This window comes from Phyllobates terribilis, unplaced genomic scaffold (genome assembly GCF_046119375.1).
Source record: "Phyllobates terribilis strain yellow unplaced genomic scaffold, ASM4611937v1 Scaffold_3__8_contigs__length_932513732, whole genome shotgun sequence".
Taxonomy (NCBI): domain Eukaryota; kingdom Metazoa; phylum Chordata; class Amphibia; order Anura; family Dendrobatidae; genus Phyllobates; species Phyllobates terribilis.
This window is the reverse complement of record NW_027362763.1, coordinates 860,883,597-860,955,685: the sequence shown is the minus strand read 5'-3', so window position 1 is coordinate 860,955,685 and position 72,089 is coordinate 860,883,597. Positions and strand designations below refer to the sequence as shown.

Sequence of the window (72,089 nt, the reverse complement as noted above, 5' to 3'; positions counted from 1 at the left end):
GGTGCTGCTCTGCTTTCTCGCCATCTCCGGGTAAGCTCCTCCGCTACTCTTCTCCGGGCTTCTTGCCTCCGGGTGCGCTCGCTCTAGACTGCTCCAGGCGACACCCATCTTTGCTCTCTTCTTCTCAGTCCTCCCACTTCGAGGGCGGTCCCGGGGCCACTTGGTGATTGTCAGCTCCAGGGGCAGTTCTTTCACGCTGACAGACACCTCTAGCATCACAGTCTCTGTTGGTGGGGGCGGTTTCCACTTTTGGCGCCATTTTCGGTCCTGGCCCACGATGGGAGGTGGCCTCTTGCCACCCTCTGGCACGCCCATAATGGCGTCCGCTCTGACAAGGCGGGAAACCTTTGGAAATGGCGGGAACCGCTTCCCAGTGGCGGGAAACTCTGCAGATGGCGGGAAAACGCTGTTAATGGCGGACAACCGGCGGGAATCGACCTGTGATGGAGTCCGATGGCGGGGACCCTCCGGAACCGGCAGGAGACTTCTTTTTGAGGTAAACTCATTCTTTTCTTCAGGCACGCAGTACCCGGTTGTTGTGGGCACGTAATCCTGCCGACTACGCCAAAGTTGACGCGCCCCCTGGGCCATATTCTTTAGGGGGAATATCCGGAGCCGGATCAGATGGGAGTTGTAGTCTTCCGAGTGGCTGTGACCCAGTCCGTGCCCAGGGTGTCAAACTCAGTTGTATGTGGCAGTCCTACAGATGTTATTAAGTTCTTAATGTCGACTACGCCACCCGTTGTATTGCGGTCACTATGGCCGCCGCTGCAGCAGGGTCCGTTGAGGCTGATGGTGTAGGTGCAGCTTTGGTGATATAACCCCCAACGGGTGGGGTATAGCCTCAGGGGGATCAGGTGCAGAGGATGGGGGTTGTGGTGATGCAGTGTAGACGGCAATCAGAGACAGAGTCGGGTTATGCAGTTTAGGATGTTTACTCACTGCTGATGTTCCGGTCACTCCAGCTTCGAGTGACCTCCCGAGCCGTGCTGCGTCCACCAGGTTCTGGATCCAGCCAACCCCCAAATAAGTCCGGAGCGTGACCCTGAGCTCTCCTTCTGTCCTTTCTCTGGCCGTCCCCACTATTGATCCACCCAGGTCCAGCTCCCTCGGGCCTTCTGTTGGGAGACCCTTGGCCTTGGGTTCCCTGACCCTCCACGTGGTATGCCTTCGTGGTGGATGTGGTGGGTGGCCGTGGCAGACGCTGCCCACGGCCTCCGGTCTCTGGCTGGGGTGTGTTTTTGCCCCCACCAGCTTGGGTTCCGGTACCCTGATGCCGACTCTTCACCCGGGGATTTAATTTGGGTTCTTAGAGTCCTCTCTTCTGTTTCCCCCTCTGGGTCTCTCTTTCTCCTCTCTCACTCTGGGTCTCTCTTCTCCTCTGCTCGCTGACTTTCTCTCTGCAACTGACCCTGTTCTTAGTTGGTGCCCACCTTATATACACCCTCTATGTGTGAGCTCAGGTGACCAGCACCCAATGAGCTCCTATCTTTACCCAGGCTGCTCCCCCTATCTGCCCCTACACTACTTGGGATGTACCACCCCCCTCCCACTCCAGCCAGGAACAGACTCGGTCGTACCTGCACATTTCTAAGTGGGAGTACCGTCGGCCTGTTCCTCGGAAATGGGATGTATGTAGTGCATGCAGCCTACCGAGCTCAGTTCCACACTCCATCCTTACCCGGGAGTGGAATATCACACCTCTGGGTTGAGGTGCAATACCCCTGTAGCAGCCGAATCCTCAGGGTGCTACATATTCACATGCACCGCTTCACACCCACACATGGGTATACGCTTCCTCGTTTCGGCTGTTTAATCTTCTTCTCCTTATCCTCAGCCTCCACCACCACTATACCACCAGGGTGCCAGCATTGCAAGTTCCTCCGTCCTTATTTTTGGCAGCTTTTGCTTGCAAGACATAAGCAAATACTATGGGACACCCACTCCCCAATAATGGGACTTATGTTTGTAATATGCTGTACTGCATGGCTCTTGTAAGGGGCATTGCAAGTTGCTCCGTCCTAATTTTTGGCAGCTTTTGCTTGGAAAGCATAAGCAAATACTATGGGACACCCACTCCCCAATAATGGGACTTATGTTTGTAATATGCTGTACTGCATGGCTCTTGTAAGGGGCATTGCAAGTTGCTCCGTCCTAATTTTTGGCAGCTTTTGCTGGGAAAGCATAAGCAAATACTATTGGACACCCACTCCCCAATAATGGGACTTATGTTTGTAATATGCTGTACTGCATGGCTCTTGTAAGGGGCATTGCAAGTTACTCCGTCCTAATTTTTGGCAGCTTTTGCTGGGAAAGCATAAGCAAATACTATGGGACACCCACTCCCCAATAATGGGACTTATGTTTTTAATATAGAATCATAGAATGGTAGAGTTGGAAGGGACCTCCTGGGTCATCTGGTCCAACCCCCTGCTCAAAGCAGGATTCACTAGATCATCTCAGACAGATGTCTGTCCAGCCTCTGTTTGAAGACGTCCATTGAAGGGGAACTCACCACCTCTCGTGGCAGCCTGTTCCACTCATTAATCACCCTAACTGTCAAAAAGTTTTTTCTAATATCTAATCTGTATCTCCTCCCATTTAGTTTCATCCCATTGCTTCTAGTCTTTCCTTGTGCAAATGAGAATATGCTGTACTGCATGGCTCTTGTAAGGGGCATTGCAAGTTGCTCCGTCCTAATTTTTGGCAGCTTTTGCTTGGAAAGCATTAGCAAATACTATGGGACACCCACTCCCCAATAATGGGACTTATGTTTGTAATATGCTGTACTGCATGGCTCTTGTAAGGGGCATTGCAAGTTGCTCCGTTCTAATTTTTGGCAGCTTTTGCAGGGAAAGCATAAGCAAATACCATGGGACACCCACTCCCCAATAATGGGACTTATGTTTGTAATATGCTGTACTGCATGGCTCTTGTAAGGGGCATTGCAAGTTGCTCCGTCCTAATTTTTGGCAGCTTTTGCTTGGAAAGCATAAGCAAATACCATGGGACACCCACTCCCCAATAATGGGACTTATGTTTGTAATATGCTGTACTGCATGTGACGCGCCCCCTGGGCCGTGTGTACACGTGTGTGGGATACCCGGTGCCGGGTCTCTGGGGTCTGTAGACTCCGTGGCGGTGACCCGATCCCGTGGCTCAGGCTGGTCAAACCAGTGGCAGTCTTTCTTAGGTTTTGAGGTTAATTGTCCGACTGCGCCACCCGTGGCTTGCGGTCAGGGAGTACCACCGCTGCGAGGCAGACCACTGAGGCTGGTGTTGTGTGCGCAGCATAGAATGGGATAACTCCCCTCGGGAGGAGTATAGCCTCAGGGCAGTGAGTGTGGATGATGGGGGTGATGGTGTACGAGCGCAGCAGGAATGACTCAGATTCTTTGCAGTGCAGTTCAGGGTCTTTACTGATGATTATAAGGTAGACCCTCCCGGGAGTACTGGCTAGCATAAGAGGCCTGGTCAGTCTGTGAGCAAGCAGGAGTTCCCCTGGCCAGGTGGAGTTGTAGGCCTCCCCGTCTGTCTGCACTCTTCCTGGCTACCTTGCTGTAAGCGGGTAGAAGTAGCCCACGTCCCTGAGTGTGCCGTGTAGTGCTCACCCGTATGGCTGGTGACTTGGGGCCTTCTGTTAGCCTCCGCTCCACGACGGCGGTGCTTGTCCCTTGCTTGTGACTGAGCCTCCGGGCTTCTATGGCCAGAGGACCTGAAATCCCCTGCCGGCTGGTTTCTGCTGCAGGATATATAAGTCCTCACAGCTTCGGACTCCTGTGTCCGGTTCCTATTGTCTTCTGCCAGGGCGAGCTCTGCTCAGCTTCCAGTCCCTGGTCTTTAGCTCATAGCTCCTACAGAGCTCCTTGCTGTTACTTTCCCTTGCTCTCACTCTGACTCTGACTGTTCTCTGACTCACTCAACCCCGCCCCAGATCCAGTTTATAAGGGCAGATTTCTCCCCTCCCAGGATTGGGGCAGGAGGATGTTGCATGTTTAAGGGATCCTGGCCAGGAAACCTCCCACTTGCTCTCCGACGTAATATCTCTATTACTGTGGTGACCAGACCCCTGGGGTGCCACACATGGCTCTTGTAAGGGGCATTGCAGTTCCTCATAATTTTTGGAAAGCCTTCCATTCACTGCTTAGGCCAACAGTGCACGGGAGACCCAGTTGCTATAAATGGAAAAAAAGGTTTAGTTAACGCCCTCTGACCTCCATGTCATTTCCAAGGGGCATTGGAGTGGCTCGAAATTTTTGGTAGGCATTGCACTCACTGTATGCCCTATAACTGTGTAGCTGAACCGCTCCTTTTGTTACAGAAACATATCCTACAAGACATATCTGGTTGACTGGCCTGATATTGATGTGAATGGTCCCTGTTCCTCCTGCTCTTTCTCCTTTGCCACTACCTCATCCATCATTTATCACCTGAAGCTTTGTTTTAACGGGAGTCATAGAACTTGGATAGTAGCAGGAAAACATCCAGCAATCCTGGGAGGAGGTAGGATATGCGCCAAAACGCTGACCACCTCAGGCCTAGCCGCTATTACATACATGTGCTTGCATTACAACAAAACAAAGCAGATGCTAACTTCTATCATCTTCATCATGCTCCTCACCTTGGCACTCTCAACTCCCCTGATGGAGAAGCCAGGGCCCACCGGAGGAGTCTGATAGTCTGGTGGGCTCGGCCAATGCTGCCCTAAAGCAGGCCAGGCTAAGAAAAGTGTGGGAAAGGTTACCAGGACAAATAGGGGTGGCTGGGGACCGAGTATGGACACCCGGCCACCACCTGGAGGCTGGGGAGCAAGCGGGGACACCCGGCCACCAGGCGGCTGGGGACTGAGTATGGATACCAGGCCGCCGACACAGCCATGGCGTGGTGGCCAGATTCCGCCTCCACATGCCTAAAAGGCCCAATTTAAAGTGCAAACAAACAAGCAGTATGGTATTGCAGCCTGGGGGTGGGTGGGTGGCAGGCTGCATACTTGCGCTTGCATTGCAAGGAATGGGAGAGGTACAATTGAACACTGCCCTGGGACAAGGACTTGAATGGGGATAGTTGCAAGTCTGCAACGACAGGTGCAAGGTGGAAGGCATCTTCGCATGTACCATGAACAGGGGTTTGGCATGCACACACTACAGCGGAATAGGCTCTCAATCCCACTAAATGCACTGGGGAGGGCACAGGTAATGTTTTGGTATACGCGCTTAATCTTATGTATAAGGCACACCAGGACAAATATGGGCGGCTGGAGACTGAGTATGGATACCTCGCTGCCGAAGCAGCCATGACGTAGTGGCCAGCTTCGGCCTCCTCCAAACTAAAAGGCCCCATTTCAAGTGCAAGCTAGCAGTATGGAATTGCAGTCTGGGGGTGGGTGGGAGGCAGGCTGCACACGTACACTTGCATTAAAAGAAAACATAGCAGATGCTAACTTCTGTCATCATCATCATGCTCCTCACCTTGGCACTCTCAACTCCACCGATGGAGAAGTCAGGGCCCACCGGAGGAGTCTGGTTCTCTGGTGGGCTCGTCCAATGCTGCCTAAAGCAGGCCGGGCTAAGAAAAGTGTGTGGGGGGATGTTCCAAGGAGAAATAGGGGCGGCTGGGGACCGTTTATGGACACCCGGCTGCCCCCAGGCGGCTGGGGACCGTGTGAGGACACCCGGCCGCGGGGCGGCTGGGGACCGAGTATGGACACCCGGCCGCCGGGCGGCTGGGGACTGAGTATGGATTCCAGGCCGCCAACACAGCCATGACGTAGTGGCCAGATTCCGCCTCCACATGCCTAAAAGGCCCAATTTCAAGTTCAAGCAAGCAAGCAGTATGGTATTGCAGCCTGGGGGTGGGTGGGTGGCAGGCTGCATACTTGAGCTTGTATTGCAAGGAATGGGGGAGGTACAATTGAACACTGCCCTGGGACTAGAACTTGCATGGGGATAGTTGCAAGTCTGCATCTTCTGATGCGGTAAGGATCACTTATGATGGGCACACTTTTAGACAGTGACCTGGGAGTCAGAGATGCTTCCAGGGGTCTTCCCCATGCTGTTCCCATGTCTTTTCAGCACTTTATGCATTTGTCACACAGCATATGGCCAGATAAGGTTGTAAAATGTTAAAATGACATTTCACGGTGAATGCATTTGTCATAGTTGAAAGCAATACAAAAGTGCAAAAACGCATAAAAAATGCTACTTGTGAACATAGCCGAAGGTGTGGAGGAGTATTTTTGTTTTTGGTCATTTATTTTAACTTATACACAAGTCTTTACCCTGGAAAGGATGTTCCTTAACATATTTCACAGGAAAAAAGTTTCACTTTCGTTTTTGAACGTTTTATTGTGAGCCTGTAAAAGTGGCTTAATACCTCTGACCACGTTGTTGACAGCAGTGACCTGGGGGTCAGAAATGCTTCCTGGGGCGATCCCCATGCTGTCCCCATGTCATTTGAGCACTGTCACTATCGTTTTGGGCACTTGTTAGGCTTTTAAAAGACTGCCGGGGGTGCCACCGCAAAAATGCTCGAGTCTCCCATAGACTAACATTGGGCTCGTTGCTCGGGTCGAGCACCCGAGTATCACGGCGAGCTCGGCCCGAGCTTCGAGCATTTTAGTGCTCGCTCAACACTAATAACCATCCTATCACACATTGATGGAACGCCATTATCAAGATACCAGTTCCAAGCTATATTTAATAAATGCCTAACATCGACAGGGAGCCACCCCAAAGATTACGGGACACACTCATTCCGCATAGGCGCGGCCACGGAAGCAGCAAGAGCAGGACTGTCAGAAACGGAAGTTCAGAGGATAGGGAGACGGCGATCCACATGGTTGGCGAGATACATAAGACCGGACTTGTTATCCTAACGTGGTTTGCTTCTTTTACAGGTTACGCTAAGCCAACAGTGTGGGTGATAGGCCACTCGTATATATATTGGGCAGAAAAAAGGGCGAAAGTCCACCCAGGCGGGAGGAAATTAGAGTTTTATAACACATATTTCAACTGGAGAGGTATTAGAGTCCTGCAATAGCCACAGGTACTAATGGAGGTAATCAAGGTAGGGAGAGAGGCAAGAGGTCCGGTCATCTTAGTTATACAGGACGGGGGAAATGACCTAGGTCATCACAAGAGCGCAGAACTAATGGCAATAATGAAACTAGACACTGAGCGCTTCAGAGAATTTTTCACAATACTAACTATAGTATGGTCAGAGATTGTGCCGATAGCGGTATGGCAAGGTGCGCGAGACATCACGGCCATCGAACGGACAAGGCGGGTAATAAATATTCGGATGGCAAAATGTATAAGAGACAGAGGCGGTGTAGTGATACGACAACGACACCGACAACTGGAAGGAGATAAAGCAGGCCTCATACAGCCCGACGGTGTTCACTTAATTGATATTGGACTGGACATATTCCTGTCAGGACTCCAGGACGGAGTGGAACAAGCGTTAAGAGTGATGGATGGGGGTCAGAGTCCTGCATATGAGTACGCAGGATCCTCCGTGGCCTAGAAATAGAAAGGACATGTTGGAGAGTTACACTTGTTGGCCAACTTGCCGGTGTGGAGACACAGGGCATGCTCCAACAAGCTGAATTATTTTAGAAATAAAATGCCTTTCTAATGGAATGAGTATAAAGAGTTAATAAAGCTGTGACCGATCCTCACCCATGCAGTTGTAACAGTTACATTATTGTATTGTCAAGGAAAGGGGGGCGGTAGGGGGGCTGAGAGTCAGGGTTTGGTTGGGGGTCCCCACAGTCTGCCTAGGCTAGATGCAGTTAAAAATTCTTATTAGATACATAGGTGGTGCAGCTTGCTTTACAGCTTGGCTACTACGCCCAAAGTATTGCCTGGGCTAAATGCAGTTAAAAATTCTTATTAGATACACAGGCGGTGCAGCTTGCTTGGCAGCTGGGCTACTACGCCCAAAGTATTGCCTGGGATAGATGCAGTTAAAAATTCTTATTAGATACACAGGCGGTGCAGCTTGCTTGGCAGCAGGGCTACTACGCCCAAAGTATTGCCTGGGCTAGATGCAGTTAAAAAATCTTATTAGATACACAGGCGGTGCAGCTTGCTTCACAGCAGGGCAACTACGCTGACTAGCAGACACTGAAGCTTTGGAGCAGACCTCTGAGTAAACAGCTCTTGAGATTCAACCATCTGTGTTATCCCAAGCCATAGTGTATGTATTTTCTTACGGTTAAAAGGGGGGGGCGACCCAACCCACCTGGAATTGACGATGCCAACGTCACGTAGAAACAGCAAGGGGACTCCAAAAAGAGTCTCCATTTTTTCCAAAAATTGTGGCACAGACAACACTTAAGTGGCATCAATTGCCCCAGAGTTGCTTAAAACGGTTGGTGAGGTGATTTTACCAAATCATCAAGATTTTAGTCTCCACAGGATGACACAGGGGTCGAAAAGTCCTTGCAGATCCATGATTTGTTCATCTTTATGAATGTGAGTCTGTCTACATTCTCAGTGGACAGCCACGTGCGCTTATCTGTCAGCACAGCACCAGCAGCGCTGAACACACGTTCAGAGAGAACGCTGGCTGCGGGGCATGACAAGATCTCCAAGGCGTGAGTGGCGAGCTCAGGCCATTTTTCCAGATTGGAAGCCCAAAATGAGCAAGAGTCCAGAGACACAGTCATGGCTTCGATGTTCACTTGGAGATACTCCTGTACCATCCTCTCTAGGCGTTGACTATGTGTCAGACTTCTTGTCTCCTGTGGCCTTGCAAAGGATGGTCTAAAAAAGTGGTGAAATGATTCCAAAAAAATGCTGTTACCAGCAGATACTGTGTTACTGTTACGGTTTGAGTGAAGACTTGACAGTCCCACGGTTGGCAAGTTAGAACTATGAGATTCACTACGTGCACCACTGGTGTTTTGTGGAAAAGCACATGTAAGATTGTGAGCCCTCGCGGGCAGGGTCCTCGCTCCACCATACCGCTGCACGACCAGCTCTACCCTCACCTACTGTATCCTCACCCATCCCTCGTAGATTGTGAGCCCTCGCGGGCAAGGTCCTCGCTCCGCCTGTACCAGTCGCTGTCACATTGTGTTCAAGATTATTGAAATTGTTCTTGTATTATACCCCCTTTTTCACATGTAAAGCGCCATGGAATAAATGGCGCTATAATAATAAATAATAATAATAATAATTCTGCAACAGCCTCTGCTGATACTCCTGCATGCGTGAATTCCTTTCTATGGCAAGAATTATTTCGGCAAATTTACTTTTGTACCGGGGATCTAAGAGTGTGGCAACCCAGTAGTCGGGATTACTTCGAATTCTGACAATCCGAGGGTCATGTTGCAGGTAGTGCAGCAAGAAGGCACTCATGTGTCTTGCGCATCCAGGAGGACCAAGTCCTTGTTGTGTTGGTGGCGAGGTAAGAATCATGCTTCCTTCCTCTGCCCTCTCCCCCCAACCTCACACAACAGAAATGTGATCAAGGTCTCCCTCATCTGATGAGTCTTCCATGCCCATTGCCAGTTCGTCCTCCAGTTCTTCCTGGGCTCCTGCACCTTCCTCAACAGTTTGGCTGCTACCGTGCGCCCTGGTTAATCCCTCTCCCCCACCCTTCCATGTCTGCCACCTTGGTGCTGCCGACCGTCTGGATCTTGGAGATGTTATCTCTTCATAAGACTCCTCCTCTACTTCCTCCACCTCCTCTTGTCCCACCACCTGACTCCGAATTCTGTTTAACGTGTGCTCCAGCATGTAAATCACCGGAATAGTCATGCTGATAATGGCATCGTCAGCACTAAACATCTTCGTCGCCATTTCAAAACTGTGCAGAAGGGTGCATAGGTCCCTGATCTGAGACCACTCCTGCAGCGTGATTTGCCCCACCTCTGGATCTCGTTGGCCCAGGCTATACGTCAGAACGTATTGCACCAGGGCTTGTCGGTGTTGCCACAGTCGCTGCAACATGTGCAGAGTTGAATTCCACTGTGTCGGCACATCGCATTTCAGCCGGTGAACTGGCAGGCCCAATGACTTCTGTAGAGATGTTAGTCGTTGAGCTGCAGGATGCGAACGGCGGAAGAGAGCACACAGCGACCATGCCCTCTGCAGAAGGCCATCTAGTCCGAGATGGTAGGCTAAAAATTGCTGGACAACCAAGTTCAACACATGAGCCATACAAGGCATGTGTGTGACATTGCCCCAGCGAAGGGCTGCACCCAGGTTTGCAGCATTATCGCACACGGCCTTCCCTGGTTGCAGGTCCAGTGGAGACAACCATTCATGAAACTGGGTCTCCAGAGCTGACCACAACTCCTCAGCTGTGTGACTCACATTTCAAAGTAAAAACCGCCTGATGCCATTGAGCCCTGCTGCCAGCATAGTAAGGATGTGTGCAGGATTCCTTCTGCGCAGTTAGAAAGCGGGTGGCATTACCAGACAGGCTTTGGAGGACCGAGAGGAGGTTGAGGAGGCAGAAGCAGTGGAGGAACTTCTAGATAAAGAGGATTGACGCACAACTCGTGGGGACGGCAAGACTTGGACAGCAGCCCCTTGTCCTGCTGTCACCATAGTTACCCAGTGCCCAGTCAGCGACATGTAACGCTCCTGTCCATGCCTACTCGTCCAAGCGTCTGTGGTGAAATGCACCCTGTCACACACAGAGTTTCTCAAAGAAGCGGTGATGTTGTGTGCGACATGCTGGTGTAGAGCAGGCACACCTTTCTTTGAAAAGTAGTGCCGACTGGGCATCTGGTACTGGGGCACTGCGACGGACATAAGGTCTCGAAAATCCTCTGTGTCCACCAGGCGAAAAGGCAGCATTTCTGTAGCCAACAGCTTGCAGATGGTGAAATTCAACCTCTTAGCTTTCTCATGGCTAGGAGTAAATGGTCTTTTACTTGTCCACATCTGAGGGACCAAGGGCTGGCTGTTGTGCTTAGACGGGGTTGAGTAGGGTGTCCCCGGCAAACTGCCGGTCTGTGAGGAAGATGCAGGCGGACATGTTAGGTAAACTGATTAATAGCCTATAGTGGGGGAGATAGATACTTTAAATAAAAGGGGACATGTCTCCCCTATAAGTTATATCTCAATCCACATATTAGTAGACCCCAAAATGACATGTTAGGTAGCCTTGATCCAAAGGTGGTGCTCTCGATGTCGAAGAGCGCTCAACATCAGCTGGTGTTTCCACTTCCAAATGAAATGATGACCTGCCAATCACACTGGCTGTTGAGGGTAAAGAGGTGGCAGGTCTGCGTCCAAAAACATGTGTGACTGCTGTCCCCCCAGTCACAGAGGATGAAGAGGCCACGGATGCACAAGATGGGGCAGACGGTGGTTGGCCCGGCCCGCTAGGCTGCATTCTAGCACAGTGAGCTTCCCACTGCAACTTATGCTTCATATCCATGTGACGGTTCATGCATGAAGTACTCAAACAATGGATTTTTTGGCCTCTCCTTAGTTTTTGGTGACAAATATTACAGATAACACGAGTTGGGTCATCCTTATCGATATGAAAAAATGCCCAGGGTATGCAAGGCTTTGAGCCCATGCGACCTGAAGAGCCACCACGACTTGTGGTCAGAGGCAGAGTTGTGGTTGAGGATGCAGTTGTTGACGTGCTTCCAGTACTCCGTCTCTTTCCAGGAAGGCGCAACCTAACCTCGTCGTCAATAGCATCCTCCTCCACCTCCTCTGCTGACCTCATCGACTGGCTGACTGTGGGTTGACAGTAAGTGGGATCTCCAACCTCGTCATCATTACCCTGTGTGTTCTCACACCCGTCGTCCTCAGAGCCAACCTCTTCCTGCCCTGACCGAAAAGTCAAGTTGTCGCTCCAATCAGGTATTTGAGTCTCATCTGTTAGAACTCTCCTGTTAGGTTTTTTCTATTTTGCTGGTCACATGACCTTTTTGCCTATTTAATCCTGCTCCACCCTTCTGGCCATGCTGGACTTCACTGTAATTTCTACTCTTTAGCTAGCCAGGTGCTTTGTAACCTTTCTCAGTCAGTTTTGCTAGGTCTTTTGACCTTTATGTTCTATGTTGTGTGTTTGTCTTTTTACTGCTACTATTTCTGCTAGGAGGTGTCCATCTTTCTCCCAGTCCCTAGTTCTTGTAGGGATCCCTCCCTCACATCTATAGGTCTTCGTTCAGACTAGCTGAGGACTTTAGCGGGTCTGATCGCAGGATCAGGGTCCCCGTTACATCGTAGGGATCTAGCTTAGTTCTATTGTAGGGACAGATCTCCTGTCTTTCCTTAGTGCTTGTAGCCTATCATAACATCATCATCGTCTTCATCATTGTCTCCACCAACAGGAGTTACAGTTTGGGAACGAGGGTCTACATTATGCTCAGAACCTTCTTCATCTGGTCCTGGATCCGACTCATAAAGATCCTGGGCATCAGTGCAGATCATTTCCTCGTCTGGATTCACAGAAGCTCTGGAGCAGACCTCCAATTCCCAGGCTATAGTATGAGTAAACAGCTCTGCAGACTCAACCATCTGTGTTACCCCATACTCAGACGGGCAGCTGGAGACTTGGGAGCTGTGAGGAAGCAAGTGCGATTGGGGTGACACCTTTGAGGACTGGAGTATTTGTGATGTTGAAGTTGAGGTGGAGGAGAGCCCACTTGAAGGAGCACTTGATATCCGTTGAAGCACCTGCTGTTTTTGTGCCTCATCTGGAATTTGTAGCGATGGGCGTGTTCGTAAGAAAGGGATCGTATTACATTGTCCACGAAAAGAAGTAGACATCTTAGTTTGGCTGGAAGATGGTCTTTCTTCTGCAGATGTTACTGTTGCTTTAATACCTACCCCACGGACACAACCTTTTTTTCCCTTTCCAACACGCCTATTCCCCTTTCCACCAGCAGCAGGCCTTTTGCCACTCATTTTGGTGGTTAACTAATTGACAACTCTGTAGTTGTTTGCACAAAAACGATGGATGGAAACCGAGCAGAGCTGAGTGGCCAAACTGTGGTACTAGCCCAAAAGGATTGGCTGGGTTAGATGCAGTAAACAATTTTATTAGATACACAGGTGGTGTAGCTTGATACAGATGGGCTACTACAATGAGTAACAGACACTGCTACAGGCCCAAAATTATTTACTGGGCTAGATGCAGTAAAAAAATGTTATTAAATTCAAAGGTGGTGTAACTTGGTACAGATGGGCTATTACAATGAGTAACAGACACTGCTACTATGCCCAAAAGGTTTTACTTGGCTAGGTGCAGTAAAAAAATGGTATTAGATACACAGGTGGTGTAGCTTGCAACACAGATAGGCTACTCCACTGACTAACACACACTGCTAGCAGCCCAAAAGGATTGGCTTAGTTAGATTTAGCCAAATGCTGTGAAAAACACTTGCACAGCACTGGCACAGACCTGCCTGGCAAAAAGTGCTAGGAACTGCTGTAACCTAGCCCTTAAAAGGGCTGCAATTACAACTAGTCCCTACTCCCTAAACCTATCTGTCTATTTAAGAGAAAATTCGCTTGCAATTCACAGTTACACAATATAGCGCTAACAGCAGCAGCGGTGCCGTCTAACACTCAGCTGCAGCAGTGAGAAAATGGTGGCGACGGGGAAAATGGCTGGGTCTTATAGGGCAAGGACATGTGACATACACAGCCAATGACACATGCCCTTGCTTGTGTGAAAAAAAAGCACTTTGCTGCGTGTGTGCGCTGCTGATAGGCTGACAAACTGCATGGCCCCACTGTAAATGCGGGAAAGAAAAAAAAAATGGAGATCGGCATTAATTCTGCAGAGATCCATCTCCTGCCCCTCCCCCCGCCCGCTGTACACTGAAAATGTGTATTAACATTGATTAACAGTATTACTGTGAAAAAATCCAGTTCCAATTTTGGTGCACGAACAGTTATCGAACATAACCTCGAACAGCCGGATTTTTTGCAAATCGTTCGGGTTCGTCGAACGGCTCGAACACCGCCCAAAACAGCTCGAATTTGAGATTGGCGAACAGTTCGAGTCAAACACCGCACATCTCTAGTCCTCTCAATATAAAAAGCGGCCATGTTCCCTCAGCGCCATTATATATATATATATATATATATATATATATATATATATATACACACACACACACACACACACACACACACACACACACACACACACACACACACACATATATATATATATATATATATATATATGAGAGATATTAGCTAGATAGATGGGCACTTGTGTGGTAGTCAGAGTAGATAATTCCTGGCCTGTGTACCTCTGCAACCGCTGGTGCAGCACATTTTTGGTGTTCTTGTGCAAGTACTGAGATTCTGACAGAAACAGAGGGTCCATGCCATGCAATAGTGCTGTGCACCGCTGGTATAGAGCTCCATGTCTCAGTATACCATGAATCTTTTTTTACACTTGCTAATGTGATCAAGCAAGCGCAGTGCACCTTTTCATTTAGTGGGGTTGAAATTGTGCTCTTCACAGTCTGCAGAGCTTCTTATTGCAGAGCACAAAATCTGCTTTTTTTCTGTTGCTATTGTGATATTGAAAGCTGTGTGCATTAAAGTTTTTTCTAGTGTCAGATACTATTTTAGTGGAGTTGAACTTCAGGTGGTTTCAGAGTAAAAAAAATAAGTTTTCTCTCTTGCTACGCCCAGTCCAAAAAATATTTTTTCCTGTGCCAAAAGTCATACAGTGCTATAAGCCAGCTACTACATGAGTGGCGGTCAAAGTCAGCTGGACGCAGAGCTTATGCAGAGTAACCCAAAATTATTTTTTGCTCTGAGTAAAGTGGTACAGCTGGCTAGATCTGAGTTTGAAATATTTTGGAGCATATATTCTATGTGATACTGGCCTCATCACATTCAAAAAAAAAATTTCTTCTGTTCCTAAAGTAATACAGCAGGGGACATCTCAGTTTGAAATTGTTTGGAGAATATCTCGTAGGTTTTTTCGGCCTCATGCACACTAACAAATTCCTTTTGTCATTTAGTAATGTTATATGGCAAGCCATATCTTACCTTGTCATTTAGTGTCGCTGAAATTCAGATGCGTGCTGAGCTATTGCACAGGAAAAAAACATATTTTTCTTTAGTTAATTGCGTGCTCCTACCACTGTATCTGACCAACATGAGTGGGAAAGAGAGGGCGTGGTGGAAGGGGGAATAGGCTTGGTGTTCAAGATGTGCTTGGGGTACGTGGTAATGTTAGTGAAAGCACTAGTGAACCAACACAAACAGGTCCTATCCAAAGACAACTGACAACTCATGTTAGTGGACGGCCTACTGCACTCCCTCCCTTTGGCAGCCGCACAGCGATAAGCCTTGTTGATAAGGCTCAGAAAGTGCAGGTGCTCCACTGGATGGCAAACTCTGCTTCCAGTGCCCTCTCCTCTTCTTCCTCCACCTCAACATCACACGCAGTACAGTTCACAGAGGTGGCACCCCAATTACCCATGCTTCACCCCGCGTCACAACTGGCCAACTGCCCAACTGACTGTAGGGAACCACAGATGGGCGAGTCTGTAGAACTCTTCACCCATTCTATACCATGGGCATCAGAAGTGTACTCCAAAGTCACAAAGTCAAGGGGAGGAAAACATCTGCACCGATGCCCAAATTTTTTTTTACTTGGATTCGGGGCAGGACGAAGTAGGGTCCGAGCAGGTTCCTGACCTTCGTCACCAGACGTTAACCGCATGGGAGGGAGGTGATCCCGATGAGACTCAGATACCTGAGGCTTATGCGGACTGTACTGTGCTGTCAGGGCAACAAGAAGAGAGGGGTCACTCTGAGGGCAAGGAATGGGATAACGCATTGGATGATGACGAGGTTGAAGATCCTACTTGGTGTGAACCCAGAGTCACGCAGCCGAGTAGCTCATCTGAGGAGGTGATGCAAGCATGAGGAGCACTGCATCCTTAGCCACAATTGTGGCTGTGGCCAACAGCGATCACGGGTCTGCAGCTCGCAGGGGCAGCAAGGGTTGCCTAGCATGGGCCTTTTTTGTCACTGGAAAGGATGAGCCAACTCACGTTATCTACAAACTTTGCAATAAAAAACTCAGTAGAGGGAAAAAATGCAATAATTTGACTACTACATGCATGAACGTTCACATACTCAAACAACATTCTTTACGCTGGGAATCTTACCGCTCTGAAATGCGGACCAGTGCACCTCAACAACCATCAGCTGCCCCATCAAACGCATCCACTGCTTCTTCCTCCTCCTCTGTTACCGTGCTAAGTATTGTCACGCAGTCCTCCCATCGCAGAAACTCCGGTTCTTTATCCGCTCCAGTCAGGCTGAGTGACAGCCTGTTAGCTGTAATGGAAGCGGACATGCCTGCTGTGTTTGTTTCACCAAGCACATCGCATGTTTCTCAATCCACCGTAACATCTGCACCTCACTCACGCTCCACCAGTTTTTCCGGTTCACCATACTCCTCCCTCTCTCAGAATCTTAGCAGCCGTCCTGTAGTTGTGGTCATGCAAAATATTGTTTAGTCCTACGCATGACAAAGCTAAAAGGTTGAACTCCACCATCTGCAAACTGTTAGCCACGGAAATGCTGCCTTTCCGCCTGGTAGATACAGACGGTTTCTGAAAACTGATGGCCGTCACAGTCCCCCAGTACCAGTTGCCCAGTCGCCATTACTTCTCTAAGAAAGCTGACAACATAACCCATTACTTGTCTAAATCTACATGTGCCAGGGTGAATTTCACCACAGACACCTGGACAAGTAAGCATTGCCAAGGGGGTTACATCTCGCTGACTGGGCACTGGGTGACTCTGGTGTCTGTGGGGGCAGCGGGAAGGGGCTGCTCCACAAATCTTGGAATCCCCAAGGCTTGCAGAAGAAACCTCTGTATTTCCCACTTTCTCCGCTGCTTCTGCGTCCTCCACCTCCTCTAGGGCCTCCACCTGCGCACTCAACCTCTGCCTTAACGAGACACGCGTTTCAAGGGTGCGGAGTGAATACACACCACCTCCGTACTGCGCAGTCAGGGCTCACCGTTATCAGGCAGTCTTCAAATTAATATACCTTGGAGATCGCAGTCATACAGGTGAAGGGTTGTGGGCAGCTCTCCAGGCTCAGTTTGAGCAATGGCTGTCTCCGTTGAACCTAGAGCCAGGGAAGGCCGTATGCGATAATGGTGTGAACCTGTTAGCGGCCCTAGGCCGAGGCAAGCTCACACAAGTTCCTTGCATGGCTCACGTCTTCAACCTGGTGGTACAGCGATTTCTCCGCCACTATCCTGGCCTGGATGAGCTGCTTCACAAAATACGGAAGCTGTGTGCTCACTTCCGCCGTCCGCACCCCTCATGTCATCGACTTGCATCGATACAGAGGTCTTTGTCCGTGCCAGCTAACAGGTTGATCTTTGATGTGCCGATGTGGTGGAATTCCACTCTGTACATGTTGCAGCGACTGTGCCAGCAGAAAAGAGCTCTGATGCAGTATGTCATGACGTATAGCTTGGGGCAACGCAGTGCAAACTTAGGGCATATCACGTTTGTAGAGTGGGAACAGATTAAGGACCTCTGCACCCTTCTGCATGATTTGGAAATGGCTACTAAACTGGTAAGCGCTGATGATGCTGTCATCAACATCACTATTCCGGTCATATACATGCTGGAGCAAACTTTGAATAACCTGCAGCAGGAGGTGGTGGCCCCAGAAGAAGAGGAGGATGCGGAAGGGATACCAATGTCTCGAATTGCCAGACTGTCGTCACACAGGAAGATGCCAAGTGACGGTGGATTACAGTGATCGAGGGGGTTTGGTGATACCAGGCAAACTGTTAGTGAAGGTGCAAGAGCCGAGGAACTAATGGAGGAGGAAGAGGTGATGGGCGAGTAGCTGTCAGAGGATGAAGAGGATAATCATCCCCTCTCGTTTGAATGTGGTTGGCAGGAGGGGATGGAGGAAACAAACATCAGTGTTACGCAACCCACAATACAGCCTGGCTTTGGACCTCCTGGAAGAGCCAGACATATGAGTGCCTTCTTGATGCAACATGATCCCCATACGGTTAGGATTTGAAATAATGCTGACTACTGGGTTGCCACTCTGTTAGATCCACGTTATAAGAGTCAATTTTGCCATATGCTTCCCACCCTGGAAAGGTACCCGCTTATGTTGGAGTATCGAAACAAGCTTTTAAGCAACCTTAATAAAGGTTTTCCCCAAGGTAACAGGGAGGCACACAGTGTGCATCGCAGCTGTAGTTTTTCAACCTCCGGCATGTCAGTTCGTCAACATCAAAACATTAGCAGCAGCAGCACCAGAGTAAGTGGCAGAAGCAATTTTTGGGAGTCCTTTCACACATTTTTTGCTCCAGCTCATGCACCAGCACAACAGAGTACAAGTCTGACACGTGGTGAACGACTGGAGAGCATGGTGCAGGAGTATCTATAGTTCAATATCAATACCATCAGGGAGGGCTTGGACCCTTTTCCATTTTGGTCTTCAAAAATGGATGAATGGCCTGAGCTCACCTCTCACACCTTGGAGGTTTTACCATGCCCGGCAGCCAGTGTTCTCTCTGAACATGTCTTCAGCGCTGCTGGTAGTGTCTTGATGGATAAGCGCACCCGGCTGTCCCCTGAATGTGTAGACCGCCTAACTTTCATCAAGATGAGCAAGTCATGAATCTCCAAGGACTTTTGCACCCCAATTGCAGACTGTACAGAGTAGGCGATGTTGTTGTTTTGAGTGTGCTGCATTGATCTCTTGAAATTGCAGCCTGGGATATGGCTTCTGTGCCTGCTCTTGCAGCTGCTGCAGGTTTTAGGCCCTAATTTTGGGAAATGTGGAGAATTCTGATTGTGTCTCCATCCATTGGGTTGGCAGTAGTAGGACAGGTTTGGGTCTGCGTTAAACTACTTGTAGTCTGGTGACACTGATGCCAATTCGGTGGTGTTAGGCCCTCATTGAGGGCAATGTGAACACTCCTGGTTAGGTCTCCATCTCCTGGGTTGGCTGTACTGGAACATGTGTGGGTCTTATTTACACTATTTCTACTGTAGTGAAATTGATGAGACATTGCTAGTGTCTGCCACTAATTTTTTGAAATGTGGAGAATCATGATTGGGTCTCCATCTATTGGGTTGGCTGTAGAGGAACTGGTTTTGGCCTCCTTAGCAATACTTATACTCTAGTGAAATTGATGCCACTTCGGTGGTGTTTGTTAGGCCCTCATTTAGGGCAATGTGAACACTCCTGGTTAAGTCTCCATCTCTTGGGTTGTCTGTACTGGAAGAGATGTGGGTCTCATTTACACTAATTCTACTGTAGTGAAATTGATTACACTTTGCTGGCGTCTGCCGCTAATTTTTGGAAATGTGGGGAATCCTGAATGGGTCTCCATTAGTGTTGAGCGAGTATGTTCTATTAATCCTTTCGCCGAGTATGCTCGGGCCGAGCTCCGAGTATTTACAGCTGCTCGGTGATATGATTGAATCGCTCCCGTGTGCATGATTTGCAACTGTTTGACAGTTTTATTACATGTGAGGAATGTATTTCTTACACATTCCTCACACGTAATAAGCTGTCAAACAGTTGCAAATCATGCAAACATATCACCGAGCAGCTGTAAATACTCGGAGCTCGGCCCGAGCATACTCAGACAGAACATACTCGCTCAACCCTAGTCTCCATCCATTGGGTTGACTGTAGTGGAAGAGGTTTGGTCTCCATGCATTTCTATAGTTATACTGTAGTGAAATTGAGCATTCGGTGCAGATATTATTCTCCCCAAACGGGTACGCAAACGTAATAAACTCTAAATTGATTTTCAATAAACAACCATCAGCTGCCCCATCAAACACCTCTGCTGCTTCTTCCTCCTCCTCTGTTACCGTGCCAAGTTGTGTCACGCAGGTGTCCGATAGAACCAGCTGTATACCCGCTGCAGTTAAAGCTGACACTGTCACTCAGCCTAAGTGAAGCGGACATGCCTGCTGTTTGTTTTTCTGAGCACACAACACGTTTCTCAATCCATCATAACATCTTCGCCTGCACCTCACTCACGGTCTATCGGTTTGTCCGTTTCACCGTACTCTGCCCTCTCTCAGCACTGCAGCCAGTCCTCAATCCTGCTGTTGTGGTCACGTAAAAGATTGTTTCATCCTACACATGAAAAAGCTAAGAGGTCGAACTCCACCATCTCCAATCTGTTGGCCACGGAAATGGTGGTCTTAGGCCCTATTTTTTTTTTAAATGTAAACACTTCTGATTGAGTCTGCATCTACTGGGTTGGCTGTAGTGGGACAGGCATCGGTCTGTGTTAAAATACTTGTAGTCTGATGACATTGATGCCACTTCGGTGGTGTTAGGCCCTCATTTAGGGCAATGTGAACACTCCTGGTTAGGTCTCCATCTCCTGGGTTGGCTGTACTGGAAGAGGTGTGGGTTTTATTTACACTATTTGCACAGTAGTGAAATAAGTGATCTGCCACTATTTTTTTTAAATGTGGGGAATCCTGATTGGGTCTTCATCTATTGGGTTGGCTGTAGTGGAACGTTCCTGTTCTGCAGTCTAAGTTGTGTAAGGTTGCATAGCAGTCCTGCAGTCCTGACACAGACTCTGCCTGCTGCACTCCTGATACAGACTCTGCTGTACAGAGCAATATACGCGTCCCATTATTCTGTATAGAGCATTATATGGGGTCCATTATTCTGTATGGAGCCTTATATGGGGTCCATAATACTGTATGGAGGACTATGTGGTGCCCATAATACTGTATGGAGGATTATGTGGTGCCCGTAATACTGTATGGAGGACTATGTGGTGCCCATAATACTGTATGGAGGACTATACTGTTCGGTCAGCACTGTGCGCTGCGAGGATTCACCAGTTTCTGAGCTATTGTAGAATTTTCATTAGATATCACTCATGTAATGTAAGAAATAAGTGAAATCTTTGGCTTTGTACTCTATACAGTACAGACCAAAAGTTTGAACACATCTTCTCATTTAAAGATTTTTCTGTATTTTCATGACTATTAAAATTGTACATTCACAGTGAAGGCATCAAAACTATGAATTAACACATGTGGAATTATATACTTAACAAAAAAGTGTGAAACAACTGAAAATATGTCTTATATTCTAGGTTCTTCAAAGTAGCCACCTTTTGCTTTGATGACTGCTTTGTACACTCTTGGCATTCTCTTGATGAGCTTCAAGTGGTAGTCATCGGAAATGGTTTTCACTTCATAGGTGTGCCCTGTCAGGTTTAATAAGTGGGATTTCTTGCCTTATAAATGGGGTTGGGACCAACAGTTGTGTTGTGCAGAAGTCTGGCGGATACACAGCTGATAGTCCTACTGAATAGATTATTAGAATTTGTATTATGGCAAGAAAAAAGCAGCTAAGTAAAGAAAAACGAGTGGCCATCATTACTTTAAGAAATGAAGGTCAGTCAGTATGAAAAATTTGGAAAACTTTGAAAGTGTCCCCAAGTGCAGTTACAAAAACCATCAAGCGCTACAAAGAAACTGGCTCACATGAGGACCACCCCAGGAAAGGAAGAGCAAGAGTCACCTCTGCTTCTGAGGATAAGTTTATCCGAGTCACCAGCCTCAGAAATCGCAGGTTAACAGCAGCTCAGATTAGAGACCAGGTCAATGCCATACAGAGTACTAGCAGCAGACATATCTCTTCAACAACTGTTAAGAGGAGACTTTGTGCAGCAGGCCTTCATGGTAAAATAGATGCTAGGAAACCACTGCTAAGGACAGCCAACAAGCAGAAGAGACTTGTTTGGGCTAAAGAACCTAAGGAATGGACATTAGACCAGTGGAAATCTGTGCTTTGGTCTGATGAGTCCAAATTTGAGATCTTTGGTTCCAACCACCGTGTCTTTGTGCGACGCAGAAAAGGTGAATGGATGGACTCTACATGCCTGGTTCCCACCATGAAGCATGGAGGAGGAGGTGTGAAGGTGTGGGGGTGCTTTGCTGGTGACACTGTTGGGGATTTATTCAAAACTGAAGGCATACTGAACCAGCATGGCTACCACAGCATCTTGCAGCGGCATGCTATTCCATCCGGTTTGCATTTAGTTGGACCATCATTTATTTTTCATCAGGACAATGACCCCAAACACACCTCCAGGCTGTGTAAGGGCTATTTGACCAAGAAGGAGAGTGATGGGGTGCTATGCCAGATGACCTGGCCGCCACAGTCACCAGACCTAAACCCAATCGAGATGGTTTGGGGTGAGCTAGACCGCAGAGTGAAGGCAAAAGGGCCAACAAGTGCTAAGCATCTCTGGGAACTCCTTCAAGATTGTTGGAAGACCATTTCCGGTGACTACCTCTTGAAGATCATCAAGAGAATGCCAAGAGTGTGCAAAGCAGTCATCAAAGCAAAAGGTGGCTACTTTGAAGAACCTAGAATATAAGACATATTTTCAGTTGTTTCACACTATTTTGTTAAGTATATAATTCCACATGTGTTAATTCATAGTTTTGATGCCTTCAGTGTGAATGTACAATTTTCAGTCATGAAAATACAGAAAAAATCTTTAAATGAGAAGGTGTGTCCAAACTTTTGGTCTGTACTGTATATATATATATATTTTTTTTTTTTACCATTCTTTAGGGTCACACTATATAAATCCATGCCGTTTGCATGGATTTATATAGTGTGACCAAGCTGTCAAGCACTTTCCAAGTGATGCTAAAATCGCTTGGAAAGAGTTTGTCAATCAACATGCGTTTTTTCTGCCAGAGAGATGCAGAAACACTCAGGAAAAAATCCGGAGCATTTCTGCATCGTCGGCACATAGGAAAAGCTGCCTGGGTCCATTAGTTAGGCTAACAATACCAGCAGGTCACCAGAGTTTACCTGCTGATCACAGGGTCAACTTGTGTTTAAAATGTGTTTGCCTTTGACTTCTCAATCTAAGTCAAACAAAATCATTACAAAAACGTTATTATTTCTGGCTACCATGCATAATAGCAATTTTTGAAGACCCTTAACCTCAGAAATATATCTTGCTTTTAAAAACAATTGACATAAATGGAATATATGTAAGATTTCTTTATTTTATTGGGTCTAATTAGTTCTCAGTTTCTTTGAAAATAAAGGGATACGGATACACAAACTAGTAAAGTCAAGCACATTTACTGTTAAAATATGATCATTGTTTACAAACAATGCAAGGTTTCAGATGTTTAATGGCAGATTCTAGTCGCACTAAAGGCCTTTAATTTAACCTGTCAACATTACTTAGAACTGAATTACTGCATGTGTGCACATTATTGGTAAAGTATAGTACAAATAAAGCAGGAAGTTGCTGAAGGCAGAGCCTGAGAATGGCCCCTATAGGAGATGTTCTGTATGATGATCAGGTCCAAAGACAAATGTGCGGCGGCAGTGAGATATAGGCTGGAGAATCAGTGCCCTGGAACTGAATTATTGTAGAACATATACAAGAAAGCTCAATTCAATTGCATGATTTCAGAGAATTTTTTTTAATGACAAGGTAAAAGGGAATTAAAACAACATTGATTTAAAATTTAAACCTATTACAAACAGAATTTGTAGCCTTTTAGGAAGAAACCAGATGCAATTCTCCGCCCTACTCATCATGTACAGTTAGTTTTTGTTTGCAGTTTTGTCAGTTAATTATGTACCCTGGTCGTGTCTTTCTGAGTAAACAGTAAAATGAGTGTAAACTGTGGAGCTGTACTAATCAGAGACCACATTTTTTTCATGTTTTATAATGCCATGGCTTTCCCAATTGAAATCAATGCGTCAAACATGGCATTCTATGGTTCAAAAAAACAAAGCCACTGAAAAGTCCATATTACTTCTAAGTGCCTATTGATCAGCAAACAGCCTGCAGCCGAAATTACTTGTTCAGGGTTGAAAAGAGCCCTCACTGGGGTAGAGGTTTAAAGAGAAAGCGCTCCATAGACTTTCCCATACATATGAACACCGGGCTCCATAAAGCATGCATGTGTTATAAGTAGGGCGTAAGCAGCTGTTCGCTAACACCCCCTGAAAAAAACAAATAAAAAATAACTGATTTTGAAATTCAGCATCCCCAATCCTTCTTTTCCCAGACATCATCTGCAGCGAGCAGGCCCCAACACAATAAGGCTACGGCTCCACTATCATTATTTGGTCAGTATTCGGTCAGTAGTTTTTCTCTGGAGTGGGAGCCAAAACCAGGAGTGGGTGATAAATGCAGACTTGGTGACTTGTTTCTATTATACCTTTTCTCTGATTGTTCCTCACCTGGTTTTGGCTCCCACTCCTGAGAAAAAATACTGACCCAATACTGTAGTATGGCCGTGGCCTAAATGGTAGGCTAGTCCAATCGGTGGGTTTGTCGCCATTAATCTTATATGTATTGCCAACCCAACTGACAAGAAAGTAGCTGCCAACAATCCTAAACTTGCCAGCTAACGCTGACTGCTCCTTATTTACCTTCCTTGGAAAGTGGTCTATAAACGTGGACACAAACTTGAATATTACCGAACTTGGTCCAAAACTCAACTTTTAGCTTTAGTCTGAATTTGCATCTAACCAATTAAGATCTTGATCCTTACAACGAAACAAGAAATAAAAATGTAAAACAAGTGCTCCAGAATACATTAAAAGGTTCCAAATACACACAGTAAAAAATGCAGCCACCTGCAGAGAATATTTTCTCGATTTCACCTAAAGGTATGAAAAAACAAACAAAAAAACAACAACTCTACAAATTAAGAAACACAACATAAAAACATACACTAAAAAAACAAACAAAAAAAAAAAAAAAAAAACACAAAACCAAATATTGTGTTTATTCACATTGGTCAATTCTTCCTAAGGAACTCCAAATAACATGTTTAAGCCCAGATCCCCTGTATATCAGAAAAAAACTCCATTAGGGTATGTGCACACGGCATCTTTTTCAGATGAACTTTGCCATCGTCACAAAAGCGCCCCATAAAATGAACATAATAAACAGCAATGGCAAGATGACATTGCTGTGCACATAATATTCTGTCTTATGTTTTGTCTTCTAACCAATTCAGGGTTTGTGAACCCTTAAGGCTGTGTTCCCACGATGCAGATTTAATGCATTTCTGCCACGGAAACGCATTAAAATCGCTTGTTAAGATGTCTGCCATGTTTCCCAATGATAATCCACATGTGCTGTGCACACGCTGCTGAAATTTCCGCTGCGGATTATCATAGCGGAAAAATCAGCAGCACAACCAATTTGGGCGCGATTTTGTGGCGAAATCGTGCCCATTGACTTGCATAGACACGCATAACATCCACATGTATACATGCAGATATTATGCGGTTCAATGCACGGATGGTACCCAGGTTGGGAGAAGAGGAGACACTCATCCGACCCGGGTACCATCGCACCTGCAAGTTAAAAAAGAATTAGAATGTAAAAAATAAAAAAACAAAATATTCATACTCACCTCTCCGACGGCCCCTGGTCTCCTCCCGGCGGCGATCCTCTCTCCTCGGCTGCCCGCAATGTACTAGCAGGACCAGCGGTGATGTCAGCGGTCGCGTGACCATCAGCTGACTAAATGACGTCACCGCATGTCTTGCCAGTACAACGCGGGCCACCCAGGAGAGAGGACGCAGCCGGGAGGCGACCGGCGGCCGCCGGAGAGGCGAGTAGAAGGTTTTTTTTTTCTTTTTATTTACACTAGATGCACGATTTGAAGCAGAAATCGCCTCATAAGTTGCTCACACAATATTAATCCATGCCAGTTGCATAGATTTATATTGTGTGACCAACTTATGAAGCCCTTTTCCAAGTGATGCTCAAAATCGCTTGGAAAACCGCTTAAAAAAAACAACGCATGCATAAACGCATGTAAAATCCGCATACGTTTTTTCTGCCAAGATGATGCAGAAATGCTCAGGAAATTTCAGCTTCAAATCTGCATCGTGGGCACATACCCGAAGTGGTTAAAAGATGTGAAATGCTGGCCAGCGTTTTCCTGAAGGGTCTTCACCTTTAAAAAACGTAGGTTGCACCAGCATCCAAAAAGCACACCTTGTGCACATATCCTTAATCAGGTCTGAATGTCAATGTTTTTAAATGCTAAGTTTGGACCCTTGAAGTCATATGTTTCTATGGGAATGAGTTTATCCTGATGTGAGGGTGGAAAGTGCTAAACCTTTACTTCTCTTGTTTGGGAGGTTGACTTCCATCAAATTCTCCAAATAAACAAAAAAAACAATGGCTCAGATCGTGTCAGTTTCTGTCAATGTATCCTTATTCGCAGCATCAGAAATATAGCTATCCAGTTAGGGAATGTCGGTCAGTCATTATGTAGCTTTAAATTTGTAATACAAGTCCTGCAGCGGAGATATTGTCTCCTCCACCTGCGGTTTGGAATACTTCAGTACAGACCAATACAGGTGCTAGACATATCTCATAAGTCTCCTCTTCCCAACAAGACACGGGACGACTTTCTTGGAAGGGTATTCTCTCACTGCCCACTTCACGGCTGACCGAGAAAGAGTCATCCATGATAAGTTTGGCCTTACGAGTGTCAATCCGGGCAGATCCACACACATGTCGATTGGCTGTCAGAGATGCCTTTGCTGTAGCAGACATGGTGTTCTTCCACATCGATCCTTTGGTCACCATCATGGCTTGGAAAGCTAAAGTGTGAACATGTAGTCGAGTCAGTTGCCTCTGGCCCCTTTGAGGTTCTTTGGATCTGAGAAGCTCATAAAGCTCCCGCATTTGGTCCAAGATGGAGGCCACACGAGGGTAAGGGTCTGATAACACTGTAATGTTTCCTCCTTTAATAAGACTCAGCAAATTGGGAAGCTCCTGTTCATTCATACCCAAGGAATCAGAGTAAGGAATGACGTACTGTAGCAAATCCCTCATCAGATCTTGTTCTACAAAAGAGGCCATCTCAAAGTGGCAACCTATCTCTTGATCCATAGACAACAACATTTCTTGAAGTGCTTGAAGCCTGCCTTCACGCTGACCTGTTTGAGAAAAACATTAAAAGAATATAGACAGATACATGATTAGAAATATATACACAGAGTGTATAATTGCATATGAAGAAAAAAAAAAAAAAGAGCTTAATTATACTGTAAACTCCATAGCTTTTCAAATATACATAATTCAATTAAATCAATTTGATACCATAATCTATAAATGAATAGCCAGAATATTTTACGGAGTATCATTACCAGATTTAAAGGGAAAGCTGTCCATCATCTGTAACCCTCCAATCACAACGAGATCTGGTTCAAAACCTTCCAGTTGGGATCTAAAGTCTTCCAGGGAATCGATCATTGGATTGTGTGAATCACTGTGCACAATGTACCTTTGGAATAACAGATTATAACAAGTAAAAATATGTATGAATATGCCCTTTAATTAAGGATTCAATTACAAACAAACGTTATGTGTCAATACTGTACCCACTAGACTAATCTTAGGAGGGTTTCTTAAGGATACCCTATCTTACTAGGTCTGTCACAGTGACAAGTTATTTTTTGACATAATCTTATATTGGTTATCTCATGAAGAAACCCTATGGGTGCATTTCCTATGAAAGAATATAGACATAATTTAGGGGTCCTCTGGTGAATGTCCAGTATTATACCATTGGTTGTTTGGTTTTTTTTCGTTGCATAAAAAAAAAACGCAAGGACGGACAAAACGGCACATGGCAATATCAGCTGACTGTTAGCGTTTCAGTAATTCAAGTTGTAAAAAAAAAAAAAACTTTGAAATAAAGAATTTTCTTTCATCATCTAGAACCCATCTGGTCCTGGTATTGCTGTATTACATACAAACATGTTATCCGTAAAGTAAAATGTAATTTACACTATAAATGTGGTACATGGTCACCTGTTGGCACGACGCGAAATGTGATTTCCCCATTTAGCTCCAGTTGGATATTCCATTATGAGGTGAATGTCAGCATCTGATATAGGCTCACCAGCAACTGCAAATAACAGAATAAATGCCAAAATGATGTCAGATCCACTGAAAACACAACCAAACAAAGCAACTAGTTGTACCCAGCAGCTTGGTCAGTCTCCGGCAATCACTTGATCGTTGGGATCATTGGAGGTAGCAGCATTGGTGTTACATCTTTGCTTTATGTTAAGGTGGCCATACAAAATACATAACTGTCAGCCAAACCATAATGGCAGAACATCTAATGTGTACAGGTATATCTTAAATGCTTCTCAACTGGATATGTCCAGGTTAATGAATGGACAGGCATGTTAAAGAGTAACTAAATGCTTTATCTTTTTTTTACTTCATAAATCAATAGTACATTCAAAAATAAGAAAACTTTATCATACATCTTAATAATAGAAATCTGCTTTTCTCTCCTCCAGGACTGATCTTTCACTCTCAAAATTCTCAATTCACAGGTGGAATCAGCTTTCAGTGGATACAGATTTTCCCATTACTGACGTAGGAGATGACAGTTAGTGTTTATAAAGTTCTATGGAGAACTGCAACTGCCATCTCCTATTTCAGTAATAGGATAATCTGTTTTCATTGAATACAAATTTTACCCAAGAACTGAGACTAAAAGATCTGTCCTGAAGGAGAAAGAAGCACATTTCTCTGACAAGATATATTACAAAGTTGCTTATTTACTAAATTATGAAATAAAATTTAAAACGACGGTTACTCTTTAATATGCCCAGATCTTTAATGCTCATGAGTGATAAGACACCGCTAGAAGGATCTGACAGTGGTGTACTCCCCTCTCCCCATTGAAAACACATGCACACTTGGCTGATTTCAACGTGCATATGTATAAATGGGTCAGGAGGAATACGGTAGTTGTTTACCAAATGAAGGGACTCAAGTGTATAGACACCTTTAACTGCTTCCCGACCGCCCACTGTAGATAAACGTCCGCGCTGCCTGGGCTCTGTGCAGCGCGGACGTTTAAAAACGGTGGGTGGTCTCGCAGTGCTCAGGACCCCCAGGGTCCTGCAAGCGCTGTGAGAGCGGTGCAGAGCGTTAGCTCTGACAGGGAACATCATCGGGACCTGATTAGATCAGGTCCCAGTGATGTTAACCCTTTGCTGTCTTCTATATGCCGCGATCTATAGTGATCGCGGCATATAGAAGACAGCAGGAGGAGAGGGGGTCGTCCACTTACCTCTCCGACCACCCCTTGATTGCTTTCAGGACCTGGCGTTGCTATGGCAGCTGGAGGTCACATGACCGCCTCCAGCTCTGCCATATATGGTGTCCTTCCTGTCTGGCTTCAGCCTGTAGCTGATGCCAGACAGGAGACTGTGAAACAGTCAGTGAAGATCTCATATAATGTCATACATGTCTATTACATTACATGAGATCAGGGATCAGAAAAATAAAAATTAATGTCCCATACAGGGACTAAGTAAAAATGTAAAAAAAAAAGTAAAAAAAAATGTTTTGAAACTGTTAAAAAAAAAAAAAAATACAAAATAAATAAATAAAATATTAAACCGATAAATCCATATATTTATGCAAAAATAAAAAAAGTACACACATTTGGTATTGCCGCGTCCGAAACAACCCGAGCTATAAAACTGTCACACTAATTAACTCCTTATGTGTACACCGTAATAAAAATAAATAAAAAACGGAGCAAAAAAACTATGCTTTTTCCTCATATCGCCAAACAAAAAGTGGAAAAAAATGCGATCAAAAAGCAAAATGGAAATAGAAATGGTACCGCTGAAAACGTCATCTTGTTCCGCAAAAATCAAGCCGCTATACAGCTCCATCAGCCAAAAAATAAAAAAAGTTATACCTCTCAGAATAAAGCAATGCAAAAAAAATATTTTTTCTATAAAATTGTTTTATTGTGTAAAAGCGCCAAAACATACTGAATATTTTTTTAAGTGTAGTATCGCTGTAAACGTACTGATCCGAAGAATAACGCTGCCTGATCACTTTTACCACACGCAGAACGGCATAAAAAAAAACCTCAAAAAACAATTCCTGAATTGTTGGTTTTTGTTAATTTTACCTCCCAAAAAATGGAATAGAAAGCGATCAAAAAATGTCACGTACCCACAAATGGTACCAATAAAAATGTCAACTCGTCCCACAAAAAACAAGCTGTCACATGACTGTCGGCCGAAATATGGAAAAATTATAGCTCTCAAAATATGGCGATGCAAAAACTAGATTTTGCAAAAAAAAAAGCCTCTCTTAGTGCGTGACAGCTGTCAGTCATAAAAACCCGATATAAATCTGGTATCTCTGTAATCGCACCGACCCGAAGAATAAAGTAATCTAATCAGTTATATCACACTAGGAACGGCGTAAAAAATAAATAAAACCAATTCTTCACCTGCTACTGATTTGTTTATTATGTCTCCCAAAGATCGCAGTATGGCTCGGCACACATTTATCCTGCGCTCTGCGCTGAGCACTTACGCCAGAGTTTCCATGTAAATCTCTGAAATATGTGATTCAGCCGGAACCCATGACGGAAGATTCCCTGTAATGAGGCAGATATGGGCCACTGTGGATGCCGTCTGGCCTGTGATCCCACAGTGTCATTTGTTTTAGGTGTGCATAAAAGTGCGGTTGGCCAGTTTTGTGCACTTCTGAAAAAAAGGACACCGCTAAACAGAGGCCAGACGGAGTCCAGAGTAACTCTGCGGCCTCATTACAGTGAATGGATCCCGCAGGGGTTTCATCTGAATTACATCACTTGGAAATTTAGATGGAAACCCCGATGTAAGTGCTCAGCCTAGAGCGCCGGATAAAAAAAAAGCTTCAACTCAGTCCTCAAAAAAAGCTAGTCCCCACTCAGGTCCGTCATCTGTTAAAAATATAAGGGACTTCCAAGTTACTGGTAGCAGAAAGGCTCTGGAAAAGCAAAATGGCCCTTGCCCCCCAAAAGAAATTCAAAAAATTTTGTGCTCCCAAATCCAAATGCCTATTCTACAATAATTTGTTCTCCAATTGTCAAATAGCACTCCGTCCCCCCCAGATCTCGCCATATGGCTGAGCGGTACGATACAGCCACATATGGGGTATTGCCACTTTTAGAAGAAATTGTGTGACACATTTCGGCACAATTTTTACCCATTGCCCTGTGTGAAAATGTAAAATCTGAGGGTAAAACATTTTTTTGTGGTAAAAATATAATTATGCTTTTTTCACTGCCCAATGGTATAAATTTAAAAATTAAAAAAATACTCACTACTTCCCTAGATGAATTCCTTGAGAGGTGTAGTTTACAAAATGGGGTCACTTCTGGGGGTTTCTGCTGTTTCGGCATGTCAGCGACTCTTCAAATGTGACATGGTGTCTGCTGCCTATCCCAGCCAACATAGCGCTCCTTTCTCTTCCGAATCCTGCCGTACACCAAAGCAGTGGTTTTCCCCCACATATGGGGTATCGGCGTGTTCAGGAGAAATTGCACAACAAATTTCATGGTGCAATTTATCCTATTACCCTTATGATAATGCAAAATTAAGGGATGAAAAACGTTTTTGCGGGAAAAATGTGAAAATTTTATTTTTACAGCTGATTATTATAAACTTCTGTGAAGCACGTTGGGGTTCAAGGTGCTCACCACACATCTAGATAAGTTCCCTAAGGGGTCTAGTTTCTAAAATGGTGTCACTTGTGGGGGGTTTCCACTGTTTAGGAACATCAGGGGCTCTTCAAACGCAACATGGTGTCTGCTAATTATTCAGACAAATTTTACATTCAAAAAGTCTAATGGCGCTCCTTCCTTTCCGAGCCCTGCCGTGCGCCCAAACAGTGGTTTTCCCTCACATATGGGGTATCAGCACGCTCAAGAGAAATTGCACAAAAAAATTTGGGGTCCATTTTTTCCTGTTACCCCTGTGAAAATAAAAAAAATGGGTCTAAAGTAACATTTTTGTGAAAAGTTAAATGTTAATTTTTTTCTTCCACATTCCAAAAATTCCTGTGAAGCACCTGAAGGGTTAATAAAGTTCTTCAATGTGGTTTTGAGCACCATGAGGGGTGCAGTTTTTAGAACGGTGTCACTTTTGGGTATTTTCTGTCATAAAGACCCCTCAAAGTGACTTCAAATATGATGTGGTCCCTAAAAAAATGTTTTTGTAAATTTTGTTGGAAAAATGAGAAATCGCTGGTCAACTTTTAACCCTTATAGCTCCCTAACAAAAAAAATATTTGGTTCCAAAATTGTGCTGATGTAAAGTAGACATGTGGGAAATGTTATTTATTAAGTATTTTGTGTGACATATCTCTCTGATTTAAGGGCATGAAAATTCAAAGTTTGAAAATTGCAAAATTTTCAAAATTTTCGCCAAATTTCCGATTTTTTCACAAATAAACGCAAGTGATATCAAAGAAATTTTACCACTATCATGAAGTACAATATGTCACGAATAAACAGTCTCAGAATCAGGGGGATCCGTTGAAGCGTTCCAGAGTAATTGCTTCATAAAGTGACAGTGGTCAGAATTGAAAAAAATTGGCCCGGTCACGAAGGCAAAAACAGGCTCTGGTGCGAAGTGGTTAATCAGTAGATAGAAAAGTGTGTGGCAAGTTTTATTATCCTGTGAATGAGGTCTGGTTGATCATTGTGAGAAGGAGTATCGATTTCTTGATGTGCATCAAGTAAGTGTGGTCTAACAAATTGCATGAACTAAATGTCCCACTATGGGGACATGCATGGGGAAACACACTGGAAGCTTAAAATAATGAACATTGCTCAATAAAAGAAGGATAGATCTACTCGTAACAAAACATTTTTTGTAGCCCTGACCATGACATCTCCCAGACAGAAATAGTAGCATTAACAGGAAATTTTAAGTCTGAAGGGGAACAGGAGTCTGGGAGAACAGACTTTCAGACAGTCCGAACAGGAATAAATCACATGGATTTATATAAATTGTACATTGCATAATGACTATACCCCTCTGACATTGTAACTATGGAACGGTTCCCAACCACAAAATAAACACAAAAAAAAAAACCCTTAAAGAGGACCTTTCTCTGGATTTTTTTTTTTATTATTTTAACCAAACATTTACTTGACGGATTCTAGAACAGTTTTTCTTTTTTCTTCAGTGCCCCTCCATTTGAAAGTACTCCCTATATGCAAATATTCCCTTCAACTAACTGGGCGTATACTACATAACTTCTCTATGGGCGTTTGCCTTTTCTTATCTATGCTGCTGGCCAATCAAAACACAGCTAAATCATAAAGGGGAGAAAAAGCCTAGAGAAAAAATGTCTCAGAATCAGTGAAGCAGCACCAAATGGAGAAGGTTATCAGTTTAAGGCCACGTCCACACATTCAGTATTTGGTCAGTATTTTACATCAGTATTTATAAGCTAAAATCAGGAGAGGGTGAAAAAAATGCAAAAGTGGTGACGTGTTTCTATTCTACTTTCCCTCTAAAGCCATGGCCCCACTATCAGTATTTGGTCAGTATTTTTTCTCAGGAGTGGGAGCCAAAACCAGGAGTGGGTGATAAATGCAGAATTGGTGACTTGTTTCTATTATACCTTTTCTCTGATTGTTCCTCACCTGATTTTGGCTCCCACTCCTGAGAAAAAATACTGACCAAATACTGATAGTGGGGCGTGGCTTAAATTGTTCCACTCCTTGTTTGAGCTTACAAATACTCATGTAAAATACTGACCGATGTCCGATTTTGTACCGCCAATCATTTTGTTCTCAGAAGATCAGCTGCCGCCAGAGGAGTCTGGCAACAGTCCTCCCATGGAGAACACAGGAGCGCTGGGCAGAGCAAACACTCATGTATATAGAGGAGTCGGGAAGGATGGTCTGGCCGATCCTTTGGCCAGCAGATAACTTTTGTGTATTGGGCCCCTTCTCTTTTCTAAAAAAAACACCCAATCCATAGCTCCATGTTTCTCTGAAGAAAAAAACACATTCCTATACAAAAAAAAAAAAAAAAAAAAAAAAAAAGCACAAAATTGGTATATGAAATACTAAAAAACAAAATAGAATAGGGGCGCAAATGGTGCTGTTACCCAATGAAACAATGGTTGAATAATAAAAAGGACGCTCACCTTGTCGTGTTGTGATGATGCACAACACATATAATAGCTAATGTGGAGAGCTGCAGATAACACCAACCCTAGCAGGGTTTCCAAAATGTATCAAGGAACCGATGTAGAAGAAGAAAGGTGTCTAAATGTCCACTGTCACTGTGTCAATGTCACTGAGGAAGCAGACAGGACGTCCGCGAAACGCGTTTGAATGTGGCTTTTATTTAAATTCTTACATCTATCCATCGGACACGAGATCATCATTGTATGCGGAGGAGCGCAGACATTAGACACCTATCTTCTTCTACATCGGTTAGTTGATATATGAAAGACTGGCAGAAGACTGGTAAGATAGTGGGAAACCTGTACCTCCAGATGAATAATCTGCAGTATTCATAAAGTTTATCATAAACCATGGGAAAAAAACACACTGCTTAACACATATGCTGCAGAGATTAAATAAAACTGCTCATGCTAAATATTTGTCTAACCTTCCCCCATATTATGAATATTTAACATGTACAGAACATCTAAAAATATGTTTCTATCAACTGTCTGCTTAGGAAAATTCCCAGAAAAACACTAGGGGCACAATCACACATACAGTTTTGGTGCAGTTTTTGATCCAAAACAAGAAGATTCATACAGAAAGGGAAACAATAAACTGATTCTTCTCCTTCCAGCTTGACAATACTGACTTGCGCTCAAAAAAACCTGCACGTTCATGTGAAATGATACTTGCATCAGGTTATTCCTGGTTTGCTAGTTAGATATTAAAAATAATGTCATTAAAAAAATTGCAAAGTTTTTAATTTAAGAAAAAATAAAACAAAACAAGAAAAACAGACTGACAGGTTTTTAACATATTTAATGCTGGACAAACACATAGGCACAACTATCTTATCTACTCCATAAAGGTGTATGCTAGGTCAGCTGAAAATGCTGCTTTACTGTAGGGAAACAAGTAGCTATAGACAGCTCTGGTGGTTGTGTATTTCCAGGTGGAATAAAAGATCAGGTGAAACTACAGTTCTTATCCTTGTCCTTGTTTTGTTTTTTTTCAGATTTGATTAAAAAATTGTTTAAAATTAAAAAAAAAACAGCCGAGATGCAATACCACACACAACCCATGTACAGGTGTGGTGCTGTTTATGGCTGAATATAGCCTAGACTAAAGTCATGGCCAAAAGTTTTGAGAATGACACCAAAATTATATTTTCACATGATCTGCTGGCCTCTGGTTTTTATTAGTGTTTGTCTGATGTTTATATCACATACAGAAATATAATTGCAATCATATTATGAGTACCAATAATTTATATTGACAGTTAGAATGAGTTAATGCAGCAAGTCAATATTTGCCGTGTTGCCCCTTCTTCTTCAAGACTTCTGTAATTCTCCCTTACATGCTCTCAATCAACTTTTGGACCAAATCCTGACTGATAGCAGTCCATTATTGCATAATCAATGCTTGAATTTTGCCAGAATTTGTTGGTTTTTGTTTGTCCACCCGTCTCTTGATGATTGACCACAAGTTCTCAATGGGATTAAGATCTGGGGAGTTTCCAGGCCATGGACCCAAAATCTCTATGTTTTGTTCCATGAGCCATTTAGTTATCACCTTTGCTTTATGGCAAGGTGCTCCATCATGCTGGAAAAGGCATTGTTGGGCGCCAAACTGCTCTTGGACGGTTGGGAGAAGTTGCTCTTGGAGGACATTCTGGTACCATTCTTTATTCATGGCTGTGTTTTTAGGCAAGACTGTGAGTGAGCTGATTCCCTTGGCTGAGAAGCAACCCCACACATGAATGGTTTCAGGATGCTTTACAGTTGGCATGAGACAAGACTGGTGGTAGCGCTCACCTCTTCTTCTCCGAATAAGCTGTTTTCCAGATGTCCCAAACAATCGAAAAGGGGATTTATCAGAGAAAATGACTTTGCCCCAGTCCTCAGCAGTCCACTCCCTGTACCTTTTGCAGAATATCAGTCGGTCCCTGATGTTTTTTCTGGAGAGAAGTGGCTTCTTTGCTGCCCTCCTTGAAACCAGCCCTTGCTCAAAGAGTCTCTGCCTCACAGTGCATGCAGAAGCAATCACACCAGCCTGCTGCCATTCCTGAGCAAGCTCGGCACTGCTGGTAGTCCGCTCCCGCAGCTGAAACAGTTTTAAGATACGGTCCTGGCGCTTGCTGGTCTTTCTTGGGCGCCCTGGAGCCTTTTTGACAACACTGGAAGCTCTCTCCTTGAAGTTCTTGATGATGCAATAGATTGTTGACTGAGGTGCAATCTTTGTAGCTGCGATACTCTTCCCTGTTAGGCCATTTTTGTGCAGTGCAATGATGGCTGCACGTGTTTCTTTAGAGATAACCATGGTTAACTGAAGAGAAACAATGATACCAAGAACCAGCCTCCTTTTAAAGTGTCCAGTGATGTCATTCTTACTTAATCATGACTGATTGATCGCCAGCCCTGTCCTCATCAACACCCACACCTGTGTTAATGGATCAATCTCTAAAACGATGTTAGCTGCTCCTTTTAAGGCAGGACTGCAATGATGTTGGGGGTTAAAGTTCATTTTCTGGCAAATATTGACTTTGCAAGTACAGTAATTGCTGTTAAGCTGATCATTCTTTGACATTCAGGAGTATATGCAAATTGCCATTACAAAAAATGAAGCAGTAAACTTTGGAAAAATTACTATTTGTCTGATTCTCAATACTTTTGGCCATGACTGTAGAAGGAGATTACTGCATACAGAATGATTATTAAATCTAGGGTAAGATACATGGAAAGGCACCCATACACTTTAGACTAATGTTGGACGAACCAGCTAATAGTCTAATGTATATGGGGGCCTTCTGACTATTCCTCGGGAAACAAAAAGGCAGGAGAGGGGGAAGTATCCAGCCTGTTGAATTACCACAGCTGATCCCTTTGTTCGCCCCAGAGGTAAGTTGCTTTCACAGGAGTCTAGAAGTGGCACAGAGAACACCACAAGAGTGCTAAGCTGAGCTTTCCACTGTATGTATGGGGTAGTCAAGAGAGATAGCTGTTTGCCAACACCTATCTAATGTATATTGGGCCCTAAGCATCTAAGTAACAAGTTAGATACAAGATATACAGACTCACAATTCTTGACAATCAATGCTATTTATTTTTCTGTTGTTAGGCTATGTGCCCACGTTGCGGACCTGAAGCATATTTTTTACGCTTCTCCCTGGCGGGAAAATCGCATGCGGATATTACATGCGGTTTTCCCGACAGGTAGAAGCGTTTGTGAGGCGTCTTTGCATGCATTTCCGCATGCGGGTTATCAAGCACTTCTCCAAGCATCACTTAGAAAAGTGCTTGACAACTTGTTCAGAATGGTAAAAAATAAAAAAATAAACTTTATACTCACCTTCTGATGCATTCTCTGCCCCGTCCGGAGGCTTGAGCGGCTCACGCTGTTGTGTGCAGGACCTGCGGTGACGTCATTGAGTCATGTGGTGGGTCACATGACTCAATGACGTGGCAGGTCCTTCAGACAACAGCGCGACGGAGGGAAAACATCAGAAGATAAGTATAAACTTTATTTTATTCTTTTTTTTACAGGTTCTTTGGTACCCAGGTCTGGATGAGAGTCTCCTCTCATCCAGACTTGGGTACCATCCGCACATTGATTCCGCTGCGCTTCCGCAAAATTAATGAACATGCTGCGGATTTTTGACCGCAGCATATACGCTGCGGAAAAATCCGCAGCATGGGCATTGACATTGCGGAATGCCATTGGGGACCATGGGGTGCTGATATACATGCGTTTTTCAAGCGTTTACGCTGCGGAAATTCCGCAGCATATACGCTTGAAAAACGCTACGTGGGCACACAGCCTTAAAGCACTAAATAATTAATCAGGGGATGTTACCTGTGATACGCTCAGACAACACACTCATTTCTTCTGTACTCAGACGGCCGCCAAGAAGAACGTCACATCCTTCAGCAGCTAAACGATTGGCCATAACTGGAGCATTCCCACCAAGAGCTGACCTCATTTCTGAAAGTCTTTTTGATGCATCTACAAGTTTCCTGAATAAGGTGTCATTGGATACGTATCGTCTGTTCAAAACAATATAATATAAATAAATATATTTAAAAAAAGTGTCAAAAACACAATTATGTCTTTCAAAATGTTTTCTCACGAACATAGCCCCTTAGTGGGACTTTCCACTATTAGCCAGTATGAGGCAGTGCTGGGAGTCATATACGAGGGTCGTTACGTTTCCCCCAGGATGTGTATGGAAAGTAACATACTGAACCCACTGGAGAGCGTTGTAATTACAGCCACAGCTGTGGTTACAACACAAAATAAAAGTAAGTGTGGACTGGGCAAGCTATTTGACCAAGTCAGGTTTAGGAAAACCAGACATGGGCTTTTATTTTTGGAGAGATCTGTAGGAAGGTAGTGGGGCGGATCTCTCCCTCCTGTTTGGATCTTCCAAGTGGCAATGCCAGCTGAAAGCCTAGGATTTCAGAAGCTACAGTGCCATATCGGTGCCCAATCATTCACTTGTCAGAAAGCTTGAAGGGAACCTGTTAGGAGAATTGAGAACCCTTAAACCTGTTATCCAGGACAGGAACAGGTTGCCCTTATGACATTCTATATTCTGGCCAGTGCAACATAAAATTGAACATGTATTTTGAAAATGGTGCGAGCTATATTCTAATGACCTGTAAGTCGTCCTGGGGTTGGAGCTGCTCCTCTCAAGAGTAATGCTGGCCCATCCTCCTCCTGGCTTGCTGGATGTCCAAAGATTGATTGCATCATCACCACAAGCCAAACACCAGCAGCAGCATCCACAGCATGCATGGTGTGCAAAAAAATGGCAAGGCAAGTTCACCTTGTTACACTGTGCATGCTCCTGTCCTGGAGGTGGGTTGTGATGATGGACCTAGTCTGTGGCATGTAAATCAAGCCAGTAGAACAACAAGCTGCACAGTTTTTATTTCACTGTATTAACAATGGCATTCATTTATATTAATATAATATATGCTTACTCTGAAGCAGCGCCTGGAGGAAAGAAATAGGCAAAGCTCTCAGCCAGTTGTGCCTCGGTCTCAATAAAGTTGTGGTGGACGGGGTTGTAGCTCGGCTCCATGGACGCCTCCTGCATTAATGCCACTCCATCTACTATGATGTCGAGGCAGCCTCCAAAACCTGAGCAGAACATAAGAAAATTCATTTAGAGACATTTCAAAAGAATAGAAAGCAATTTATTGGAAACAAGTAAACATTTAGAAAACGGCAAGATAAAAAAAACAAACTGATCTGGAAATCATTTGGATAAAGTCGCCTGATGTAAATTTACATTTACATGAACTATGAACTCATTTTACTAAAACAAAATAACAGTAGTGTAATCTGCGTATCTCCAGGTATTGTGGAGCTACACATACTGGGTGCCAACAGATAAAATAGCCTGCTATAAGGAAAGTCTGAGACAGCCATCCTTTATACTACTAATTGGCTAGTAAACATGTAAGACTGCTAAGCTATAGTGGATAAGGCTGAGTACACAGATCTTGTCAAATGGGTGGAAACAAATGCCTAAAGCAACAAAGCAAGAATGACTGGATCTACGAGCAACAGAGAACCAGTTCTGCAGTCACTAGTTTACATAGATCCCACTGACCTTGTGCAACCTCGGCATTTATATGTACGGTATATACGTCTTCATACCTAGAATGGTTTCTTTCTACAGCTCTACGAGTAGTGACCACAGTGTGGCCCTAAGGGCACCATGCAGCACATAGACCACCGACCGACCTTCTTGAGAGTAAGACCCATCTTGAAAATGGGTCTTACTCGTGTCTTCTCTTCATTCAATTGTATGGGAGTTCAGAAAGTCACAGAGAATGTGTACCCACCTTTCCACTGATGACGACATACAATGGCACAAACGTTCAATATGGAAATAACGCTATCTCCCCTGACTCCTCCATACATCGGCTCGGCTGAGCGCTCCCGTTTTCTATATGAAAGAGCCACTGACAGACTCCTCTGGCAGCAGCTCATCTCCCAGAGAAAAAACACATCAGCTATTGGAAATCCAATGTGCCAGATCCTTCTCTTCCCCAACGTCATCTGTTGGTGGAGAGGTGGGAGGCCCCTATATACAGGATTCAAAAAGGCCTAAATAAACTGGAGCAGTGGGCAGCAACCAACAGAATGGTTTTTAACAGGGAAAAATGCAAAGTACTACATCTGGGCAATAAAAATGAAAAAAGCATATACAGAATGGGAGGAATAGAGCTAAGCAACAGTACATGTGAAAAAGACTTAGGTATACTAATAGATCATAGACTGAACATGAGTCAACAGTGTGATGCAGCAGCAAAAAAGGCAAATACAATTCTGGGATTTATTAACAGAAGCATACAGTCTAGATCACGTGAAGTCATTATCGGTCTTTACTCCTGTTTGGTCAGACCTCATCTGGAATACTGTGTACAGTTTTGGGCACCACATTTTAAAAAAGACATAGACAAACTGGAGCAAGTTCAGAGAAGAGCGACCAGAATGGTGACTGGTCTGCAAACCATGTCCTATGAGGAACGGTTGCAGGATTTGGGAATGTTTAGCTTGCAAAAAAGAAGACTGAGAGGAGACTTAATAGCTGTCTACAAATATGTCAAGGGCTGTCACATTGTAGAAGGATCATTTTTATTCTCATTTGCACAAGGAAAGACTAGAAGCAATGGGATGAAACTAAATGGGAGGAGACACAGATTAGATATTAGAAAAAACTTTTTGACAGTTAGGGTGATTAATGAGTGGAACAGGCTGCCACGAGAGGTGGTGAGTTCCCCTTCAATGGACGTCTTCAAACAGAGGCTGGACAGACATCTGTCTGAGATGATCTAGTGAATCCTGCTTTGAGCAGGGGGTTGGACCAGATGACCCAGGAGGTCCCTTCCAACTCTACCATTCTATGATTCTATGATTCTATACATTAGACTGTTGGCCGATAATGGTGGGTTCTGCCGACTTTAGTCTAATATTTATGGAGTCCTTAAACGCTGTAAAATACCTAAAATAAAAACACTCAGCAGGTACTCACCCTCCCTTGGTCCAACAAGAGCTATCTGACGCTGCTCCAGTCTGTTTTGGCTGCTGTGATGACGTCGTGTACTGATACTGGCTCAGTGACAAAGGACTATCGGGCCTTATACAATTAACATCCTCCATTTTTGTAACAAAGATTTTCTGGGTCCAAAAGACATCTGTATTTTAGAGCTTTCTGACAGTACTGTATAATAATGGCGACTGTGTGAAAGCACACCTGATCTTACCTTGCCTTGAGAAAAGCTGCAGGTGTGAGTTTCTGTTGTCCCTGGATAAGACCCAGGGGAGGATGAGGCAAATAGTATGATCTAATCCTGTACCAGCAAGTGCAGACACAGTACTCCTAAAGGAAGACTACCTCACCAGTATGGTGGGCACAGCTGACCACCTAATGTCCTAATGTGTATGGTAGCATCACAGGAAAGAAGTGTCATTCTGATCGTACATATCCTGATATACAATGAAGAGGAGCAGCACTTGCCTAAGTGCAAGGCCTTCACACAGCATGCCATTAAGAAATAAAAACTTCATAAAAAAAGGGTAAAAGTATAAATGTTGAAAAGGACAGCAGAAGAAAGAAATCATTTGATAATGAAATGTTTCTCTCCTTCCCGGGAATTTCTCCTCCCACCACCAGGGTCCAGATATTTGGACCTTTGAACTCTCCCTTCTTATGTTGGTCATTTGCTTGACTACATTTGTTTGCAGGCTGCTGCACAGGAGCAGGAAAGCTCAGCCATAAGTATAAAGGGTGGATCTACAGACCCCGACTTTATCATGAGTGGCTCTTCAAATCATCTATCAAATCAGCGTTCCTATGAAGTGTCCAAGTCTACACAGATACAGGTGCTTTTCACAAAATTAGAATATCATCAAAAAGTTAATTTATTTCAGTTCTTCAATTCAAAAAATGAAACTCCTATATTATATAGAGTCATTACAAACAGAGTGATCTATTTCAAGTGTTTATTTCTGTTAATGTGGATGATTATGGCTTACAGCCAATGAAAGCACAAAAGTCATTATCTCAGTAAATTAGAATACTTTATAACACCAGCTTGAAAAATGTTTTTAAAATCTGAAATGTTGGCCTATTGAAATGTATGTTCAGTAAATGCCCTCAATACTTGGTCGGGGCTCCTTTTGCATCAATTACTGCATCAATGCGGCGTGGCCTGGAGGCGATCAGCCTGTTGCACTGCTGAGGTGTTATGGAAGCCCAGGTTGCTTTGATAGCAGCCTTCAGCTTGTCTGCATTGTCAAAATTAACTTTTTGATAATATTCTAGTTTTGTGAGAAGAACAAGTATATTAAGGGAACGTCCCTAATGTAAGGCCAAATGGAGCAGATGGGTCGGGAGGGAACTGCTGGCTCATCCACAAAGCCGTGCGGCCTTTTCAGACTAAGTTTTTTGCGGGTGAGCTTAATGGTGACATATTGCACAGGATTATCACACAAGCAAGTTCACGTTACAACGCAGTGCAAAGCAGTATGTAACACAAGTTGCGATATTTGGTGTGGAATCCGGACCAGAAATCCGCAACTTTGAAACTTGGCCTCAAGGGTATGTGCAGACGACGTCTTATAGATGCTGGCGTATCTGCATCATTTTTTAAGCAAAAGTCATTCTAAGAAAACGCAGGGGGGTGTTTCTTCTGAAGCGTGTTCTTCGTTTTTGCCCATTTTTACGGCCTCTTTTTTTTTTTTTGTTGTCAATCTTACATGTAAAATAGTGGTGGCTTCCAAGAGAAAGCCGCTTGACAAACGGTCAAGTGACTTGTATTATTCGCATCATGGCATTCTATGCCTGAAGCACTTAAAAGAAGTTACAAAAGACAAAATATGCACAGCAAATTGTTTTGACATTGCTGTGCATATCTTTATTATTTGTAACGATTACCGCACACTTTTTCAGTCAGGTTCCAGGTGGAATCCGTCTGTAAAAGGCACCATGTTCAAATACTATAAGGGTGTGTTCAAACTGAGATTTTTTTTTTTTTTTTTTGCTGAGTTTTTGGAGCAGAAACTTTCCAAAAACCATAAGGAGTTTTAAAAGCAATACATTTTGAATGGAGAATTGGAAAGTTTCTGCTCTAAAAACTCAGCGAGAAAACACACGCTTTGGTCTCATTCGCACGTCTGTGTTTAAAAAAGTATGTGAAAACATGGCACCGGTGTCATCAGTGTTTTCGATCAGTGCATGGTCCGTATGTCCATTTTTACCATCAGTGTGTCAAAACGGACACATGAATGACACATAGTACCATTTTTTCATGTACGTGTTTTAACGCAGACATGTGAATGAGGCCGTAGAGCTTGCACATTGCCTGAGGTCAGCAGAGACATTGCTATAACTAAGGTGAATAGCGTCTCTGGAAATTCTCATCTACCTGCGAAACTGTCAGCATAATAAGACTTCATTCACAAGCCCGTGTGAAAGCTCTGTGTGCTGCTCAATTATTTATATTTTTTTTTTTTTTTTTTTTTTAAATCGGACAGCAAATGGGCCCATTGAGTAAACTTTATCTATTCAGACACCTGTTAAAATGACGGATCCGAGAATGAGATCCATGAGTCTCTGATTTTGGGGATCAGAGTAGGACAGAGTAGTAGATAGTACTGTTTGGGTTTGTGTCTTGTCTGCTTAAAAAAAAAAAAAACTCAAGACAGCATACACACATTTCATGCGATGTGTGAGTGCAGCCAAAGCCTCGTTCAGACGTCCATTTTTTGCAAGTAGAAGCGGACAGAGTGTCACCTAAGTTTCAGCAGAGTGTCATCAGTTTGGTCCAAGTATCATCAGTTCTTATTGGATGATAAAAAAATAAAAAAAATTCCACAGCTTCTCCCATCAGTCCGTGAGACCAGAAAGCACTTGGACGGCATTCGAGTGCATTCAGTTTTGGTTTTTTTTGTTTTGTTTTTTTTACAGACCTGTAGTTTTGCTGATTTTGATCGGACAAGTCAAATATTGGATTAGTCGGACATACCTCCATGATTCTGTGCAGACCGCTAGGGCCGAGAAAAAAAAAAAAAAATCTGATATATGACAGCCTCGAAGACCATCATAGGTACAAGCTCTATCTGTGAAAATCATAGAACTCATACATGAAAAAATGGATGTCTGAGTAAGACCACTGCCCCACTATCAGTATTTGGTTAGTATTTTTTTCTCAGGAGTGGGAGTCAAAACCAGGAGTGGGTGATAAAATGCAGAATTGGTGACTTGTTTCTATTATACCTTTTCTCTGATTGTTCCTTACCTGGTTTTGGCTCCCACTCCTGAGAAAAAATACTGACCGAATACTGACCAAATACTGATAGTGGGGCCGTGGCCTAAGGCTGGGTTCACACATCCGAAATCTCTGGTCAGTACGGACTATGACCTGCAGTCTGACCACGTGTCTCCCGAGGCTGTTAAGTTCGGGTCAGGAATCACTCAGCCAGTCCACAAATTGCAGTCTGCACATGGTCTGATAAACATGGACATGTGAATACAGCCTTAGGCTACATGGTGACTGATCGCAGAACATACGGAAGCCTGGCATCTTGGAGAACGGCATGAACAGCAATTGCCCATCATCCGAATCCTGGTCACTGACAGAGTCCTGGTCACTGCTCAGTGTACTCACCGATCGCTATACGGGGAGGGCGCTCCGCGTCCAAACCAACTTTCTGTTCTGCCTGAAGCAGAGATGACAGCACCGTGTCCAGCCGGCCCTGCAGGGTATCCTTCTCCACATGGCGAAACCAGTAGGCAAGCAGCAGGGCAAGGAGTGACAGGAGGGGGATACACAGGTGCCTGGGGGCAGCCATGAGGGAACCCTGCAGAGCTGAGTCAGCACATATACTCCTACTGCTCCTCCGGTCACGGTGCACTCTGCTCTGCAGCTGCACAGCACTAACTCCAGATGCTGCTGTGTAATTATGTAAGGACAGGAGACATGACAGTCCCTGACTACAGGCAGCGCCTCCTGCTGGATGCAGCGCGCATTGTTAGCACAGCAGCCCCCTATTAGGTCGGTGCATCCCTGCAGAGCGACGGCCGTGCACCTTCCATCCAGTGACAGCCGCTCCTGGCCCGAGCCTCTTCCTCTGAGGTAGGAGGGGTCGCCAGGACACACACACGGAAGCGACACCCGGATACACCCGGCCGGCTGGGAGGGGCAGGCTCTGCAGGGCTGTGCAGGCTTGTGTGCTGTCCTCCCTGCCTCCTGGCATAACCTCACCCTCCAGCATGTGTGGAGGAGGGGCAGGCTACAATGGAGCTATGACAACGTCAGCCACATGCATCCTTACACTCAGCTGCTGCAGCACCTCTTAAAGGAGCTCTGCACCTACAGTTGGCCTTTTAGGAATAGATATGTGTGAGACAGGCATGAGAGCATAGTAAGACATTGCTCTGCACGTTCCTATTGAAGAGCATTACAGTCAGTCACTGCAAAATATATATATATATTTTGATAGTTGATTTTTATTTATTATTAAAAAGGGTCAATTTTAATTTTTATTGTTTTTTTTTAAGAAGTTTTGTTTTTTACTTTACACTATATTTTTTCTTGTACGATATACTGAAATACTTTAATATTGTAGTATACTGTGAAAATCACAGTCTTAGGGCACATACCCATATGTGAGGAAACCGAACGAGTGCAATCTGATAAAACATCAGCTTGCACTCAGACCAATGTTAATCTACGAGTGACATCTCATTTGCGATTTTTTTTCTCACCTGAAATCGGACTGAGAAAAAAAAGCAGCATGCTGTGTATTGCCGCGTATATCAGACGAGCCACGCCAATGCAAGTCAATGGGTGCGTGAAAAAACCCACACAGCACTGGGACCATGCGAGTGCCTTCCGACTTTAACGCACCCGTCTCCTTAAAACACAACAATTCATCAGCCGCGTACAGTTAAAACACAGCGGTACCCGACCTTATAGAATAGATATACACACATAGAATAATTAGATAAAAATATGTCAGTGACATATATCATTAGTACTGATTAGTGACTGATTTGGTTACAGTACATGTCATTTATTGTTAAATTCAAGAATTTAAAAAAAATTGGCGTGGGGTCCCCCATAATTTTATAGTCTAGCAGAGGTTAAGTAGACAGCTGGGGGAGATGTTTGAAGCCTGGGAAGGGGGTAATACCCACGGAGCTTCCCAGGCTACTAATATCACCCCCCAACTGTATACTTAGCCTTTACTGACTATTAAAATGGGGGACCCCACAAAAAAAATTGAGGTGGGGGCCCCCTATTTTAGCAGCCAGCAAAGGCTAGGCAGACAGCTGGGGGCTGATATTAATAGCCTAGGAAGGGGCATGAATATTTGGCCCCCTCCCAGACTACAAACACCAGCCCTCAGCCGCCCTAGAAATGGCGCATCCATAAGATGCGCCAATTCTGGCACTTAGCCTTTCTCTGCCCACTGCCCTGTAGCGGTGGCAGTGGGATTATAGGGCTGGGGTTGATGTCAGCTTGCATTGGCAGCTGACATCAAGCCCAGGTTAGTAATGGAGAGGCATTTATAAAACACCCCCATTACTAACCCCACAGTGAAAGTGAAATATGAAATAAAAACACTCACAATGTGAATAAAATATTTTATTTGAAATAAGGATAGTATTCCTTTAATATTCTAAATTAAACCCTACTTACCATTATGCCCATTCCTCTGCATCCATTGTCACCTGCAATAAAAATAAAATAATAAACCAACCTCATCCTTACCTCTCCGACATGAAGAACATAATCCATGTGTCCCGCGACGGCTCCAACTCTGCTACATCTAGATGGCAGGCTTCATAGTAGCTGGATGCTTGCGCTCTTCAGTGACTCGTTGTGGCGACATCAAGTTGAGTGGAGTTCATGTCATATGAACTCAGTTCACCTCGTTGACTTCAGCGTGTAGGCGAGTTCAAAAACCTAAGCTGGAAGAAGCATCTGTATCGTAGCCTTGCCTATAAGAAACTGTTTTGCATACAGATGCATGGTTCCTGACTAAAGCATCATCTTTGTACCTATTTTATTAGGTTTTTCTTATTTTTATGTTTTTTTTATTTTCTTCAGTGTTTGGTCCATGTGTTTCTGCTTCATTGGTGTTGTCTTGTGCAACAAAAAACTGATATTTTGTCTATCTTCTCCTATCAAACAACGATTAGAAATAGAAAGAACTAGAACGTAGTTAGGATGGCATCTGCGTGCGGTCCACGTTTTTCATGGAACTATAGACTTGAATGTGAAAATTTGATCCTTGACTAGGATTAAAAAAAAATCGTACATCTGAATACGGTATAAGGTCAGGAAGAATTTCCCATCATATGCGAAACTTTGGCCTCAACTGGACATTATCAGGGTAGGTTTTCAACCTTTGAATGGAAACAATAGTGTTTCTATTAATTGATAGCAAGCAGAGGTCTTGGAAATGGTGACGAATTGTGAACATTTCTGTATACAATAAAAAAAAATTATCTTTATAAAACTGAAAAACTTTTTACGTAAACAATGCTGGGTGTCAATATTATTACCAATCATAGCCCAGGGATTCTCTGCTTACTGGACAGACTAATAACATTTTTTTGAGTGGGTGATGGTGGAATTTTGATGGAGATTTTCTATAGATTTAACAGTATTACCAATGGTTAATTTGGAACAGAATATTTGACTATGGAAGTATAAAATATTTGACTATGGGAGCAATAAAGTAGCCTGCAGTCCATCTGCATGCAGATAACATAGGGAGAGAGAAGCTTTGACAGTACAAGCCTGTAACGCTTGACTCAGTGATTTTCCTAGAAATTATGCCACTGTGCCTAAGTGAGTAAAGTGCAGACCAATCAGTGCAGACGGTCTGTAAGTTGATGGACAGTTTCTAAAATCAGTAAACTTTTAGCAAGTGTCCATGGTATCTGAGGATGCTTTTGCAGATCAATACTTTTTGTCTGTCCCTGACTTTTGGAAATGAATCAAAACTGTGGCAAAATTTACCAAGACAGGGAAGATCTGCCTAAAGTGTAAGTAAAACAGAAGGTATACAGTGGTGTAGTGCACATGAAAAACAGGCATGGAAAATAACATTTACCAGGAAGACGACTAAAAGGTGAAATCCCTCAATGCATGTTTCGTGTTTGCTTCTTCAGGGGGTGACAGGACCATTCAATGCAAGAAAATCTATATAGACAGGCAAGAGAGAAACCATATACCAGAAAGACAAATACCAGCCAAGACCACCTCAGAGTGGTCTCAGCTAGTATTTGGCTTCCTGGTAAATGGTTTTATCCTGTCTTGCTGAACGAAGGGGTACTGTGCCCCCTAAGGAAGCAAACACGAAACACATGTTGTGATGGTTTTGGTTGGCATTTGGTTTCACCCTGCCTTGCCTGTTTATATATCTTGCTGTATTGAGTGGTCTGGGATTTCGATATTGTACTTTCCACAGGAACAAAGTTTCATGTACGCAGTACTAGGCTTATTTTGAACAGGAATATTATGTCATTGTATCTATGATTGGATATTAAATGTTTTGATAGGTTACAATATGTTTTGCATTGTTTCAGTTTGATTGCCAGGTTTTCATATATTCAGCGAGATTTCTCACTTCCCACTCATTGTCCTTATTTTAACTTGTGTTGGTTTTAAATTGTTTATTGCATTGATTATTAAAGATAATTATTAGATTGTATGTATTATTGCGGTATTGACTTCAGTGTTTGTAGGTTTATACACACCAAGACCTCATTCACACCTCAATATTTTTGATCAATATTTCATAAGTATTTGTATGCCGAAACCAGGAGTGTCTCCATACACAGAACAGGTGTCAATCTTTAAAATATAGTTTTTCTCTGGAAGTTCCACTCCTGGTTTTTGGCATACAAACACTGATGCAAAATAATGTCCACATACTGACTGAAGAAAGGGAATGTGTGATAGGCAATAAGCACATTTTATAAACACCTGCAATACTAAGCAAAAGTATTCTTTTTAGAGCACGTGGACATGACGTTTAACCCCTTTACCCTCCAAGGTGGTTTGCATGTTAATGACTAGGCCAATTTTTACAAGTCAGACCACTGTCACTTTATGAGGTAATTACTCTGGAACGACACAAAATAGTTAATAAATAACATTTGCCACATGTCTACTTTACATCAGCACAATTTTGGAACCAAATTTTTTTTGTTAGGGAGCTATAAGAGTTAAAAGTTGACCAGCGATTTCTCACTTTTAGGCTGCGTTCACACACTGCTTTTTTCCTGCGTTTTTTTACGGAGGTGCAGGAGAAATGAAGTGTGAGGAGCATGGACACCTGTATGTAATGTAATGTATGTGTCTGTATGTAATGTAATGTATGTGTCTGTATGTGTATGTATGTAATGTAATGTATGAGTCTGTGTGTACTGTCTGTGTCTATGTGTCGTGTGTGTGTGTGAGTGTGAGTGTCCCCCTAGCACTGTATGTACAGACAGCTTCTGGCTGTAGTACATACACTGCTTTAAAAGAAAAAGACTATGGATACTCACCTATCCGATGGATGGGAGAGGCGTCCGGTCCGGTCCCGCGGCTTCCAGCATCTGCCGTGAAGCGATCAGCTGACTATCAGCTGACCGGCTTGTAAATCAGCTGACCGGAAGCCGGTAAGCTACAGTTACCTGATCACTTCACCGGCAGATGCTGGAAGCGGCGGGACCGGACCGGACGCCTCTCCCATCCATCGGATAGGTAAGTATCCATAGTTTCTCCTGCGCCTCCATAAAAAAGCGCTGGAATTACGCAGTGTGTGAACACCGCTGCGTAATTCCATCGCTTATAATGGGCACAATAGGAGAAAGCGCAGGACGCAGCTGCGTAAAGAATTGACATGTCAATCCTTTACGCAGCTGCGCTTTCGTGCTGCGTGAAATCACACAGTGTCTAAACGGCAAAGTGAAGTTCCCATTCACTTTGCTGGTAGACACAAGGCACATTGCGTATTTTGAAAAAGCGCGCGCAAAAAAGCGCGCGAAAATACGCAATGTGTTAACGCAGCCTTAGAACATAATTTACAAAACCATTTTTTTAGGGACCACATCACATTTGAAGTGACTTTGAGGGGCAATTATGACATAAAATACCCCAAAGTGACATCATTCTAAAAACTGCACCCCTCAAGGTGCTCAAAACCACATTCAAGAAGTTTATTAACCCTTCAGGTGCTTCACAGGAATTTTTGGAATGTGAAAGAAAAAAATTAACATTAATTTTTTTTTCACAAAAATGTTACTTTAGACCCTAATTTTTTATTTTTTTGCAAGAGTATCATTATAAAATGGACCCCAAAATTTGTTGTGCAATTCCTCCTGAGCACGCCGATACCCCATATGTGGGAGAAAACCCAGGGGAAGGGAAGGAGCGCCATTTGACTTTTTGTAAAATTTTCTTGAATAATTAGCGGACGCCATGTTGCGTTTGGAGAGCCCCTGATGTGCCTAAACAGTGGAAACCCCCACAAGTGACACCATTTTGGAAACTAGACCCCTCAAGGATTTTATCAAGGGGTATAGTGAACATTTTGAACCCAGAGGTACGACACAGAATTTGATAACATTAGGTCATCATATTGAAAAAGTTGTCATTAGTCTTGAGCACAAGTGCTCCTTACTTGAGTTTGCATCGGGTACTCAGGTATGCACCATGTATCTCGGGTGCTCATTTGACATGCTCGAGTCGCCGCTCCGCATGTTTCACTGTGATGAGATACCCAAAAAAACACGAGGGGATCGCTCGTGCATGGCAGGCAATCCCCGCAAAGTTTTTTTGGCTGGATAACAGCTGCAAAACTTATGGGGCGGAGACTCGAGCACCTGCAATACTCTTTGCATACCCGAGCACCCGATGCGAACTCAAGCAGCGAGCACTTGCGCTCAACACTATTTGCCATATTGTCGTCATTTTTTTTCTTTACTTTTGTAAAAATCCCAACCCCAACACAACTTTAACCCCAATCCTAATACAACCTAACCCTAGCCCAACCCTAACCCTAGCACAGCTCTAACAATAGCCCAGCACTAGCCCAACCCTAACCCTAGCCCAACCCTATCCCCAGCACAACCCTAACCCTAGCACAACCCTAACCTTAGAGTTTATTTTTTACGCCATTCCTCATGTCGTATAAGTGATTAGACGACATTATTCTTCGGGTCGGTGCGATTAAAGAGATACCAGAATCATATCGGGTTTTCATGATTGACAGCTGTCACACACTAAAACACCGATTTTTTTGCAAAGACAAGTTTTGCATCACCATATTTTGAGAGCTATAATTTTTCCATATCTCGGCCGACAGAGTCATGTGATGGCTTGTTTTTTGCGGAATGAGTTGACGTTTTTATTGGTGCCATTTTCAGCCACGTGACATTTTTTGATCGCTTTCTATTCCGATTTTTGGGAGGCAGAATAAACAAAAACCAACAATTCCGGAATTGTTTTTTTTTTTTTTATGCTGTTCCGCATGTGGTAAAATTGTTAAGGCAGCTTTATTATTTGGGTCAGTATGTTTACACCGGTACCACATTTATATAGTTTTTTTATGTTTTGGCGCTTTTACACAATAAAAACTATTTTATAGAAAAAATAATTTTTTTATATCGCTTTATTCTGAGAGCTACATCTTTTTTATTTTTCGGTTGATGGGGCTGTTTTTTGCGGCACGAGATGACGTTTTCAGCGGTACCATTTTTATTTATATTCGTCTTTTTGATCGCGTTTTATTCCATTTTTTGTTTGGCGGTATGATGATAAAACATCGTTTTTTATATATATTTTTTTACCGTGTTCAGTAAAGGGGTTAACTACTGGGACAGTTTTTTAGGTCAGGTCGTTCCAGGCGCGGCGATACCAAATATGTGTACTTTTATTGTTTTGGTTTTTTTCATAATAAATAAATTGTATGGGTACAATATATTTTTATTTTTTGGGGATTATTTTTTTTTATTTTTTTATATTTTTACTATTTTTTTTTTCTTTCTGGCACTTTTTTTTACTTTTACACTTTGTCCCACTATGGGACTTTCACTGTTTGCAGCCTGATCGGCTGTATAGCATAGGGAGCAGCAGCTTCCTATGCTATGCAGCCTGTCAGCACTGCACACAGGGAGAAGATACTTTGGTCATGCACTGCCCATGACCAAAGTAACTTCCTGCTGTCTGGTGACCTGGATGTTGTCATGATGACATCAGGTCGCCATGACAACATCCGGGAGCCCCCGCAGACAGCGCGGGACACCAGCAGAAGAGGTGAGTATCGGCGCTTACCTCCGCAATGCTGCAATCTACTTCGATCACAGCATTGCGGGGGTTAATGTGCTAGCAGCGGTGCGGGTCCGCTCCTGGCAATCAGCTGACACCCGGCGGCAATTGCCCTGCACCGCTTGTGTGCGGGCGCGATCACATTATGCGTAAAAATACGTAGCTGGCCCATAAGGCCCAGGGCGCAGCTACGTACTATTACTGACAAGGTCGGAAAGAGGTTAAAAACAATTAAAAAAAACACACTAGTGTTCCTGAATAACTAAGCGTCGACAGCCTGATAAATGCACAGAACCAAAACCCTTTTCACGGAAAGGTAGCAAGGGAGGTATGCTAGCACTGTGATGCCTATCTGGGTTATTCTCATCGGTATTGGCTGACCTTTGGTAGAACAGAGAACGTTGACTCACAACTCTATGACTCTCCATTTGTAAGATAAGGAATCATTCACACGTCAGTATTTTTGCATCAGTATTTGTATGCCAAAACCAGAAGTGTCTCCAAAACACAGAACAGGTGTCAATCTGTCAATTCTAGTTTTTCTCTGTAAGTTCCACTCCTGGCTTTGGCATTATAAAACACTGATGCAAAAATACTGACGTTTGATTGAGGCCTAAGTAGAAGGTTTAGGCCTGTAGCCTGTAGGACTTCAAGGCATGCATAGGACGTCAGCTATCAAGCACAGAAGATGCAATGACTTCCTCGGATGAACTTGATGGAGATTTGTCTTTTTTTCACCTGTCTTAATTACGTAATATCGCTCTGCCTGCACTTGGATACCAATAACATACTGTAGAAGAGGACTTGGCTGTTGCTTTCCTCTGCATTAAAATCTTATAGTTTATACTTGGTTAAAAAATTGTAAAATGTATACTCGCCACCTCTAATATCTGTGGCTCCAGCTCAAGCCACTCCAGTAGTCTGTGGTGTGACAGGAAGGTATGATGTCCTATTATTCAGTCAGATGACCACTGTGCCTGTGTTTGGATACAATTGTCAAATAATTGGTCATCAGGAGCACATCCAATATACAGGATGGGCCATTTATATGGATACACCTAAATTAAATGGGAATGGTTGGTGATATCAACTTCCTGTTTGTGGCACATTAGTATATGGGAGAGGGAAAACTTTTCCAGATGGGTGATGACCATGGTGGCCATTTTGAAGCTGGCCATTTTGGATCCAACTTTATTTTTTTCAATGGGAAGAGGGTCATGTGACACATCAAACTTATTGAGAATTTCATAAGAAAAACAATGGTGTGCTTGGTTTTAACATAACTTTATTCTTTCATGAGTTTCATGGGCAGCACTTTGAAAACATTTTATAAGTGGTCATAAACTTGTAAAAAAACTCATGAAAGAATACAGTTACGTTAAAACCAAGCACACCATTGTTTTTCCTATGAAATTCTCAACAAGTATGGTGTATCACATGACCCTCTTCCCATTGAAAAAAATAAAGTTGAATCCAAAATGGCCGCCATGGTCACCACCCATGTGGAAAAGTTTTCTCCCTCCCATATACTAATGTGCCACAAACAGGAAGTTGATATCACCAACCATTCCCATTTAATTTACGTGTATCCATATAAATGGCCCACCCTCTATATATACACACACACATGTATATCCATAGTTCTGGGAGTCATTATTAGTAGTGTTGAGCGAATTTGTTCGGCATTTCAAATTTGTGTTCGTGGTTCCGACTTGTTTGCGCCAAAAAATCCGCTCCGCCCACAAACATCCCTGATTTTCCACGCTATCACGCAGATGACATCTGCGTGACAGCGTGGCAAATCAGGGATGTTCATGGGCGGAGCCAATTTTTTTGGTGCAAACAAGTCGGGTTTTTGTGGGCCCTGGGCGAAAGAGTCTCAGTGGGCCCCTTTAACACATACCACAATTCATGATGCAGAGATACGGCGGAGAAATATAGATATATAGTACAAGGCCAAAGATTTCACTTCTTACATTACATGAGCGATATCTATTGTAAATTCCATAATAGCTCAGAAACCGGAGAATTCTCTCAACACACAGTGCAGACCGGACAGTATAGTCCTCCATACAGTATTATGGGCCCCATATATTGCTCCATGCAGAATACTGGTCCGCATATAATGCTCCATACAAAATACTGGTCCCCATATAATGCTCCATTCAGGATACTGGTCCCGATATAACGCTCCATACAGGATACTGGTCCCCATATAATGCTCCATACAGGATGTCACCTCTCCCCCCCATATAATGCCCCATGCAGGATGTCACTTCTCCCCCCAATATAATGCCCCATGCAGGATGTCACCTCTCTCCCCCATATAATGCCCCATACAGGATGTCACTTCTCCCCCCACATAATGCTCCATGCAGGATGTCACCTCTCCCCCCATATAATGCCCCATGCAGGATGTCACCTCTCCCCCCATATAATGCTCCATGGAGGATGTCACCCCCCCATATAATGTCCCATGCAGGATGTCACTTCTCCCCCAATAGAATGCCCCATGCAAGATGTCACCTCTCCCCCAATAGAATGCCCCATGCAAGATGTCACCTCTCCCCCATATAATGCCCCATGCAGGGTGTCACCCCCCCACATATAATGCCCCATGCAGGATGTCACTTGTCCCCCCCTCCATATAATGCCCCATTAAGGATGTCACTTGCCCCCCCCATATAATGCCCCATGCAGGATGTCACTTGTTCCCCCCACCATATAATGCCCCATGCAGGATGTCACTTGTTCCCCCTCATATAATGCACCATGCAGGATGTCACTTGTCCCCCCCCCACCATATAATGCCCCATGCCTCCATACATATAAAAAAAAATCAAATACTCACCTTACTTCTCACCTGCTGCTGCTGCTCCGGACCCTTCACCCGCGCCGGCGTCTTCCCGCTCTGCACTGCCTGTGAAGGCTCAGGAGAGAGCGCGGTGTAAAGACGTCACCGCGCCCTCTGACCTGACACGTCACAGTGCGGCAGCCGTGGAAGAGGCCGGAGCTGCTGCGGAGGTACGGGGAGAGGTAAGTATTGTGCCGGGGCCCTGAGGAAGCGGGGGGAGCAGGCGCAATCATATCATATTTTTTAAAACCTCTTCAAGAAAAGAAAAACACAGAATCTCCTCATGTAGACAGCAAAGTGGGATTTCCACAGAAATGGACAAGAAGAGTTTTCGAAACGTCTTTTTAGGACGATATTTGAAAGTATCTGCTCCAAAAATGTAAAAAAAAATCCACATGAATATAGCCTGAAGCACACAATTCTAGGAATCTGTGAGAAATAAACTAGAGGTAGGCTAGGGTCACACTGGCGTATATTCTCTCATCTGATAGAATCGGGCCAATCATGCTAATAATACTTGTATCAAACTCTGACCTGATGAGAGTTTGATCCGAATGTCAGCATAGTGTGATCCGACTCGACAGAATTGAAGTACACTGTGAGGAGAAGATAGAGAACAAAATTTCTCCATCTTTTCATTCTGTGAGTCGGAGGAAATCGGACTGCACTTGGATGTCATCTGAGTGCAGTCCTATGATTTCCACGCAGTCATAGACTTGAATGGGGGAGTCTCGTCCGATTTACTCCTTAAATTGCAGCATGCTGTGTTTTTTTTCTCATGCCGAATTGGTATGAGAAAAAAACGTTGATCGGCACTTCGCCATTACATATCATTGGTCCGAGTGCTATCCAATAAAAAAAAAATCAGACAGCACTCGTCTGATTAATACGGTCGTGTGAGTGAGCCCGTAGATTGAGGTACAGAACACATTCTATGTGCACCATAGTATAGATCTGTAATGCAGCCATGACTATTATTACTTCCTTGTGAGGCAGGGCAGGAGCAGATCTACACGTGTATGATACACACATTGCCGGAGGAGGTGAGATCAGCACTTTTCTTCTGGCTGCAACACAATAAGTTCACGTGGCGTTTACGTTGAGACGTGAATGGAATGTGTAACCGAGGATCTGCACTTTCCACAGTAACAGAGCTATCTGCCCCTTATCACTCCGAGCACAGGCCAATGTTTGTTCACTTTAAATAGTTTGTGTTTCATATTTTCTGCACAGTCAGTGTGAAGACTATTATGGTCATCTACTGTCAGATTAATAATTACTCACTGCATAAATATGTGCAGACGAATAGCAGAATCTCTCCTGGCCTAAAGTCTATGGGCTGCCGCTTTATGCTAGGGCTACGGAGCGACATGTCTCCTGTGACAATGAGATAAGTGTCACATTAAATCGAATCATTTTCTGTGGTGTTGGATGGCGACCTGTGACTTACAGCAACTGCGGTAAGGTGAGCATATGTGACATCAGAAGTGTATTTCCATCAGGAAAGCTGCTGTGACATCACAAGTGGTTTTCAGTTGGATGAGCTGCTGTGACATCACAGATGAATTTCAGTCAGGTAACATGCTGGGGTCACAGCCAGTTTTAGGAAACTGTAAATACAATAGGCTACCGCACTCCTGTGGCAAGTAGGTGCACAAGACTGCTTTGATCGCGCCATTGACCTTTGGATGTTGCTCTTACCAAATTTAATAACTCACACTGAAGCAGCTTTGTTGGGTAAATCAGTGGCTACAGCTTTATTTAAAATTTTATATAACTCCATCGTTTATGCTCCTATAAAGCACATGCCTGTCACTGCTAACCAGTGAGCATGTAGTTTAGGAGCCAAAACTTTCCGCCACGGGAGGAGGTCGAGACCCCTCCTCGACCCTCTGACCACCGCCACCCAACAAGGCTAAAGCGTTTTCCACGCCATCTCTTAGGCCAGACAGCAGTATATCGTTCCCGATATCATTTAGGTGGATCCCGTCAGCTAGCAGAAGATTACTGTCGCCCTCGAGCATCCGGTGCTATACCCCCGTTAGATCGTATGAAACGGGAGACCCTCATGTTCAACAGCCTATGAGCCCTTTCCAGGGCTGCGGGATCCTGAGCTCCTTTCCAGACCTGTTGGGGTCTCAATACCACACTAAGACACACCGTTGTGCGAAAAACCTCCTAAACCAGGCACAGTCCGTTTTTATCAGGCCAATGAGTTCACCTAATTTTATCCTCCCTAAGTCGTTGCCACCAGCGTGAATAACCAAGACCACCGGACTTTTGCACACCTCGCTTATAACTTTGACTCGTCCCAACATATCAAACCACCACAAGCCGCGATAACCTTCCCAGTGGTGACAGACTGTATTCGTCTGACCTAACGTGGATCCTGCTTGCCGAATCATTGCCCTCTTTTCGGCCCAATATATGTAAGAGTGTCCCAGGATCCATATACTGTATGGAGAATTGTGCTATCTGCAAAAACAACCAACAAAACGTTAAGCCCGATGATACGGTTTTATAACAAGTCCGGTCGTACATAAGTGTGAAAGCATGATGATTTCTATCTACCCAGATTCCTTATTGTATTATCGCTCAGCTCCAATGCACTTGCCTCGGCTGCTGCCCTGATTCTAAAGGAATGTATCCCGAATTGCGACACATGCCAAGGTTCCTCAAGCAGGATTTGAACATTGTTTTAAATTGATAAAGTGTCAGGAAGGCGCCTGATTCATGCACAAGGAACTGCTTAAACGCCGGGCATTTCTCCATGTACTCTTCTATGACCCGTACTGGGCAAAAGGCATTATCTACAGCCTTTATCAAGAGCCAACTTCCGACTGCACGCTGATCTGTCTTTGACTTGCGCACCAAACGTTTAAGCACCCATGATGTATAAGCACGTCGTTTGTTGCCAACCCGCCGGAGCGCTCCGCTCTTGGTGCTACCAAATCGCCTACGTGTAGCGCTGCAAAGAAGGCCAAAGCGAAGGCTGCTGAACAAAGAGACACTTCAAATGCGCTAGAGGTAACAACAGGCAGTGTCCTCATAATCCTAATCAATAATGCAAAAGATACCGGACGCCTACTGTTGCGAGTCATGCGCTCTTTTTTCCATTAAACTCCTTTGTGATGTCTCTTAAGCCCCAAAGTTTTAACATGAACGCCACACCAGTGATACCTTTGTAAGCACTGAATCCGGAGACGCCTTGTTTTCTCCAATCAACTAGCAATGACATTGTTACCTCCAAATGAAACTGATCACTCACAGGAAATCTATGACCTGCCACCACCAACCATGCTTTCCATGCTGCAACGTGGCTTTGCCACGTTGATCATGTTACTGAGGTTTCCACTAAGCCCGTTGGGCCGTTGCAGCCCGTTTTGGCTCCACTCGGGTGTAGCTCCCTGAACCGATCCAATGAGACAAAGCGATCACCATTTTGTTGTCGAAATCTGAGACCCATCGGGCCCTGAGTCATATATTGAGCTGGAGACACCACAGCACTAAATGTCTAAGCAGGGCTAGGACTGGCATTGACGTAGATGTCAATGAGTTGATCGCATTCACCGCTGATTCTTTGACCAAAAATGAATTCTCCTGTTTGTCATTGTATGCCCCCAAGCCTCCAGAGCCATCACTATTGGGAATAATTCCAGTAACACCGTATTGGCCGTTAAGGCTGACTCGTGCCACGACAATGGCAAGTTGGCCTTGCACCATTGAGGTCCTACCATGATGGAAAAACCCAAGCAATCTGCGTCGGTAAAAGATTTCATTTCACAGCTTGTGACTTCTGACTCCTGACAAAACTGTCTCCCATCAAATGTGTGTAGGAAGGTTTGCCAGACCCGCAAGTCTTCCTTTACAGAGATCCTTATAAAGTGATCCGGATTCTGCACTCCTCTGGTTGCTAGTGACAGCCGCCTGGAAAATACCCGATCTATGGGGATTATCCTACAAGCAAAGACCAATAAACCTAACAGCGATTGTACCTGCTTCAACTTGGCTTTTTTAGCAACTATGAACTTATCGATCAAGGAAGACAGTCTAGTCAACTTTTCTTGAGGCAACCGAAAAAACATTTCAACCGTGTCTAGTTCAATACCTAAAAAGGAAAGTCTAGTGACTGGGCCTTCCGTTTTTTCCTCTGCTACCGGAACGCCAATCCTATGCATCAACTGGCGAAAGACGTGTAACATGTATGCACATGTGTTGTCGTTCCCCTGACCTATGAATAGGAAATTGTCTAAGTAGTGTATGACCGATTCGATGCCCGTTTTGATACGCACCACCCATTCCAAGAAGGCTGAAAAAACTTTGAAGTAATAACATGAAATGGAGCATCTCATGGGCAAACACATGTCTACAAAGTAAAACCCGTCTAAACCACAGCCAAGGAGATGATAGCATGACGGATGGACAGATAACAAGCGAACTGCCGATTCTATGTAAGCCTTAGCAAAGAGTGCGCGTTTTCTGCACCGTCGAACCCATTGAACCGCTACGTCGAAGGACATATATGAAGCCGCCGCTTCTTCTTTTGATATTCCGTTGTTTACTGACACGCCGCGCGGGTGCGATAAATGTTGTATTAAGCAGAATTTACCTGTTTCCTTCTTGGGAACGAGACCAAGTGGGGAAACTCGCAAATTCCTGTAGGGAGGGAAAGCGAAGGGGCCTGCCATGCGCAACGAGCTCAATTCTTTTGTTATCTTTTCTTGACTTCCTCCGGTTGTTTGCGTGCTGACTTTACATTTTTTGAGAAGCTACCAACGGGAGACGTCTGAAACGGTATGCGAAAACCGATCGAGAAGCCATCAATTAGGATGTTTGCTTCCCCTCTCCATGGGTACTTGTCTAACCAATGCTGCATCGCGTTGATGCGCACTGGCGTTTTCGTCGTGACTGGGTCCAGCAATTTTTTCGTGCTGCCTATTCCTTCTAAAACAGTGGTTTGCGGAATGAGGACCGGCACATATGGTGTACTCGTGTCGAAATTTGCATGTCGCAAAACACCTGCACTGCCCTTCGTTGAAGAGCCAACAAGCTCCTGTGGGACGCTTTGCCACTGCCGGGGTTTATGCTCCCACAGTGGCTTCCCCATTAAGGGGCAGGGGTCTGGCCGCTGCGACATCATCAGCTGAATCTATACATTGGTAGCTTTTGCTGTCCAACCGATTGTAAGGGATAAGGCCAAATGATAGCAAAATTCCTCGTCGTACCGCCACCAAGCTGTACCTCCGTGCAGCTTGTAGGTACTGTGGATAGTGTCTAGGTAGACAAAAAACTCCGTCCCTTTTTCGGGGGAATCGCTGTGCTAGTATAAAGGCCAATGTAGAAAAACCTTGTATCCAATTTCCAAAACTCTTTGCTACCTTGGGCCATTTGTCCGAACCGCATTTGGAATACCGCTCTCTGTCCACGGTCACGTGATCGACAGGAACAAGGGACCAAACATCGACAAATTCGTGCTTGATGATTTTTTCCTTTTTTTTCCGAGGACACATGCATGCCCAGAGGGGATACCCCCAAAACATCGTATCCCTAAAGGCGAAGTTGGCGCCTAGGACTGGTTGGCCAGGCGGAACAATCGGTTCCCCTGTAGGGCCTGTGTGTAACGGGCAGCCATCCCTCTGCTCCAACTTCGCTACCAAACATTTCAAGGTATCAAGAAAATTGTCGTAAGGGTTTTCGAGGACTGTTAAGGTCTACCGAGGGCCAGTCCCTACTGCAGGTCGACTCACCCCCAGCAGGCGATTCAGTTATCCTGGCTGCTGCCTCAGGCTGTAGTGGTGGGGATCATCTTTGCTGCCTTGCTTCGATGGAGCTTTGTGATGAACCCGCCGGGCCGTGGTTAGGTTGACTCGTAGGCGTCCAACGGCCATGGTCCGGGTTCCACCTGCTTTGGCGTCGCCTCTTCTAACCTATCACCGGGGACGACTCCTCAGTAGAATTTTAGGGCATCGAAGATTCCATACTTGAAGACTGATAATCCTGGTGGCGCGCGTGTCTTGACCTGCGGTATCCCCGTCTGTACCCCTTGCGCTGTCGCCGGCCGCTGCGGTGGCCTCTGCTGCTATCGCTGCATGTAAAAGAAATCGGAGAGCGAGAAACTAGCATGGGATATTCCGCCTGATTCCTTACCCCTTTGGGGATCTGCCCCCAGCACGTGACAGTGACGGGGGACAAGCAGTGTTGATAATTTGCACCAGGCGCAGACACCTGCGGTGTGCTATTGCGATTGGTTTCACCAAGCACAGCAGTAGTGTGCTGTCCTGTTGAAGTAAGACTCCTATGTACATTAGCATTGGCGGCACTCCCTCTGCTGGTGGTAATGAGGTGATTTCCTTTTTTTTTTGTATTTCTTTGGAAGGGACTTTTTATTGTGATCCGCCCGATTGTAGTATTCATATAGTTCGGCAGCGGCGTTCCCCTGCTGTGCAGTCGCGCTCCAGCGAGCCTCTATTTCCCTGCCACCTGCTGGACGGAGCCCTGCGCCGCCGATACCCCGCTACCTGCTGCGGCCTCTACCATGTCGGGATCCCCGCCAGCCGCCCGTTCTCCAGACTGGTGCGCCACCGGTACCGTCGCTCCAGAATCCCACTCGTCCTCCGGCCGCATGTGGACAGCAGCTGCGCCCAAGTATGACTCCTCCCCGCTACGACCCCATCGTCCTGTTGCTGCTTCGCCACTGCATGCCCTACTGCCTCCACACCGCTGCCGCTGTCGCTCCATGTCCGGACTGCCTTCGCCCGCCACCCCTGCATGGCGTTAAAGGGTCCTGCGCCTGGCTGCAGCGCCGCTCGGCAGCCCCCCCCTCCACCGGCCTCACAGTCTCTGAACGAGGCCGCGACACCTCGTGCACAGACGCCCTGGAACGGGCAGTCCCATAAGTGCTGGGGGACAAACGATCCGGGGCCCGCACATGCCGATAGGGCCTACCTCAAGCATTCAGGGGTGCCCCATGAAACGGGTCAGGATCTCCGGGTCCGTTATGTGGCTGGACACTGGGGTCTTGGAGCTGTGAGCGTGCCATAAGCTCCAGCAACCAAGCGGATCCTTGCTGCTGCATGTGATCCAGTATGGACTTTTCCAGTGTCTCACCCATTGTGGTAGCCTTTTGTCCAGGTCTGAAGTCCTCAGGTCAGGTCAGGCCTGAGTTGTCCACAGGTCAGAGGTGGAAGAGGGAGATTTTTCCCCCGCTCCTGACCTTATATACCCCTCTTGACCCTCCCTCTTTCCCAAAGCCAATCCGTTCTTTTAGCTCACCTCAAGTCCACCGCACATCCTATTCACCATCCCTTACAACCTTCTAACTCTCGCAGTCCTTGGCCCCTTCACTATTCATTATGGTGCCTGCAAGTTGGGTCCAACCCCAAAGCAATAAGACGAAGAACGTGGCACTCAAAATTACTCAATAATTCAAACACCTCAATTCTCTCCTCCGTTCCCCCCAAGCGCCTCCTCCCTCTCCTCTCAACTCAGCCGAAGACTTTGCCTCATTCTTCAAGCAGAAGATTGACACCATCAGACAAAGCTTTTGCCTAAAGTCCCCCCAGCCCCTCCTCACACCTACTCAATCCTCCTCCTCCAAAACCAGCTTCTCCACCATTATGGAAGATCAACTTTCCTCTATACTCTCCAAATCACACCTCACAACCTGTGAACTTAACCCTATCCCGTCCCACCTCATCCCCAATCTTACCACTATCTTCATCCGACCTTTTCAACCTGTCACTAACAACTGGTGTCTTCCCCTCATGCTTCAAACATGCCTCTATCACGCCCATCCTCAAAAAGCCCTCCCGTGATACATCCTCTCTGACTAGCTACTGCCCCATATCACTACTTCCCTATGCCTCAAAACTACTGGAACAACATGTCCACTTTGAACTGTCCTCCCACCTCTCCTCCTGCTCTCTCTTTGATCACCTCCAATTTGGCTTTCGACCACACCATTCTACTGAAACTGCCCTGACTAAAGTCACCAACGACCTACTAACCGCCAAATCCAAGCGACACTACTCTGTCCTCCTCCTAAACTTGTCATCTGCCTTCGACACAGTGGACCATTCCCTCTTACTACAGACTCTCTCATCTCTCGGCATCACAGACTTGGCCCTATCTTGGATCTCTTCATACCTAACAGACAGGACATTCAGTGTCTCCCACTCACACACCACCTCCTCATCTCGCCCCCTATCTGTCGGTGTCCCCCAAGGTTCAGTTCTAGCACCCCTGCTCTTCTCCTTCTACACCTTCGGCCTGGGACAGCTCATAGAGTCTCACAGCTTTCAGTATCACCTCTATGCTGATGACACATAAATCTACCTATCTGGACCTAATATCTCCTCCCTACGAACCAAAATCCCACAATGTCTGTCCGCTATTTCATCCTTCTTCACTTGACCTATCTATCAACGTCAATGGCTGTGCACTCTCCCCAGTCCCGAAAGCTCGCTGCCAAGGGGTAACCCTGGACTCTGATCTCTCCTTCAAACCACATATCCAAGCCCTTTCCAATCCTGCCGACTCCAACTCAAAAATATCTCCCAGATCCGCACGTTCCTCAACCACAAATCTGCAAAAACACTTCCGCCTCGACTACTGCAACCTCCTACTCTGTGGCCTCCCTTCCAACACTCTCGCACTCCTCCAATCTATCGTAAACTCTGCTGCCAGACTAATTTGCCTGCCCCCCCCCCCCGCTATTCCCCGACCTCTCCTCTCTGTCAATCCCTTCACTGGCTCCCCATTGCCCAGAGACTCCAGTTCAAAATCCTAACCACGGCATACAAAGCCATCCACAACTTGTCTCCTCCATATATCTGTGACCTAGTCTCCCGGTACATACCTGCATGCAACCTCCGATCCTCACAAGATCTCCTGCTCTTACTCCCCTCTTATCTCTTCTTCCCACAATCGCATACAAGATTTCTCCCGTGCATCCCCCCTACTCTGGAACTTTCTGTAGCGTCGGCGTCCCTGCCCTCTGCTAGGCAGGGACGCTGTTCCCCTCACCTCTCTGCTCCGAGCCCGGCGTCCTCCTCCCGCTCTGCTGGCAGCGCGCGCTCCTTCCCGGCCACTGTGCTTAGGGCGCGCGCGCGCTTCCTCCCTCTTAAAGGGGCCGCGCGCGCCATCCTAAGGAGTCCCCGGCCAATGGCCGGAGGACTTCACCATATATAAGGCACCTCCTCCAAAATGGAGGTGCCCGAGCAATGTTGTTGCACAGTTCACTACTCTGCTTCAGCCCTCAGGTCCCGTTGCCAGTTACCTGCCTGATTCCTGCCAGAGTCCTGCCAGTTTGCTGTCTGTTTCCTGCCTGATATTACTGCTACCTGCCTGCTAGCCTGAGGTCCGACGGTCTGCCTTACTACTCCTGTCAGTCTGTCTAAGGACCAGCTTGCCCGCTCACCTGGGAGCGCACATCAACTACCTGCCTGCTTGCCTGAGGTCCGACGGTCTGCCTTCCAGCTCTTGTCAGTCTGTCTATGGACCAGCTTGCCCGCTCACCTGGGAGCGCACATCTGCTACCTGCCTGCTAGCCTACCTGGAGGCTCTGCCGTCACGTGCTGTGACCACCTGCCTGTCCAGTGACTCCTGCCCGCTCACCTGGAAGCGCTCATCTGCTGCCTGTCTGCTAGCCTACCTGGAGGCTCTGCCGTCACGTGCTGTGACCACCCGCCTGTCCAGAGACTTCTGCCCGCTCACCTGGGAGCGCTCATCTGCCGCCTGTCTGTTGGTCTTCCTGGAGGCTCCGCCGTCACATGCTGTGACCACCCGTTTATCCAGAGACTCTCGCCTGCTCACCTGGGAGCTCACGTCTACCATCAGCCGCCACAGGTCGTACCAACCCTTTACCCAGAGACTGCCCCGGTCACTTGCCGTGACCTCCTGCCCGTTCATCCAGAGACTGCCCCGGTCACTTGCCGTGACCTCCTGCCCGTTCATCCAGAGACTGCCCCGGTCACTTGCCGTGACCTCCTGCCCGTTCATCCAGAGACTGCCCCGGTCACTTGCCGTGACCTCCTGCCCGTTCATCCAGAGACTGCCCCGATCACTTGCCGTGACCTCCTGCCCGTTCATCCAGAGACTGCCCCGGTCACTTGCCGTGACCTCCTGTCCGTTCATTCAGAGACTGTCCCAGTCACCTGCTGTGACTGCCTGCCCGTCTACCCTGGTCGCCACCCGCTCCCTTACAAGGACCGCCCCCTTGTATAGTAGCTCAGAGGTTCCGCCTCCCAGACCCGTTACAGTTTGCTCGGGCCATGGAACCCGGTGGCACCCAAGCTCCCTCGCTCTCGGACCTCTGCCATGAACTGTCCCGTCAGAGGTCCCAACAGGAGTCCATCCTGGGTCACCTGCGGAATGTCAATTCTCGCCTGGACACTCTGACTGCTCCACCAGCAACCACCGCCAGTGCCCTGACTCGCAACCCGGCAGCTCCGCTGCCCACCAATACCATGGTATCCTACCCCGGACCCCGGCTTTCTGCACCTCCTCGCTTCGGAGGCGACTCCGCCCAGGCTCGGGGCTTCATAAATCAGTGCACCCTGCACTTTGAACTCCTGTCCCACCAGTTTAACTCCGACCGGGCCAAAATTGCCTTCATCATGTCCCATCTCACCGGGGAGGCCCTGGCCTGGCTAAATCCTCTATGGGAGAGAGGAGACCCCCTGGTGTCCGACTTGCCTGCCTTTCTCATGGCTTTCCGGAAAATCTTCGACGAACCCGGACGGAAGACCTCATCCGCATCATCTCTGCTACGCCTCCGTCAGGGAAGTCTCACCGTGGGCCAATATGCCATACGGTTCCGTACCCTTGCCTCGGAGCTGGCCTGGGATAACGACGCTCTGGTATCCGTCTTCTGGGAGGGTCTGTCCGGCCGTATTAAAGATGAACTTGCCGGTCGGGACATTCCTACCACTCTCGATGACCTAATAACTCTTGCCACCCGGATTGATCTACGGTTCCAGGAGCGTGCCAAAGAGGTCACCCGTGAGAGGAGGTTTCCACGTCTAGCTCCTACTTTTCAGAAATCCGTCTCTCCCCAGGTACACTCTTCTGAGCCTATGCAGGTCGACCAGACCAAGATGGTCAAAACCCGTCAGGACTTACGCCGTGCCGAAGGGAGCTGCTTCTACTGTGGCAGTAAGGAGCACCGGATCCGTACCTGCCCGGAGAGGTCGGGAAACACCTGTGTCTAGGTTCGCTCAGAGAGGTCAACCTAGACAAGAATAAATCCTCTCCATCTCTGCTACTGTCAGTCTCTATTATCTGCGGGGAGAATCGTTATTTCGAACTAGCCCAACTTGACTCTGGAGCGGCCGGGAATCTTATCTCACAGTCCCTGGTAGAAAAATACCGCATTCCCACCAAACCTCTGGCTGTACCATTATCTGTCGCTGCTGTGGATGGGGGCCTCTTACCACGTCCCATCCAACTCATCACCGAATCCGTAACTCTGCAGGTGGGAATGCTGCATTCTGAGAGCATCTCTTTTCATGTTCTGCCTGGACTCTCTCACGCCCTCTTACTAGGTCTACCTTGGCTCCAGAGACATGCACCCGTGCTTGACTGGCAGACCGGAGAAGTCCTTCGCTGGGGACAGGACTGTCATAAGACTTGTTTGGTTCCTGTTCATCCCGTCCGTCCTTCTCCTACCCCAACTAATCTACCTGGACTTCCGATTCCCTATTGGTCATTTGCTGATGTCTTTAATAAAAAAGAGGCAGAGACATTACCCCCTCATAGACCATACGACTGTCCTATCGACCTGTTACCCGGTACTACTCCTCCCCGTGGGCGTATTTACCCATTGTCCGCTGCTGAGACCCGGTCGATGTCCGAATATATTGAGGAGAATTTGGCCAGGGGATTCATCCGGAAATCTACCTCCCCGGCAGGAGCAGGCTTCTTCTTCGTAAAAAAGAAGGACGGCTCTCTCCGTCCCTGTATAGACTATAGAGGCCTTAACCAGATCATGGTGAAGAATAAGTACCCCCTTCCGCTCATTCCAGAATTATTTGATCGCCTGAGGGGGGCTAGAGTCTTCACCAAACTGGACCTCCGTGGGGCGTACAACCTGGTCCGTATCCGTCAAGGGGATGAATGGAAGACTGCATTCAACACCCGGGACGGCCACTATGAATATCTGGTAATGCCCTTTGGTCTCTGTAACGCTCCTGCCGTCTTTCAAGAGTTGGTCAATGACATCTTCCGGGACCTTCTCTACTCCTGCGTTGTGGTGTACCTGGACGACATCTTGGTCTTCTCTTCGGATCTCCAGACTCACCGGAGGGACGTTCGTCAGGTCCTGCTCAGGCTCAGGCAGAACCACCTCTTCGCTAAATATGAGAAGTGCCTCTTTGAGCAGACCTCGCTTCCGTTTTTGGGCTACATTATTTCTCAGACCGGCCTACGAATGGATCCAGAGAAACTGTCTGCCATCGAGAAATGGCCCCGACCGGAGGGGTTGAAGGCCATTCAGCGGTTCCTGGGCTTCGCCAACTACTACCGCCTCTTCATACCGCACTTCTCTTCCCGGACTGCCCCAATTTCCGCGCTCACCCGTAAGGGTACTAATCCCAAAGAGTGGCCGCCCGAAGCAGAGGAGGCCTTTCTTTCCTTAAAACAGGCCTTCTCTTCCGCCCCGGTGCTGCATCGTCCGGACGGCAACAAGCAGTTCTTTCTGGAGGTTGACGCCTCCTCCTCTGGAGCCGGAGCTGTACTTACTCAAAAATCTTCTTCCGGGAGGATGGTAACTTGCGGCTTCTTCTCCAAACTCTTCTCCTCTTCTGAGCGCAATTATTCCATAGGAGACCGAGCGTTATTGGCCATCAAGCTGGCATTGGAGGAGTGGCGTTACCTACTCGAGGGGGCTCTTCATCCGGTAATAATTTACACTGACCACAAGAACTTGGCTTATCTCCAGTATGCCCAGAGACTTAATCCGCGCCAAGCCCGGTGGTCCTTGTTTTTTGCTCGCTTTGATTTTGTTCTACATTTTCGCCCGGCTGACAAGAACATCAAAGCAGACGCCTTGTCCCGATCCTTTCTGGTATCTGATCTCGAGGAAGAACCTAAACATATCATCGATCCCGCCAGAGTAATGCAGGTGGCTCCCGTGAGTCTAAATCGTCTCCCTCCCGGTAAGACGTTCGTATCGGTACCTGATCGGGAGAAGATCCTACACTGGGGTCATTCGTCTAAACTAGCTGGCCACGCCGGTCAGAAAAAGACCCTACAGCTTATTTCCCGGCACTACTGGTGGCCTAACCTGCGCAAGGATGTAATAGACTTTGTTTCTGCCTGTGTGTCCTGTGCCCGCAACAAAGTTCCGAGACACCTGCCAGCCGGTCGCCTTCTTCCTCTGCCAGTACCTGCTGCCCCCTGGCAGCATATAGCGATGGACTTCATAACTGATCTTCCCGTCTCTGCCGGTTGTACGGTCATTTGGGTGGTCGCTGACCGCTTTTCCAAGATGGCTCACTTCATTCCCCTGCCAGGCCTCCCGTCTGCACCCGAGCTGGCTAAAGACTTTATCCGCCACATCTTCCGTCTTCATGGCCTGCCCCGTCACATCGTGTCGGATCGTGGGGTACAGTTCACTTCTCGTTTCTGGAGAGCCACTTGTAAATTGCTAGACGTCACCCTGGACTTCTCCTCCGCTTACCATCCACAGTCTAATGGTCAAGTGGAGCGGATCAATCAGATCCTGACCTGTTACCTCCGGCACTTCGTTAATGCCCACCATTCTGACTGGGTGGATCTCCTGCCATGGGCCGAATTCTCGTACAACAATCACGAGAGCGAATCTTCCTCCAAATCCCCGTTTTTTGTAGTCTTCGGTCAGCATCCTCGGATCCCGTTTCCCGTCTCCACCTCGGTGGACAATCCGGCTGCGGAATCTCTTGTTAACAAATTTTCCTCCACATGGGAAAGTACCCTGTCCGCACTCCTTCTGTCATCCGAGCGTATGAAAAGACATGCCGACAAAAAACGTCTGGATCCTCCTCAATTCCGTCCAGGGGATAAGGTCTGGCTCTCGTCCAAGTATGTCCGGCTCAAGATTCCTTCCTATAAGTTAGGGCCTCGGTTCATCGGTCCTCTGGAGGTCATCAGTCAGATCAACCCGGTGGCCTATAAATTGAAACTCCCGGCCAACTTACGGATCCCTAACTCCTTCCATGTATCTCTCCTCAAACCTGTGGTACTTAACTCTTTTTCCAAGTCTACAGGTACGCCTCCTGCTCCGGTTTCTGCTGAGGACGAGTTTGAGGTAGAGAACATTCTTGCCACCAAAAGGGTAAGAGGAAAGACCTTTTTTCTAGTAGATTGGAAGGGGTTTGGTCCTGAGGAGAGAACGTGGGAGCCCCGGGAGAACATCCATGCCCCTCTCATTCTAGCTAAATTTCTGTCTGGCCTAAAAAAGGGGGGGCCTAAAGGGGGGGGTACTGTAGCGTCGGCGTCCCTGCCCTCTGCTAGGCAGGGACGCTGTTCCCCTCACCTCTCTGCTCCGAGCCCGGCGTCCTCCTCCCGCTCTGCTGGCAGCGCGCGCTCCTTCCCGGCCACTGTGCTTAGGGCGCGCGCGCGCGCTTCCTCCCTCTTAAAGGGGCCGCGCGCGCCGTCCTAAGGAGTCCCCGGCCAATGGCCGGAGGACTTCACCATATATAAGGCACCTCCTCCAAAATGGAGGTGCCCGAGCAATGTTGTTGCACAGTTCACTACTCTGCTTCAGCCCTCAGGTCCCGTTGCCAGTTACCTGCCTGATTCCTGCCAGAGTCCTGCCAGTCTGCTGTCTGTTTCCTGCCTGATATTCCTGCTACCTGCCTGCTAGCCTGAGGTCCGACGGTCTGCCTTACTACTCCTGTCAGTCTGTCTAAGGACCAGCTTGCCCGCTCACCTGGGAGCGCACATCAACTACCTGCCTGCTTGTCTGAGGTCCGACGGTCTGCCTTCCAACTCTTGTCAGTCTGTCTATGGACCAGCTTGCCCGCTCACCTGGGAGCGCACATCTGCTACCTGCCTGCTAGCCTACCTGGAGGCTCTGCCGTCACGTGCTGTGACCACCTGCCTGTCCAGTGACTCCTGCCCGCTCACCTGGGAGCGCTCATCTGCTGCCTGTCTGCTAGCCTACCTGGAGGCTCTGCCGTCACGTGCTGTGACCACCCGCCTGTCCAGAGACTTCTGCCCGCTCACCTGGGAGCGCTCATCTGCCGCCTGTCTGTTGGTCTTCCTGGAGGCTCCGCCGTCACATGCTGTGACCACCCGTTTATCCAGAGACTCTCGCCTGCTCACCTGGGAGCTCACGTCTACCATCAGCCGCCACAGGTCGTACCAACCCTTTACCCAGAGACTGCCCCGGTCACTTGCCGTGACCTCCTGCCCGTTCATCCAGAGACTGCCCCGGTCACTTGCCGTGACCTCCTGCCCGTTCATCCAGAGACTGCCCCGGTCACTTGCCGTGACCTCCTGCCCATTCATCCAGAGACTGCCCCGGTCACTTGCCGTGACCTCCTGCCCGTTCATCCAGAGACTGCCCCGGTCACTTGCCGTGACCTCCTGCCCGTTCATCCAGAGACTGCCCCGGTCACTTGCCATGACCTCCTGTCCGTTCATTCAGAGACTGTCCCAGTCACCTGCTGTGACTGCCTGCCCGTCTACCCTGGTCGCCACCCGCTCCCTTACAAGGACCGCCCCCTTGTATAGTAGCTCAGAGGTTCCGCCTCCCAGACCCGTTACACTTTCTAACCCAACATATCAGGCTCTCGCCTACCGTGGAAACCTTCAAAAGGAACTTGAAGACCCACCTTTTCCGACAAGCCTGCAACCTGCAGTAACCATCGCTCCACCATACTGTATCCTCACCCATCCCTTGTAGACTGTGAGCCCTCGCAGGCAGGGTCCTCTCTCCTCCTGTACCAGTCATCGTCACTTTTTGTTCAAGATTATTGTAATTGTTTTTGTATGTATACCCCCTTTTCACATGTAAAACACCATGTAATAAATGACACTATAATAAGAAATAATAATACATTTTGAGAATTTAATGAAGAGAAAGTAGTACAATACACAAACGTTTCGGTCATGTGTGACCTTCCTCAGTGTACTAAAATAAAGCAAATAGTATATAAATCAACACAGTTGGTGGAAAACAATAAAAAATATAAACTGTCTATAATACATAAATTACAATATAAGAGGAAGGTTGAGGGAATTGGGGACATCAGCATCATGATAAGAGGATGAGGGTGGGGGATAGTAGATAAAAAAACATACCAGAAATTTCGGTGGTGAATATGAACTAGAAGTGCGGTGTCCAGCTTCTATATACACTGTGGATGCCAAAAGATGAATGGCATGGTGCAATGATGAATAAAGGGAGATACTGCCAAAGTGGATGACATTAGCACTTACCCACTGTGTGGTATCTTATATCAAGTGTAATGGCGGTGGTAACACGGCGTCCGCCGCTGGTTCCAAGTGGCGCCAAGTGAGAGTGGAGGGGGGAAGTTCAAATAGGCAGTGGGCGGGACATGCCAGGAGCAGGGCTCCAATACATCGGCCCGGGAGTGTGTGGATACAAGGACCTGCGGTGCAAAAGGACCAGGTGAAACAACTGTTACCACTCAGATCACTGTCACAAGTCTGGGATTGCGACATAAGGGTACATACTGCCCTCCCCCCCCAGGGTAACCACGCAGTAGAGACATTCATTGGTTTCATCAATGAAACCTTTCAGAAATAATGCTCAGACATTAACCGTGGCCACCTCTATGCCCACCGCAACTTGTCTGCCGTAGACCGCCAAGCCCTAAAATATCAAGAGTGACCCTAACCTAGTAA

General features: G+C 45.9%; 1 protein-coding gene across 1 annotated transcript; it reads right to left on the bottom strand.

Moving 5' to 3' along the window:
- Positions 1–23,016: 23,016 nt before the first annotated feature.
- Positions 23,017–45,323, bottom strand: LOC141257721 (ADP-dependent glucokinase-like). Its single transcript, XM_073672615.1, has 6 exons — positions 44,720–45,323; positions 39,020–39,179; positions 37,890–38,080; positions 27,842–27,938; positions 27,175–27,311; positions 23,017–26,964 (listed from the first exon to the last, which is right to left on the bottom strand). The coding sequence occupies exons 1-6, from the start codon at positions 44,901–44,903 to the stop codon at positions 26,297–26,299; spliced, it is 1,437 nt and encodes a 478-aa protein (XP_073528716.1). The 5' UTR covers positions 44,904–45,323; the 3' UTR covers positions 23,017–26,296.
- Positions 45,324–72,089: the final 26,766 nt, after the last annotated feature.

Coding starts and splice junctions, on each gene's coding strand:
- LOC141257721 (XM_073672615.1), bottom strand. CDS start 44,903: ATGGCTGCCCCCAGGCACCTGTGTATCCCCCTCCTGTCACTCCTTGCC. Junction 38,081..39,019: donor CCTCCAGGCGCTGCTTCAGA/GTAAGCATATAT, acceptor TGTTTTGAACAG/ACGATACGTATCCAATGACA. Junction 27,312..27,841: donor ATTTCGCGTCGTGCCAACAG/GTGACCATGTAC, acceptor GTTATTCCAAAG/GTACATTGTGCACAGTGATT.